At 48.8% G+C, this 58,327-nt stretch overlaps 5 protein-coding genes across 7 annotated transcripts; 4 read left to right on the forward strand and 1 right to left on the reverse strand.

The window, feature by feature from the left end:
- The first annotated feature begins 20,144 nt into the window (after nt 1-20,144).
- On the forward strand, nt 20,145-26,964 carry ICAM3 (intercellular adhesion molecule 3). The gene is given in 10 exon segments (XM_043989191.1): nt 20,145-20,394; nt 20,880-20,953; nt 21,282-21,542; nt 23,382-23,634; nt 23,636-23,700; nt 23,795-24,051; nt 24,053-24,080; nt 24,191-24,442; nt 26,402-26,650; nt 26,734-26,964. Coding segments are annotated over 10 exon segments (1,680 nt in total). The 5' UTR covers nt 20,145-20,371; the 3' UTR covers nt 26,952-26,964.
- A 312-nt stretch (nt 26,965-27,276) lies between these two features.
- Nucleotides 27,277-35,782, forward strand: RAVER1 (ribonucleoprotein, PTB binding 1). The gene is given in 20 exon segments (XM_043989244.1): nt 27,277-27,412; nt 27,415-27,509; nt 29,112-29,178; nt 29,303-29,613; nt 29,615-29,773; nt 30,069-30,260; nt 30,415-30,547; nt 30,671-30,696; nt 30,698-30,772; nt 31,316-31,349; nt 31,352-31,402; nt 31,726-31,736; nt 31,738-31,945; nt 32,022-32,063; nt 32,066-32,092; nt 32,185-32,295; nt 32,899-32,987; nt 33,075-33,226; nt 33,623-33,707; nt 33,800-35,782. Coding segments are annotated over 20 exon segments (2,136 nt in total). The 5' UTR covers nt 27,277-27,291; the 3' UTR covers nt 33,947-35,782.
- A 269-nt stretch (nt 35,783-36,051) lies between these two features.
- Nucleotides 36,052-38,411, forward strand: FDX2 (ferredoxin 2). 3 transcript variants are annotated; one of them, XM_043989211.1, is made up of 5 exons: nt 36,052-36,260; nt 36,513-36,573; nt 36,659-36,765; nt 37,429-37,618; nt 37,886-38,411. In XM_043989211.1, the coding sequence occupies exons 1-5, from the start codon at nt 36,200-36,202 to the stop codon at nt 38,040-38,042; spliced, it is 576 nt and encodes a 191-aa protein (XP_043845146.1). In that variant the 5' UTR covers nt 36,052-36,199; the 3' UTR covers nt 38,043-38,411. The 3 variants fall into 3 exon arrangements, with proteins under 3 accessions (XP_043845146.1, XP_043845137.1, XP_043845155.1); XM_043989202.1 differs by having other exon boundaries at nt 36,056-36,353; XM_043989220.1 differs by having other exon boundaries at nt 36,176-36,353; nt 37,531-37,618.
- Nucleotides 38,138-42,014, forward strand: ZGLP1 (zinc finger GATA like protein 1; the record flags this gene model as incomplete). Its single annotated transcript, XM_043989231.1, has 7 exons — nt 38,138-38,308; nt 39,476-39,600; nt 39,825-40,262; nt 40,509-40,588; nt 40,921-41,014; nt 41,454-41,578; nt 41,794-42,014. Coding segments are annotated over 7 exons (1,215 nt in total), but the record flags the coding sequence as incomplete, so codon positions are not given.
- A 1,973-nt stretch (nt 42,015-43,987) lies between these two features.
- On the reverse strand, nt 43,988-57,207 carry LOC122745590 (intercellular adhesion molecule 5-like). The gene is made up of 17 exons (XM_043990961.1): nt 57,133-57,207; nt 56,249-56,515; nt 55,657-55,971; nt 55,210-55,364; nt 54,964-55,095; nt 53,500-53,576; nt 52,331-52,602; nt 51,478-51,747; nt 50,790-51,110; nt 50,222-50,512; nt 49,851-50,105; nt 46,303-46,551; nt 45,680-45,925; nt 45,325-45,585; nt 44,994-45,233; nt 44,605-44,871; nt 43,988-44,455 (listed from the first exon to the last, which is right to left on the reverse strand). Exons 1-17 carry the CDS (start codon nt 57,194-57,196, stop codon nt 44,190-44,192), a joined length of 3,948 nt encoding a protein of 1,315 aa, XP_043846896.1. The 5' UTR covers nt 57,197-57,207; the 3' UTR covers nt 43,988-44,189.
- Between the last annotated feature and the right edge of the window lie 1,120 nt (nt 57,208-58,327).

Consider the following 58,327-nt stretch of genomic DNA (forward strand, 5'->3'; position numbering starts at 1 on the left):
CTTAGACATCACTAAGACATCCCTGGCTTCCTTTAAGTCCCAACTAAAATCTTGCCTTCTATAGGAAACCTTCTTCAACCCCTCTTAATTCCAGTGCTTTCCCTCTTTTGTTTCATGTATATATTGTGGAAATTTATTTTGATTTGGGGACCCTGCCTTTGGGCTGAGATTAAAAAGCCTTAGGCCCTCAGGGTTTTTTTCTGTGTTGGAGGGCTGGTGCTTCTCCCCCTCTGTTTCAGCTGAGCCAAAAAAGCCCCGTGGATTTTATGGGAGGCCAGGTCAGACGGCTGGAGAAAAAAAGCCCCAGCTTGCTACACCCTGAGGGAGAGGTCAGTGAGAAAGGGACACTAGAGACTCCAGGGGGTTGGCAACAGAGGTGAGGACACTAAAGAGCTTTTCAGGGGGGTCAACAAAGTGAAGGGAGCTTGGAGTTAGAAGAAAGGAGCTGAGCAGTGAAAGTGAAGCTGGAGTGAAGGAGAAAAAGAGTGAAAGTTGGAGAAAGCTGGAGCATACCATAAGGCAAGAGGCAGCATCGGCCCTTATTAAAAGCAGACAGGTTGTATAATTTGCATTTTGTAACCCTTATCTCTTACACTTATTTTTATAAATAAATTCTGCTTTGATTATTTCATTAAGAGGCTTCTTAATCTTTTGCTTATCAATTTGCTTTATCCACTGAGCCACCTAACTGCCCCCTATTAATGCTATTTAACAGTTGAAAAAACTGAGGCAGGGGCAGCTAGGTGGCACAGTAGATAAAGTACCAGCCCTGGATTCAGGAGGACCTGAGTTCAAATCCACTTGAACTTGACACTACCTGTTTGACCCTGGGCAAGTCACTTAACCCTCATTGCCTCGGGGGAAAAAAAAAAGAAAAGAAAAAACTGAGGCAAACCAATGTTATTTCCTCATTGGTCCTCCAGAATCATGATTGGTCATTGCATTGAACAAAGTTCATAAATCTTTTAAAATTGTTTGTCTTTTCAATATTGTTGTTAATGTAGAAATTGTCCTCCTGGTTCTGCTCCCTTCACTCTGAATTAGTTCATTTAGTCTTCCAAGGTTTCTCTGAAACTATCCCCTTCATCATTTCTTAGAGCACAATAGTATTTCATCACCTTCATATACCATAACTTGTTCAGCCATTCCCCAATTAATTGACATCTCTTCAGTTTCCAATTCTTTTCCATCACAAAAAAAAGAACTGCTATCAATATTTTTGTAATTATGGGTCCTTTTCCTCTTTCTTAGATCTCTTTGAGTTATAGTCCTAGTAATAGTATTGTGAGGTCAAAGGGCATACACAGTTTGGTGACTTTGAGGGCATATTTCCAAATTATTTCCAGAAATATTGGACCAATTCTAGAAATTCTGAAGTTTCACCAACAGTTCATTAATGTGTCTGTTTTCCCACACACCTTCCAATATGTATAATTTTCTTTTGTTTTTATTATTTTTGCCAATAAGATGACTGTGAGGCAGAACCTCAAAGCTGTTTCAATTTGTACTTTTCTAACTATTGCATTTTTTCCATATAATTTTTTTTTAAGTGAGGCAATTGGGGTTAAGTGACTTGCCCAGGGTCACACAGCTAGTAAGTGTTAAGTGTCTGAGGCCGGATTTGAACTCAGGTGCTCCTAATTCCATGGCCGGTGCTTTATCCACTGTGCCACCTAGCTGCCCCTCCATATAATTTTTGATAGCTTACATTTCTTTCTCTGAAAACTTTTTGTCTACTTGCTATGAACACAACAATCAGGAAAATGGTTCTTATTCTTACAAATCTGAATTTGTTCTTTATGTATCTTGGAAATGAGAATTTGATCAGAGAAATTTTCTGCAAAGTTCTATCTCTAGTTAACTGGTTTACTTCTTTTATTTATTTATCTATCCATTCATTCATTCATTCATTTATTATTTATTTATCATTTATTTGTTTGTTTGTTTATCATTTATTTATTTGTTTGTTTGTTTATTTATTTTGCGGGGCAATGAGGGTTAAGTGACTCGCCCAGGGTCACACAGCTGGTAAGTGTCTAAGGCTGAATTTGAACTCAGGTCCCCTTGAATCCAGGACTGGTGCTTTATCCACTGTGCTACCTAGCTGCCCCCTAACTGGTTTACTTCTAATCATAGTTGTATGAATTTTGTTATGTGGTACAGTGGATAGAGCACTGGACTGGAGTCAGGAAGACCTTAGCTCAAATCTAGCCTCAGATACTTACTGTGTGATGTTGGACAAGTTACTTAACTTCAATTTGCCTCAGTTTCCTCATCTATAAAATGGGGATAATTAATATACCTATCGACTTCAGTTCTTTTTTTTTTTTTTTTTAGTGAGGCAATTGGGGTTAAGTGACTTGCCCAGGGTCACACAGCTAGTAAGTGTTAAGTGTCTGAGGCCGGATTTGAACTCAGGTACTCCTGACTCCAGGGCCGGTACTCTATCCACTGTGCCATCTAGCTGCCCCGACTTCAGTTCTTGTGAAGATCAAATGAGATAACATTTGTAAAGTGCTTAGCACAATGCCTGCCATATAGTAAATGCTAGCGATGATGATAAGAAAAACTTCTAAATTTTATATAATTGAAATTATCCATTTTATCTTTTTGTGATATTCTACTCCTTGTTACATTATGAATTCATTCCCAATCCACAAATCCCATAGTTAACTTCTTCCTTGGTTCTCTAATTTATGATATTACTTTTTATACCTCTATCATGGAGCCATTTGGAGCTTGTCTTGGAGTACAAGTGTTGTTCCAAACCTAATTTCTACTAGTTGTGCTTTCCAGTTTTCCAAGCAGTTTTTGTGGAATAGTGAGTCCTTATCCCAGCATCTGGGGATTTGGAGTATGTCAAATATTAGGCTACCAGGTTCATCTGCTTTTCTATATTATTTTAACTAATCAGCTCCACTTGTTGATTTCTCTGCTTTTTAAACTAGTACCAAATTGTTTTGATGATTGTACCTTGGTGGTATAGTTTGAGACATGTTCATGTGAGGGGTCCCTTCCATCCCACTTGGTTTTTTTTCATGACTTCCCCTGAGATTCTATACCTTTTGCCAGTCCAGACAAATTTTAGAAGCAGAATCATTCAGAATTATTCTTATTTCTAGCTCTCTAAAGTAAGCCTTTGGTAGTTTGATTAAACATTGCTTAGTATCTTGATTAAGAAACAAAACAACAAAAACACAAACTTCAAGTCTCATCCTAACACTCTTTCTATAGGCATTCCTCTAAACCAAATGATAATTTTCCTTCAAGTGCACTCAACAAATTCATGGCCTACATTTTTTTTTTTTGGACTTTGTGAAGGAGTATAATCCTTTTTTAAAAAAAAAAAGTTTGGTTAATTTTATTTTTGGTTTTTTGTTATCATAAAAGTATTTTATTATTTTCCAGTTACATGTAAAGATAGTTTTCAACATTTGCTTTTATAAGATTTTTTTGGGGAGGGGGGGCAAGGCAATGAGGGTTAAGTGACTTATCCAGGGTCACACAGCTAGTGTCAAGTGTCTGAGGCCGCATTTGAACTCAGGTCCTCCTGAATCCAGGGCTGGTGCTCATAAGATTTTTAGTTCCAAATTTTTCTCCCTCCCTTCCCTTCCCCCTCCTCAAGACAGAAAGCAATCTGATATAGGTTATACATGTACAATCACATTAAACATATTTCTGCATTAGTCATGTTGTGAAAGAAGACTCAGAATACAAGGGGAAAACCTCAAAAAAGAAAAAAAAACAACTAAAAAGTAGAAACAGTATGGTTCAATCTCTGGATGTGGAGAACATTTTCCATCATGAGTTCTTTGGAATTGTCTTGGATCCATGGCCTACATTTTTAACTGATAGTAGTGGTCTTGAATTGGGATTTGGTTCTCTTGGTCTCTCATCATCACAAACAGAGCAACTTTGTTTACTGTTCCATCTTTCCATGGATTCTTTGAAAACTTCTGACTTTGAATCTGTGTCATCAGAGTGACTTTCTTGTGGTGTTTCTTTAGTCCATACACAGATGGATGTTCTAGAGTTATCAGGGATTGGTTTGCCCTCTTAGGAATTCTTCTTAGCAGCTTTTAGGATTTTGCTTTCCCTTGCTCCCTATGATCCTGCCAATGCTTCAAAATCTGGTGAGTTTTGTAAAAATTTTCAATTGCTGATGTTCAGATTATATTGCTGGTGTATAAAAAACGCTGCTCACTCAGTTCAGTAGGATAACATCCTCTTCTTCAGACCTTACTGTACCCATCTTGATCTGTCTTTGTAATATGGAGTAGATATGAATTACAAAAGCAGAATACATCCCCTATGAGCTAAAATGTAGAGCCAGCGAATGCAGCATATGGTTGGTCTGGTTTTCAGAGACCCCCATAAAGTTTTTTAAGTTTTTGTTTAAAAAATTGCCATGTGCTATCAGGCTCTGCAGACATTAGCCTACAATCTGGCCATCTGCTGCTCTCCATTAATATGTCCTTCTTTTCCAGGAAAAGGAAACTTAATGTTCTTGACATACAAGTAATCCAAATATAACAGGAAACTGGCCAATACTGACCTTGTGAGTAAGCAAAGACTACCTCTGATGCAATCCCCATAGTTGTTGGAGCATGAACAGTGATTCTTTACCTGGTTTTGGTCCATTTACCACACAATGAAGAAGAGCCTTTTTGACTGGATGCTTAGAGCACTGGCCCTAAAGTTGGGAGGACCTGAGTTCAAATCTCACCTCAGACACTTACTAGCTTGTGACCCTGGGCAAGTCACTTAACCCCAATTGCCTTAAATATCTAGGGCCATCTCCAGTTGTCCTGATGTATATCTTGCCACTGGACCCAGATGGCTCTGGAGGAATGATCTTGCACAGCCCTGCCTCTCTTAAATCCAATTCAGTGCAAGCCAGTGTCATGGTCCTCTTTGAGAACAAAGGACAAACAAAAGCAGCCAGAACTAGGGGCATTCCAAAGATCCCAGCCAATCAGAATCTTGTTCTTCTCTTAGACTTCTTCCTGTCTGTCAGCATTCTAATGAGAAAGGAGAGAGAGGGCTATAATTCGAGAGGCTTTAGGCCCTCTTATGTGGCCCATAAATATATACTGCAGTTCTTTTGTATTAGGTGAAGGAAGTTGGAGGCTATGATCTTATTAGTTTCCAAAGGTCAAGAGATCAAGTCACCAGCAGATTCTGGTATGGAGTCCAAGCTTTAATTTGTAATCAGCCAGTCTAGTTTGAAGGTCCCTAAGGAGCATGAAGCAATCATCAAGACCCAGGCCAATGGTACATGAGACAAGGACTCATCCCATAGCAATGCCACATTTGGACATGGACTTCATGGGACCAATGTTATCTAGAAATTGTGTTGTCGGACCTCATTCTATACAGGGTCTGAAGGGATAAAGAGGATATGGCACCCTTCATTTCCCATCCAATTGGACCCTTCTGCACTTCTCCCAGGAACCTCTTCATGCTGCAAGATCACTTCAGCCCTGGAGCTCATACCTCATCAGCACGCTCTGCCCTTGTTTGGAGGGTGGAGACTTCCTCCCCAAATTTCCATTTAAGGAAGAAGCCTAGGATAGCCATCTCTTCATTTCTCGTACTTGTCTGGACATCATCATAACCCCACATGAAGTACTGTGCCGCCCCCCCCCCCCATTTCCCCTTTTCTGCTTCTTTTTGTGTGTTGTCTTCCCCCATTGGATTGTAAGCTCCCTTAAAGGCAGGGACTGGTGGGTTTTTTTCTCTTTGTATTTCCAGTGCATAGCAGATAGAGGTTAAGTGATTCACCCACACTCACGTAGCTGGAAAGTGTCTGAGGCTGAATTTGAAATCAGGTCTTCCGGATTCCATGCCCAGTACACTATCTACTGTACCACCAAGCTATAGCCCAAGGGGGCTATGCAGTACTACTAGTGCTACATTCCAATGTGCTTTCCTTGATAATGGTCCCCAGTGGTTACTGCCCCAATATCATCTGCCCGTAACAGTTTTTATCTCTTCAGTGGCATCAATATCATTGATTAGTGCACCACTATCAAATTAACCAGTTGATATGTCCTTAATATAACTGATAGTCAATTAATATCCATTACCTTTTGCAAAGGGATATTTACTGAAATGACAAAATAACCAAAGTGCAGGAACACACTCTCCCTTCTACCACCTGAATCTATAGAGAATCCATTGAGAGAGTACTCAAACTTAAAATCAGTGCATCTTTGCTAATGAACAGAGATGCTTCCTTGCTTGCAGGATACAATGTCTTAGCTGTGGATAAGTGCACTGCTGGGTTGGGTCAAGCAGATAACCACTTAGGACTGGCTCTTCCCCAGCCTCGGCTTCTGGGTAGAATCTTGCAGCTTTTGAAATTTACGAGGTTCTAGCCTAGTCCATTCCATCTCCAACATTGATTCACCTAAGAGAATCCAAAACAAATCTCAAGAGACAAAGAAATAGGTTTCCCTCAAAAAGAACATTAAATCAAGCCTCTAAACAGATTCTGGAACCACAGAACCTACAAAAAGACAGAGACACAATCCTCCTACTTGAGATAATTTAGAAGACTTCAGGAAAGGTCTGTTTCACCTGTGAGAAAGGGGAGGACGGCTCAGCACAGCTCGACACAGCTGAGAGTGGTAAGAAGCTTGCAGCAGTGACCCCTGTGCCCCAGGAGAAGATTTCAACTTTATAAGTTTAGAAATAGGCTACAATATTAGTAAGAAACAAAAAAGGACCCTTACCATTGACAACTTCCATGGTGAAAGAGAAGACCAAAACTCAAACTCAGATGAGTTTGTCAAAATGCCTACAAGTGAACACTCAAGTGGGAAGATGATCTTGTCTCAAAACCAAAAAGCCTTCTTTGAAGAGCTCAAAAAGGCTTTTAAAAACCAAATGTGAGAGGTAGAGGAAAAAATGGAAAAAGAAATGAGAGAAATGAGAGTTACACTGGAAAAAGAAGCACAAAAAATGACCGAGGAAAACAATTCCTTAAAAAATAATATTGGGGGCAGCTAGGTGGCACAATGGATAAAGCACTGGCCCTGGATTCAGGAGGACCTGAGTTCAAATCCAGCCTCAGACACTTACTATCTATGTGACCCTGGGCAAGTCACTTAACCCGCACTGCCCTGCAAAAAAACAAACACACACACACACACACACACACACACACACACACACACACACAATTGGCCAAATGGAAAAAGAGGTACAAAGGTTTACTGAAGAAAATAATGTCTTAAAAATTAAAATTGGGCAGATGGCAGCTACTGACTCCATGAGACACCAAGAATCTGTCAAGGGACAGCTAGGTGGCGCAGTGGATAGAGCACCGGCCCTGGAGTCAGGAGTACCTGAGTTCAAATCCGGCCTCAGACACTTAACACTTACTAGCTGTGTGACCCTGGGCAAATCACTTAACCCCAATTGCCTCACCAAAAAAAAAAAAATCCTTAAAGAATCTGTCAAGAAGAATCAAAAGACTGAAAAAAATAGAAGAAAATGTAAAATACCTCATTGGAAAAACAACTGACCTGGATTCAGGAGATATAATCTAAGAATTATTGGACTAGAGGCAGCTAGGTGGCACAATGGCTAAGGCACCAGCTCTGGATTCAGGAGAACCTGAGTTCAAATGTGGCTTCAGACACTTACTAGCTGTGTGACCCTGGGCAAGTCACTTAACCCTCATTGCCTGGCCAAAAAAAAAAAATAATAAGGTTCATCTAGATCTAAGAATTATTGGACTAACTGAAAGCCATGATCAAGAAAAGAGTCGGGACACCATATTCCAGGAAATTATCAAGAAAAGACAAAGAAATAAGCACCCTATATTTAGGGACCATATGGTGGTCCCAGAAGATTAGGGTCCAGGTCCTCTCTCTCCCCAACGAAAGGCTTGCAGCAGACCTTCCCTCAATTGCCACGGGGACAGAAAAAGATTGATTCAGCCACTTTGTGTCCTTTTGTGTTTACACTCTGTTTTGCCTTGGTAGGCATTTACAAGGCTTTTCTTCACCATGTAAAAATTGGACAGGAAACAGTTACGGAGTACCTGCACACACTCTGAATTGGGAGCAGGACCCCCTCCATTACATATTATTCACTTCTAGAAATAGGTTTGGCAGCAGGCAAACTCCCAGTGTATACTACCAGTGTGTATTCCAAGTACTTGGCCCTCACTGATCAGTATCCCATGACACTTCTATTTGTACCTGTTGTCTTCCCTGAGAGAAAGCTTCGCAAGGGCAAGGCTTATTTCAAATTTGTCTTTCCATCCCTGGTGACCAGCAAAGAGCCTGAGACCTAATAGATACCCAATGTACATTTCTTGATTTATTAGCCTTTATTGGGATCTTTCATCCCTCAATCCTTTCCAATTTCCCTCTGTTCTCTCCCAGGCTTTCTGGTCCTCTTTTCCTCCTTATCCAATATTTGACCTTATGATCAGCCATTGCACTAATGTCTTCTCCAAACCTGAAATCTTTGTTCCCATGATCTACTGTACTCATCTTACTAACATTCAACATGGACAATTCCCTAGCACCCAACTCTTGGGCTCTAATGTTTCTGAAGGAAGTGAAGATACTGCTGGGTACATCTACTGTAAATTTATCCTGTCTAACCTCATCTAGGACCTGAGGCAATTAATTGCATGGCTATCAATGCTTTTTTCATATTTTATTTGCTGTCGCACACTCTCACAAGAGCTATTTCAAAATTTCTCTTCTCTGAAAGACCCAGCTCTGTCCTCTTTAGTCTCATTTCCAACAGATGGGCTCACTGCCTCCTTAGTGAGGAAACGGAGACCTCCAACCTTCTCTGCCTTCACCCATCTTCTCTTTCTCTGTAGTCACAAAAGAAGGTTAGCCTTCCTTATTCCTAAAGTCAGTCCCACTACTTTTATGTCACCCCCTCGCATCTTCTCCAAGACCCTGCTCCATCAGTCATCCTACCAGGATCAGAGTTTGAAGAAACCTTAAAGGTCACCTAGCTCATCCCTCTCCCCATTTCACAGATTGAGGAAATGGAGGCTCAGAGAGATTAAGTGACTTGCCCAATGTCACAAAAAGAGTAAGTGGCAGAAGGAGATTTCAAACCTAGGTCTTCTGATTTTCTCCTCTTTCCCTTTAGTTTATGAATAGATTCAAGTCTCCTCTGTCCTAAAACACACATGCATGTACACACACACACACACACACATACACACACACACACAGCTTTCCCTTGATTCTGCCATTTCCTTAAAATTATCCCATACTTCATCTCCTAAAGAACCAATCTTCTAAAAATTATAGTCTGAACTTGCTGCCTTCACTTCACCTCATTCCACAATCTTTGTGAAAGTATACAAAAGGATAGTCATTATTAAGAGTAGTCAACAATATTTTGATGCCAGCCTGGAAGGAGGTCTCCAGTGTATTGCCCCAGGCACCTGTGCTTGCCCCCATGTTAACATTTCTATTAATGACTTGAATAAAGGCATAGATGGTGTGTAACCCCAATTTCATTTCTTGGTATAGCATAGCCTATTTTTTTATTTTTAAAAAACAATATCCTGGGGCAGCTAGTTGGCGCAGTGGATAGAGCACTGGCCCTGGATTCAGGAGGACCTGAGTTCAAATACGGCCTCAGACACTTAACAATTACTAGCTATGTGACCCTGGGCAAGTCACTTAATACTCATTGCCACATCCAAATATAATATATATATATATATATATATATATGTTTGGGCGTGGCAATGAGTATTAAGTATATATATAAAATTTTAAAAATACTATCTTATTTTTCTCTAATTACATGTAAAAACAATTTTCAACATTCATATTTAAAAATTTTGAGTTCCAAATACTTTTTCTCCCTCCCTTCCCTGAGATGGTAAGCAATCTGATATAGGTTATACATATGCAATCATGTAAAACATTTCCATATTAGTCATTCTGTGGGAAAAAACTCAAACCAAAAAAAGAAAGAAAGTAAAAAAATAGTATTATTTGATCTGCATTCAGACTATATCAGTTCTTTCTCTGGATGCAGATAGAATTTTTCATCATGAATCCTATGGTAGTATCTTTGATCATTATATTGATGAGAATAGCTAAGTAATTCACAATTGTTCATCATACAATATTGCTGTTACTGTGTACGATGTTCTGATTTGCTCACTTTAACATAGTTCATGTCTTTCCATATTTTTCTGAAATCTTCCTGCTATTCATTTCTTATAACACAATAGTATTCTATTACAATCACGTACCACAACTTGTTCAGCCATTCCCCAATTGATGGACATCCTCTCAACTTCCAAGTCTTTTTCACCACAAAAAGAGCTGTTATAAATATATTTTTACAAATAAGTCCTTTCTCCCCTCCCCGCTTTTTAAAATGTCTTTGGAATATAGGCCTAGTAGTGGTATTGCTGGATCAAAGGGTATATACAGTTTTATAGCCCTTTGGGCATAGTTCCAAATTATATAGCATAGCCTGTGACAAGTCGCTCCCTTGCTTATAAGACATGGTATCTTGGCTGCTGGGGCAATTTCAGGCTAACGCAAGCAAGTCATTCCTCAGAGTTGGCTCCTCATTAACCTTAGCTGCTGAAACTAGATGACACAACACCCAACTGCAGTTGGGACCTCTGATGAATTTCTTAGCTTTTTGAAGTTCACAAGGTTATAATTTGGTCTGTTCCATCTCCAGAGCTCAGTCCCCTTTGATAAGGAAAGAAGAAACACAACAGAGACAGAAGAAACAGAGGTATCATTTGTTCACTGACATGTGGAAGCCAGTTGGGGAAGAGTTTTCCCAACCTAGCAGCTCACAGCAGAGTTTGTTCATTTGAACCTTTCATATACTATTTCTGACTCAGCAGCCAATTAAAAGTCTTTTTAATAGGAAACAGTCAGAGGATGTGTCCTCCTGCTCTAAAGAAGGAAGGGAAAAGTTTTCTCCATCATATATCACCACAAAAATAAAATTTCTAGGGGCAGCTAGGTGGCGCAGTGGATAAAGCACTGGCCCTGTATTCAGGAGGACCTGAGTTCAAATCCAGCCTCAGACACTTGACACTTACTAGCTGTGTGAACCTGGGCAAGTCACTTAACCCCCATTGCCCCTAAAAAAAACATCTATATAGATTGATTTAAGAAAATGCAGATTTAGGGGGCAGCTAGGTGGTGCAGTGAATAAAGTGTTGGCCCTGGATTCAGGAGGACCTGAGTTCAAATCCAGCCTCAGACACTTAACACTTACTAGCTGTGTGACCCTGGGCAAGTCACTTAACCCTCATTGCCCTGCAAAAAGAAAAACAAAAACAAAAAAGGAACTTTCTTGTTGTCTCCAAGTATGAAGTTTACTTTCCACCCCTTGCTCCTAGAACTTAGTCCACAGTCATGGAACCAGTGATGGCATAAGTCCAGAATGCCCCTTAGTGCACATGATTTCCTGCCACTTCAATCTCTCTAGCACCAGTAAAGGTAATGACCAAGGCTTCATGAAATTATGGCCCTGTTACTTGCCAAGAATCCCTCTCCCCTTCTCCCTATTGAGATTCACTCTTTCCTCTGCCTCTTTCTCTTGTTCAACATCTCTTCAGAGGTCTTATGCAATAGCCTGCAGGCCTTTTCCTGTCTGACTCTGTCCCTATTTCAGCATCTCTACCTAGCCTAGTTCCTTAGTGAACATGGTCCCTTATGATTGTTGTTGTTTATCCTTTTTTTTTTTTTTTTTTTTAGGGCAATGAGGGTTAAGTGACTTTCCCAGGGTCACACAGCTAGTGAGTGTCAAGTGTCTGAGGCTGGATTTGAACTCAAGTCCTTCTGACTCCAGAGCCAGTGCTTTATCCACTGCGCTGCCTAGCTGCCCCCATCCTTAATTCTTAAAGAGAATCAATGACATCATGAAGGTGATGTCTTGACTTATCTGTGAATTGGATTTGAGTGAGGTAGAGCTGTGCAAAGTCATCAGCTACATTCTCTCTTCCAAGAGTCATCAGAGTTCAGTGGCAAGACAAAGATCAAAATAACTGGCAATGGCCTAGGATTCAGAATTATCTAGGAAAGTGACTTGCCTTGTGGACATACAAGTCTCCCTCCAGACTCATATGCAACTATAAATGTCTTTCTTTTCTTTCAAGGACCCCAGATTCATTCTTTTGTTTTTGCATCCCTTGATTCTTCTTTTTTTCTTTTCTTTTCTTTTCTTTTTCTTCTTTTTTTTTTTTTGGTTGTTGTTGGGCAATGAGGGTTAAGTGACTTGCCCAGGGTCACACAGCTAGTAAGTGTCAAGTGTCTGAGACTGGATTTGAACTCAGATCCCCCTGAATCCAGGGCCAGTGCTTTATCTACTGTACCACCTAGCTGCCCCCCAGATTCATTCTTTTTTTTAGTGAGGCAATTGGGGTTAAGTGACTTGCCTAGGGTCACACAGCTAATAAGTGTCAAGTGTCTGAGGCCGGATTTGAACTCAGGTCCTCCTGAATCCAGGGCCAGTGCTTTATCCACCGCGCCACCTAGCTGCCCCCCAGATTCATTCTTATAAAGAAAAACAGTCCCTGGGGTGCCCACTTATTACAGATGATCCTTCACCATGTCCTCAGAGCTCCAATCCTGCATTTCTGTCTTTTCTCCACCTGCATCTGCACCTGCATATCCCACTAGCACATCACAATTCACAGAAGATCATGGAATCAGAGTTGGAAAAGACTTCAAAAGCCATCCAGTCCAGCCCATATTTGATTATAAAGTCCCTCTACAATATCGCCTAAAAGTAATTACCCAATTGTTACTAGAAGATCGCTCAATTAAAGACAAAAACCAATAGTATCCCATTTCATTTTTTAAATAGATTTAATTATTAAAATGTTTTTCCTTCCACTGAACTGGTCTGATTCTCTGCATCTTCCTCCCATTGCTCCTGGTTCTGCCTTCTCCAGACCAATCAATCAATCGACAATCATGCAATGTTTACTGTGTTCCAGACACTGTGCTAGGCATAGAGGATACAGTTAGCCCTCAATGGGCTTACACTATTGAGGGAGACAATGTGAATTCCTGTATGTGGGTGACCATCTGGTGTAGCTAGAGCTGGAGTAGATGAGCCCTCTAGAGATATCTGCCCTGGGATCTTGCCCATCCTGTCTCTAAGAGAGTACAATTTCCAATTTGTGGAGAGGAGGAAGCAGGCTCTGCCAGCAGAGCCAGCAGCCTAATTAGGAAGGGCCAGGCAGGATGGAGGACTGCTGTGGTTGGATCATCCCTTCACTACTCTTCTACCCCCGAGAGCAGTGTTAGGCTAGAATTATATCTACTACACATCAAATATCTACAGTGTAGGGGTATGACTTTATTCGGTCCTGTCCTGACCCCATGCACCATAGCATGCCAGGCCCTTGCATCCTCCACTAGCTCTCAAAGTCTGTCTAAGCTTGTGTTTTTTGCTTCGATGGCACTATCTATCCACCTTATCCTCTGTCTTGCCCTTTTCTTTTTGCTTTCCATCTTTTCATTATGTGGCCAAAGTATTTAAGCTTCAGGTTCAGTATTCCACCTTCCAGTGAATAGCTTGAATTAACTTCTTTTAAGTATCGACTGATTTGATCTCTTTGCTGTCCAAGGGACTCTCGAAAGTTTTCTCCAACACCACAATTCAAACATGTCGATTCTGAGGTGTTAAGCTTTCCCTATAGTCTAACTCTTATACCCATACATTGCTACTGGAAAAAAACAAAGCTTTGACTATACAGACCTTTGTCAGTAAAGTGAAATCTCTTCTTTTTGATATGCTGTACAGATTTGCCACATAGCTTCCCTTCCAGAGAGCAAGCAGCTTTTTAATTTCATGGATGCAATTGCCATGTTCAGTGATTTTTGAGTCTAAGAATATAAAATCTAACACCATTTCCATTTCTTCTCCCTCTATTTGCCAGGAAGTACTGAGACAAGTTGCCAAGATCTTAGTTTTGTTTTGTTTTGGTTTTGATGCTAAGCTTCAGGCCAGCTTTTATAATTTTCTCTTTCACCTTCATTAAGAGACTTCTAAATTCCTCTTCACTTTCATGAGTTCAGAATAAAAAGTACTTTCTCCTTAGGGGCAGCTAGGTGGTACAGCCAATAAAGTACCGGTTCTGGATTCAAGAGGACTTGAGTTCAAATGCCAATTCAGACACTTGACAGGTACTAGCTCTGTGACCCTGGGCAAGTCACTTAACCCTCATTGACCCGCAAAGAAAAAAAGAAAGAAAAAAAAATACTTTCCCTGACTGTACTAAGGAGAGAGTAATAATTATTTTACTCTGACCAACTTGGCTCCCTCCCACTAACAACAAAATTATGCACATTCTTGTATAGCTAGTAAACCTCTTTACCAAAGTAAATAATAAATAGAAATTGAGGAAGTTATTTATATTCGAGTAAGCAAAAGAATACACAGGAGTAGGTGAGCTCTTGGGGATTGTGATAAGATCTCATATCTCAAGGAGATTTCATAGTGGTGTAGAAACTGCACTCAGCAGACTCTAGGATTGCTGGCACTGGAAGTTAAGAAACATGATGGATGGGGTGGGGATGGGGCTGGGGATGGCAGTGGTTAGTTCCTGATAAGTCAGCGGCTCCGGGGAGATCACTTGTCAGCAATCTAGAAGTCTGCATTTGCTTCTTGAGGGCAACTAAGTGGCACAGTGAATAGCGTGCTGGGTCTGGATTAGGGAAGACTCATCTCCCTGAGTACAAATTGGCCTCAGACACTTCCTAGCTGTGTGACCCTGGGCAAGTCGCTTAACCCTGTTTGTGGCATTTTCCTCATCTGTAAAATGAGACAGGAGAAGAAAAAGGTGAATGACTCTAGTATCTTTGCCAAGAAAACCCCAAATGGGGTCGGTCGAAAAGAGTCAGATGTGACTAAAAAATGACTGAACAAAACAACTTTGTTTCTAGCTCTTGGCTATTATAAAAAGTGATAATGTAAATATCGGTGTTCTTTTTTTGTCATTGACCTCCTTGGAGTACATGCATAGCAGTGGAGATTCTGGTCAAAAGATAGGGACATTTTAGCCACTTGTTTTGGAGAATGATGGAACTACTGCACAGCTGCACCAACAACACCCATTCCAAGATACATATTCGATCATGACATAGAGCTTCAAAGACGCCAGGATGTGATAAATGGGTTACAAATAACAGGATGTGATCAATATGTTACAGATCACAAAGCTCTAAATAACAGTGAACATCTAACTGTATCTGGTCCTGCAACAAAATTTTTAGTACCTTCTGATATCTCACAGCATGTGCTAGCAGAAGCAAATAGGCTATTAGGCTTAATTAACAACTAGTGGGTTTAAAATGAGCATTAAGACCTTTCTAACTTTAATTTCCTCATAAGTTGAAAACTAATATTCAGCATCCACAGGTTTCACATGGAAGGTAATGCTTGAACTGAGCTCCAAGGAAAACTAGAGATTCTAGCAGATGGGAGGGAAGGAGTAGATTCTAGGGACAGAGATGGCCAGTACACATGGCTCGGAGAGTGGAAATGGAATGTTGCTTATGAGGAAGAGCAGGAAGACCAGTTTGACTGGACCAGGGGGTGGATGAAGGGCAATAAGTGTAATAATACTGTAAAAATAGGTTAGGGTTAGCTTGTGAAGGGCTTCAAAGGCCCAAGAGAGGCATTTGTCTTTTATTGGAGAGGTAATAAGGATCCCTGGGGCTTACTGGGAAATAACAGGATCATCTCTGTGTTTTAGGAAAATCATTTTGCATCTTTGTGAAGACTTGATTAGAGAGAAGAGAGACTTGAGTCAAGGGGACTAATCAGGAGGCTGTTGTCATAATCCAGCTGAGATGTGATGAGGATCTATCTAATCTAGGGTGATACCCATGTAAATAGAGCAAAGGGGACAGACATAAGAAAGTTTGGAGGTGGGATTGATAAGACTTGGCAACTAGTTAGAGGAGAATGAGGAGTTGAGGATGACACCGAGGTTACAAACCTGGGTGATTGGAAAGATAGTGCCCTCAACAGAAATAAGGAAATTTTGTGGCAACTGGGTGGCACAGTGGCTAGAACACCGGGCCTGGAGTTCCTATCTAGCTGTGTGATCTAGCAAGTCATTTAACTGCTGGCTGCCTTAGTTTCTCCAACTGTAAAATAGAAATAATACCACTTACCTTTCAGAATTATTGTGAAGATCAAAGGAGATCATATTTGTAAAACACTTAGCAGATTCTCTGGCACATAGTGGGTGCTATATAAATGCTACTATTGTTGTTGTGTTTTGAAGAGAAATGGGTGGGGAGGCAATAATGTATACTATTTTGAGGACATGTTGAGTTTGAGATGACTACTGAACATCCAGTTTGAAATATCCTAGAGCTCAGGAGAGACACTAGATCTAGATATACAGATCTGGGAGTCATCTGCATAGACATGAGAAATCAATGGAAAATGATGAAGTCACCAAAGGAGAGTGTAAAGACAAAAGAGAACCCAAAGAGAGTACACCCTCAGTTAGGGGTGGGACATGAACGGATGAGTCAGAAAAGGAGTCTGAGAAGGAATAGACCAGGGGGAGGAGAACCAAAAGAAAGCTATGTCATGGATTTCCAGACAGGCAACAGTAGATAGCAGGAGAGAATGATCAACAGGGTTAGATGTTGGAGAGAGGTCAAAAAGGCTGAGGAGTGAGAAAAGGCCATTGGATTTATCAAATAAGAAATCATGGGGGACAGAGTGGAGTCAAGATGGCAAAGAGAAAGCATTGTTGCCCAGCTCACCCAGCACACCTCCTCTATAAAATGACCTAGGAAATGCACCAGTCCAAATTCTGATCTGAAAAATTAATAAAACATCATTGGTAACTCTGAAGAGATCAATTTCAATTAAGTAACAAGGATGGAAGTCAGATTTCAAGAGGTGAAAAATTAAGTAAGAGGAGAGTTAGTGAAGGCAAAGGGAGAAGTAGCAAGCTTCCCCGCCCCCAGTTTGTTTGAGAAAGAGGAGAGAGATCTAAGATGCATTTGGGGGTAATAAGGTAATAAAGTAAAGAGGGCTTTCTTTGCTTTGTTTTTTTAGGATAGAGAAGTCTTGGGCACATTTGTAAGCAGCAGGAAAGAAACCATGGATAAGGAGAGATTGAAGTTAATCTGAAAATAATCCACTGGAAGAGGTGGGAGAGAGTGGGAAGACAGGCACATGTATAGAGATGACCTTAGTAGGGCAGTCCACCTCATCATGAGATATTTATGAGGGAGGATGTCTAAAAGATCTCAGGTACAAATAAGGGTCAGGAGAAGAGGAAGTTCATGGTGAATAAGTGACTTCTGCTTTCTCAATAAAGGATGATGCAACATTCTCTGCTCAGAAAATGGATCTATGTGGGAGGGGGTGGTAGTGGAGAGTGGAAGCTTAAGGAGAGAATGGTAGGTTTGGTATAGATGCTGTATATGGTGCTTGAGAGAATCAATTAGCAAAAAGTAAAAGGGTTGTTGTCAGTATCCAGTGGAGATCAGATAACAGAGATTTGTGGTAGATCAAAGTTGCATGACTTCCATCAGCTATATGTCAGCAACAGGTGAGTGAACAGGATCACTCATTCAACTCAATCAATAAATATTTATTAAGCACCTACTATGTGCCAGGCACTATGCTAAGCCCTGGAGCAGAAGAAGTGGGTGGTGGGAGTGATCCAGGGTTAGGTTTTGGCAAGGATGTGAGGCGTGATATGATAAGTGCACAAGGAATTTCAGAAGAGAGAACTGATTAGCTATATAGGGTCGAGATTGGGAAGTGAAAACAAAGCAGTTAACCAGATTCCTTGGAAGACTGTTAAGGGCTGGAAGAACTGGAAGTCAGAGTGATGAAAAATGAAGCCAGCTCTAAGACATAGGAAGAGAGAAAATGCTAAGAGACAGTGGTCAGAGAAAGGAATTTCTGAATTCTTAAGGATGGAAGCAGAATATTTGTAGGTGATGGTGAGATCAAGGGGATATTAGTCCTTATAGTAGCTGAGTTGGAGTGGAAGTAAAGGTCCCGGAAGTTATGGTGATTAAGGAATTGGAAGGTCATTGTAGAAGAGGGAATATCAGGGGCTATGTTGAAGTCCCCTTGTAAAAAGGTAGCAATTGGGGTGGCTCAAAGTACTGAGTACTAAGCCAATGACTAAGTACAAGGAGCCAAGTACTTACTAAGCTCTTTGAGAAAGAAAGGAGTATGGGGCAGCTAGGTGGCGCAGTGGATAAAGCACCAGCCCTGGATTCAGGAGGACCTGAGTTCAAATCCGACCTCAGACACTTGACACTTACTAGCTGTGTGACCCTGGGCAAGTCACTTAACCCCAATTGCCTAACCAAAAAACAAAACAAAATAAAATAATGGAACAGAGATTCAAAGCAAAATGTCGAATTCCACATGACATGACACAGTCCTCCCAATACTTAGTAGCAGAATAGGAATGAGAAGGACTCACTGTATCATGAGGCAGTTCGGTACAATTGAGTGTTTTCTGTGACCTGGGACCTGAGTTCGAGCCTTGGCTCTCAAACTTTTTAGCTGTATGACCTTGGGCAAGTCACCTCTATACCTGTTTCCTTACCAGTAAAGTGGAGAGAGCAATGCTTCCATGACTTACATCATAAAGTTGTCATGAAGAAAGTCATTCATAGGCCCTAAAGTGCTAGTGTGGGTGGTTGCTGTTGTGTTATGACGGAGATAAAGATAATAATCTAGAAAAGCTGACTTTTTTAGAATGTCTACAGTATGCTAAGTTTTTTTTTTTTTTTAGTGAGGCAATTGGGGTTAAGTGACTTGCCCAGGGTCACACAGCTAGTAAGTATTAAGTGTCTGAGTCTGGATTTGAACTCAGGTCCTCCTGACTCCAGGGTCAGTGCTCTATCCACTGTGCCACCTAGCTGCCTCATGTGATATTCACAACATCTCTGGAATGGGGGTGCTGTTAGCATTGTCATTTTTACAGTTGAAGAAACTGAGGTTAAATGACTTACCCAGCGTCACATAGCTAATAAATGCCTGATCTGGGTTTGGCCTCAGGTCTTCCTGATTCCAGGGCTGTGTCCTATCCACTGTGCCACCTACCTGCCTCATAAGTAGCATGTACCAAAAAAAAAAAAGTAGCATGTGCTCTAGAGAGGGACCCCACCTGGCCCAATCAGATCCATAGAAGGAAAAAAGGTAAAATGCAGGCTTTCTACCCAAGGCTCCAGCCTTGGTACACTCAGCATTTCCCTGCTGCTCCCAGGCATATAGGGTTTCTTATCTTATGCTTCATGTCCTCAGAAAATGTTTGCTTATTATAATGCTTATTAATAAAGCTGGTAGATATATCAACTTCTTGAAAGTTTGGTGGGAAAGGGCAGCTAGGTGGCACAGTGGTTAAAGTGCCGGTCCTAGATTCAGGAGTACTTGAGTTCAAATCTGGCCTCAGACACTTGACACTTACTAGCTGTGTGACCCTGGGCAAGTCACTTAACCCCCACTGCCCCACAAAAAGAAAGGAAAATAAAAGTTTGGTGGGAGGAGAAGGGAGTCAAGAATCCTGATAATGGCCCAGGTTCCTAATCCCTAATGGGTTAGTGACCACTGATAACAGGCTAGAGATGCTAGAATACAGTGCTATCATAAAGGCTTTCCAGTTTACAAAATGCTTTCCACATAACAGAGGCATCTGGGATTGTTAGACTTAGAGTCAGGAAGACCCAAATTCAAATGTGGCTGCAGACATTTACTAGCCAGGTGACCCTGGGCAAGTCATTTTAACCTTGCTCAGTTTCTTCAACTGTAAAAAGTGGGGATAATTATTATTATCTCATGTGATATTCACATCTCCGGGAGGGGGTGTGCTGTTAGTATTCTCATTTTTACCCACGTTCACCTACTTTCTAAGGTTGTTGTAAGGATCAAATGAGATATTTGTAAAATGTGCTTAGCACAGTGCCTGGAATATAGTAGGTGCTTTTTTCCTTCCTTTCTTCTTTCCTCCCTTCCTCCTTCCCCCTTTTCTCCCTCCTTTCCTTCCTTCCTTCTGGTCATGTGAGCCTAAGAACTGCATGGTATAGTGGGAAAGAGTCATGTTTACGGAGGCAGAGGCCCTGGGACATGATCTGGACCATACCATTTCCTCCCTGTGTGATCCTAGGCAGATCACTGTGTAACCCTTCTGGGCCTCAGTTTTCTTCTCCATAAAATCAGAAGAGCAGAATTTAAGAGTTGGAAGAGACCTCAGCAGCCCGGATCTGGCCTGACTCATACCAGAAAAAGAATTCCCACTCAGCATCTGTGACAAGTAGTGATCCAACTTCTTCTGGAAGACTTCCAGTGAATTGGAGCCCCTTTTTTTTTTTGGAGGCAGCTGGTCATGCTTGGAGTTACCTCTACCAGGTAGGATATCGCTGCTGACATCAAGCCAGCCCTCTGGTCCTGAATGCCATGTTCTTTTTTTGCTTCCCCCCCTGTGAGAACATGTGAAGTGCAGAGAGGAAACAGAATAAGCCCAGTCATGAACACTGGGCTTGCAGGACAACCGGTGCCTCCTCCCCCAATTCCAGCTCCACGATTCAAGCTTCTAATTTAGCAGAAAGGAAGATGGCCTAACCCTGACTGTTGGCCAAGGGCTGGTGGCTTCCTGTTGGGGGTGGGAGCTGGTGATTTCACCCAGGTTGGAGATGCCTTTTTTGGCACTGGAAAATTGGCTTGTGGGCCTTATGCTCACTGAGCAGCCTCCATGCTGGAAGTCACCGGCTTAGGAGCTACTACTTCCTCTGGGGTAAAAGTCTCCACCTCAGCCTTAGCCCCCACCCCCAGCTCCGGAAGCCAGGAGGCAACCCCACTTTACTCTGCAATCATTCTTCTGCTACTCACCCCAGGTACTGCATGGCAGGCCTCAAAGTTTGGCCCAAGTCTTCCCTGAACCTGCTGGTGTTTGCTGTCATGCTCTCAGGTGAGACCCTGGCAAAAGAGAAGGCTCCCTGTAAGTCCTCAGACTCTTAGCTTTGAGACAAGGCAGGGAGGGGACAGAGAGAGCCAGGCTTTTGCACCGGGGCCCAGAGATGAAGATACCCTGGAGGGCAGTACCCACTGACTTAGCCCTGCTTGGCCCCAGGAAGAGGTTGATTCCTCAGAGGAGAAGAGGGAACTCCAGGACTTTTTGTGTCTATAGGGGAATGTTAAGTGGAAGGGGTAGAAAGGGGCCCAGATACTAGGTAAGTCAAGGAGAAGGTCCTTAAAAAAAAGAGCCTGAGGCAACCACCAAAGCTCTGTGTTTGCAGGGGCCCCAGGGATCACTTGGATAGAACCCCCAGATGGAGTGATCCTTCCTGGGGGAGAGTTTCGAGTGAACTGCAGTACAGATTGTGACCAGCCATGGCTCACTGGCCTGGAGACTCAATTTGACAAGACACAAGTATCGGAAGGAGCCAGATGGAAAGTGTTCCAAGTAAGAAATGTAACCCAGGATGCCCTGCTATTCTGCTTTGCCAACTGCCCTGGGAAAGATCAGATGCTCCAGCGTATCAACATCACTGTGATTCGTGAGTGACTGAGTCAGTGGGGGGTGGAGGGTGCCATTAGTGACTATGGCCCAGAGCCATATGTAGTGCTTTTAGCACAGAGCACATAGGGATTTGCCCCGGGTTTATCAACATGGGGAACAAAAGTCCTGAGCACAGCAAATGTGTTTCCTAAAGTCTCCCCATGCCTTACCTGGAAGTCCTCCAATAACTGTTATTGCCATGCACGGCAAACCAGTCCTAGGAGCCCTATAGCACACCTAACCTGGAGGTCCCCATGAAGGGTTCCTACCAAGACTCTCTGGGGGAACTGGTCACCCTATCTCTTAGCATGTCAACACTTATGATTAGACCAGCAAGTCAAAAAGCAGTTGTTGTTGAGTGCCTACAAGGTGCCAGGTACTATGTTAAATGCTTTACAAATATGATTGATCTCATTTAATCTTCACAAAAATCCTGGGAAGCAGGTACTATGATAACCCCCCATTTCAGCTGAGGAAACTGAGGTACACAGAGGTTAAGAGACTTGACCAGCTAGTATTTGAATCCAGATTTGAACTCGGGTCTTCCTGACTCCAGGCCCAGTGAAGTCAGGCCTAGCTGCCTCAGACTAACTAAAGCCTGCAATGTCCCCTTCCCAGGCAAGAGTCCTCTGGCCTGGGGGTCAGGTGAGGGCACATGCCGCAAGAGACTGTGGGTCCAGACAGGGTCATGGGGCCAGGAAGATCATGTGCCGTCAGTGAACCATGACATAGAGGATCTGGCTAGATTGTGTGCCATGAATGACTACAGGGCAGGTGCCTCATGATTGACCAAATGAGGTTGAGAAGTAAGGAGCAAAGGAAGCAGATATATGACAATCAGTACAGCCTCAGTTTCCTCATCTATAAAATGAGGGGGGGGGTGAACAAAATGGTCTACCTCTAAGGTGTTGTAGCTCTAAATCTATGGTTATATAGTCTCATGACCAAGTTATTGGCTCCTTCTGGTCAAGTCCCCTTCCCCCATCCAGTCAATGAACTGAGAAATTATGAGAAATACATGCCTCTATAACCTTCTCCACGTGGCCCTTGTTATGCAAATCTGTGAACTGCAGGACAAATTGGAAAGATCATTCAGGGTTTAACAAAGAATAGCATAAATTTAAATCTCTCACGGAGTTCAAAAGCTTGGTTCAAAAAAGTTTGATCGACATAACCTGAAAAGGCCTTTATTGATTCAGATAAAGTGTTTTAAAAGGAATGTTTAGATGTTTAAATACTGGACTAAGCCAATCAAACAGTCAACATTTATCAAGTGCCTAGTATGTGCCAGGCACTGTGCCAAGATCTGGGGATACTAAATGAGGCAAAAGACTGTCCTTGCCCTCTAAGGAGCTTACAATCAAGGTGGGAGACAACATGCAAACAAATCTATACAAAGCAAGCTACATACAGGATAAACAGGGGGAAGGCACTAGAATTCAGAGGGGCTGGGGAAGGCTTCCAGTAAGGGATGGAATTTTAGTTGGGACTTAAAGGAATCCAGGGAGGTCAGTAGTCAAAGTGCAGGAGGGAGATCCTTCTAGGTATGGGGGACAACCAGAGAAAATACTCAGAGCCAAGATACGAAGCATCTTGTTCGAGGAACAGCCAGGAGGCCAGTGTCACTGGATCAAAGAAGTGCTTGACTGGGGAGTAAGGTGTAAAAAGACTAGAAAGGTAGGAGGACACTGGGTCATTCAGGGGCTTTGAATGACAACCAGAGCACTTGGATTTGCATCAGATCCTCTTCAATGTGCCCTGCCACTAGGAGATGATGGGAACCTAGAACAATCCCCTCTTCCCACAGACCACTTGGGACTTTTTTCCTTCTTCACAGGGTCACCAGAGAATGTGCAGCTTGAGCCCCTGCCTCGATGGATTCTCCTGGGCCAGAATCTCACCCTTCGATGCCGAGTCTGGGGTGGGAAGCCCAGGCACAACCTGACAGTATCACTGTTTCGAGGAGCTCAGGAGTTGAGCAGCCAGGCAGTATCTGACCAAGGCCCCGAAAAGGCCGCCGAGGTCACATTCACAGTCACAGCCAGCAGAGAGGACCACGGGGCCAATTTCTCCTGCAGAGCCAAGCTGGACCTTCAAGCTAGAGGGGCTGGGTGTCTATGAAAACAGCTCTGCCCCCAGGGAGCTCCACACCTTTGGTGAGGGACAAAAGCAGCAGCTGGGTCGTGGTACCCTCCAGTCTATTCCCACCTGTCTCAACTGCCTCTCTCCTGTTCCCTCTTGTCCTCTCAGCCCTGGGTACCCCTCAACTCACAGCCCCCAAGCTTCTGGAGGTCGGGAAGGAAGAGACTGTAATCTGCGAGATTGACAAGCTCTTCCCAGTGGAGAATGCCCAAATTCATCTGTCCCTGGGAGGGAGAAGTCTGAGTTCTACAGTTACCCGGAGCCAAGACATGCTCAGGGCCACAGCCACAGCAGCCATTGCAGAGGGAGAGAGAGAGGGCCAGTGGGAGCTGACTTGCAATGTAACCCTGGGGGATCAGAACCGGGGAAGTCCAGGGCAATCTGACTGTCTACAGTAAGTAGTGCCACCTATGGGGCTGAGAAGCAGGGAAGGGATGGGGCAAAGGCCAGGTCAGGACTCCCCTCAGCCAAGGATACCACGATGGTCCCTGTTCCTTTCCCCAGGTTTCCCTCTGCCTAACCTAGTCATCAGCAAGCCCAGTGTACCTGAGGGGACCCTGGTGAATGTGACCTGTGAAGCAAGGGCAGGGGCCAAGGTGTGGATGAATGGGACCCTCTGGTCGCCTGGTAAGAAGGCCCATCTCTTGGTGAATGCCACAGAGGAACACGATGGGTCCTGGTTTACCTGCCAAGCAGTCTTGGAACTGTTGGGAGAGAAGCTTTGGAGGAACAAAAGCCTGCAGCTTCTCATCCAGTGTGAGTACTGCCCCTCGATCACCAACCTCTTGTGCTGCCCAGGCAATTCAAGAAATTTATTAAGTACTACGAAATTCAGAGCCCTATCGTGGGCCCCTAGGGATATAAAAGATGAAAGACACTGTGCCTGCTGCCCTCAAAGGTGCTTAGGTAGATGAGATGATATATACATTTGTCTCTTTCACACACACAAATGCATATGCTATTAAGTAGATCATGACCACAGTAAAGAATGGATCCAGACAAATTACTCTGAGAACACAGAGAATGTTTTTTTTTAAATAATTACTATTGAGATCAGTTTTGATGGTGAGCATATTATTATTTTATTAATAATATATACCAGTAAAGCACTGACCAGGTGTCTCCCTAACTGCTCATGGTCCTCAGACAAAGTAGTAGAGAAGCAGGGAGCAAGAATGGCAGTTAGCTGCAGCTGGAGAAAAGCCTCAAAAGACCAGAGACAGCACTTGGTCTTAGGGAGACCTAAGAGAACTAACTCAGAAGACCTAGGAGACCTCTAATACCCAAAAGACTAATGCATCTTCCAAGGGTTTTTATCCCCTTTTGATAGAGTTAGCATTCAATTCCATTGGTTGACATGATTTGAAGGTTACATTAAAATGAATTTGACATGGCAGCTAGGTGGTGCAGTGAATAAAGCACCAGCCCTGGATTCAGGAGGACCTGAGTTCAAATCCAGCCTCAGACACTTGACACATACTAGCTGTGTGACCCTGGGCAAGTCACTTAACCCTCACTGCCAAGAAAGAAAGAGAAAGAAAAGGAAAGAAAGAGAAAGAAACACCTAACCTGGAGGTCCCCATTAAGGGTTTGTCCCCAGGTCAAGGAGAACTGGACTTTCTGGAAGGGAGTGGGGGGAAGAGAAAAGACTGAGAAACTGATCTCAGAGTCCCCCCAAGAAATCCATTATTAATATTATTTTCTCACATTTCATGGAAGTGGCCTGAACTGAGCCAAGGATTTCAACAAGCTAAGTGGAAGGATGGGCATTGAAGGTATGGGAGAAGCAGTGTAGGGAACAGCTTCACTGGAAACAAATGATGCAAAGGGGAAGATTGGGAAGATTATACAATACTGGAAAGGTAGGCTGAAGTCAGTCTGTAGAGGTTTATAATACCTAAACTTCATAAGATTCATAGGTGGTGGGGCAGCTAGGTGGCGCAGTGGATAAAGCACCCGCCTGGATTCAGGAGTACCTGAGTTCAAATCCAACCTCAGACACTTTGACACTTGCTAGCTGTGTGGACCCTGGGCAAGTCACTTAACCCCCATTGCCCCGCAAAAAAAAAAAAAAATAGATTCATAGGTGGTGCTGTGGGTAGTCCTGGGCTTGAAGTCGGGAAGACCTCGTTCAAATCCAGCCTCAGGCACTTACTGTGTGACTCTTAGCAGGCCATTTAACCTGTTTCCTCATCTGAAAAATGGGGATAATAATAATACTTACCTCCCTGAGTTGTGAGGATCAAATGAGACAATTGCAAAGTGCTTATTATAGTGCCTGGCACATCGTAAGCTCAATATTAATATGTAATTTTAAAAAAATCTCGAGTTGCTTCACAATAACACTTTGAGGTTAAATAGTATAAGTATCGATTAAACCAATTTTACAGAGGCCCAGAGAAGTTAAGTAATTTGCCTCTAAGGTCACACAGATAATAAAGTGTCAGCGGTTGCAAAATATCTCAGAAGTTTGTATTTTATCCTCACGGGTAATAGTCATTGAAGGATTTTAAAGCAAGTAACATAGTCAGACCTAGACAAGATTATTAATAATAAAAATGACAAAGTGGCAGCAAAAATGTGCTTTATGATTTATAAAGCACTTTACACATCTCCAATTTAATTAGACAAACACCTTTGATTCCTTCCCCTGGCTCCTCGGGGGAACTTGGTAAGTCTCTCCAGCCCCCAGCACTGACCCCCTGGTTTTTACAGATGGCCCGCGGCTGGAAGAGGCCAACTGTCCTGGGAACTGGATCTGGCCAGAGGGAACCATGCAGATCCCGCAGTGCAAGGCCAGTGGGAATCCGGTCCCGTCAGTGGTCTGTGTCCGGGAGAAAGATCAGATGAGCCTGTCTCTCGGGGTCCCCCTAAAGGTCGCCAGGGCTCACGGGGGTCCCTACCGCTGCTCCGCCACGAGCCACCGGGGCAAGGTGGCCAAATATGTGACCGTGACCGTAGAGGGTGAGTGACCCCAGCGGGCGGAAGCGAGGGCCTGGCCAGGCCGACCAGAACCCTGACCCTTCCTCTTTCTGCCCACCCTGCAGAATCCCGGAGGGACCCGATCCCCATCGTCATGGGGGCGCTGCTGGCCCTGGGCTTCGCGGCCTTGGTTGGGGCGATCGCAGTCCTCTGGTTCCGGCAGAGTCGGCGGAAGGGAAGTTACCAGCCCCCGACGCTGCCCCTACAGGATCTGAGAGCCGAACGAAAGATGGAAGAGGAGCTCGAGATGGCCAAGACCGGAAGCCTCGGCCTAGATCAATAAAAACTACTACAGAGACAGACTCCAACCTCTTGCTTAGTTCGCCGAGGGTTCGTCAGCAGTGCCACGTGGGGCGGGGCCACGGGGAGGCGTACTCACCATTTCCGCCGGCCACTTCAATCACGCCTCCTCACCTACAATAGGCTGCCAAAGTCCAATTAGTGAACAGAGCTCACCCATGAGTGGGCGGGGTGCTGGAGGGAGGAGTTTCGCAGCCAATGGGCTGCAAAAGGAGAAAAGGGAGGTGGGACTTGCCTTAGCCAATGGACGGGCGCGGCGCCGTTGCCGCTCTAGGCCGCTACGCCCCGGCTCGCTGGTCCCAGAAGGCGCCGGGTTTCCCAAGATGGCGGCAGACGTGTCCGTTACTCACCGGCCCCCGCTGAGCCCGGAGCCCGAGGCTGAGGCCGAAGCGGGCGGTGTCGGGGAGCGTAGGTCGCTGGAGGAGAAGCTGCCGCCACTAGACCCCAAGAGGTGCGGAGCCGCCTGGAGCGGACTGAGCGCCAGTTCCGTAACCGCCGAAAGATCCTCATCCGGGGCCTCCCGGGGGACGTGACCAACCAGGTGCGACGCGGGGGGGGGGGGGGGGAGTTAGTGAGGAGGGAGAGAGGCAGGAAAGACCAACACACCCAGTGTGTGTGAATGGTGGGGGAGGGGACGGAAGAAAGACATTAGCGCGGGAGACTGGGTGGCCCGCGGGCAAGAGCGCTGGCGACTGGAGAGATTGTGGGTCATTCTCCGCCCGGGGGTTGGGGGGAGTGGGAGAGACCAACGTGGGAGTTCGGGGCGGGGTACGCCAAGGGAGCGTGCTGCGCTGGGGGGGGGGCGGGGGGCGGGAAGAGAGGAGGGGAGAGAAGGAAAAGATCAAGGGGGCGTGGCAGTCCTGGAGCAACCAACCAGTTTGGGCGAGACCGAATGATTGGCGTTGTGGGGAGGGACCGTGGACGCACTTTAAAGACGGGCTGGTTGTGTGTCTGGCTCGGGGCTGGGGTGATTGGGCGCGTTCGGGGGTATGCGGCGTTTCTACTCGGTGACATTGTTGCAGGAAACTAGGGCGCCCGAGTTTCGTGGCCAGCCTGGTCTGGCCCAGAGGCATCAGGTTCCTGGGCTGCGTACGGGCTTAAGGCCCTTTCCTATGCCTTCCAGGTGGAAAGGAGGAAGGAAAGGAGGGAGGTCGACAGCCTGGGCTCCTGGGGTGGACCAGGAGTTTGTGCGATGAAAAAACAACGGAGGCGGGGGCGGCTAGGTGGCGCAGTGGATAAAGCACCGGCCCTGGATTCAGGAGTTCCTGAGTTCAAATCCGGCCTCAGACACTTGACACTTACTAGCTGTGTGACCGTGGGCAAGTCACTTAACTCCCACTGCCCCGCAAAAAAAAAAAAAAAAAAACAACGGAGGCGAACTAAGAGGGGTTCCTGGGTTTCTCTCTATTAATCTTATAGCCTTAGCAAAAGGAACTTGAAATAGATACTTGTGTGAGTCTTTATATCAAGACCCTGGGCCATCCTCCAATGCGATCCCCTAGTTCAGTGCTTTCCTCCACGCCTACTAGGAAAGTGCAATGCAAATTTGTTTTGAGCTTCTAGCATCCTTTGAACCCAGTGGAGATGGAAGGATGTAAGGTAGTTATTCCCCAGCAAGGAAACAAGTGCCCCTTTATAAAGAAATCTCCAAGCTGAGATTGGAGTTTGAAATCTGTTAGACATGAAATTGAATTCGATGACCTCATCAGGGCCTTCTTTTCACCTTCTACTGTAGTCTAGACCTCCATTCTTAGGGCCAGGATATGGTAGGTTTTAAACCATGGAGAAAAGAGCCCAATAGGAAGGGAACAGACCTGGAGGCTGCTTGGTTTCAGGGCAAATCCTGCTTGCTTCTGGCCTGGTGTTAGCATTTCTGGAGTGGGAGCTGCCAGTCCTAGTTGCTGCTCACCACTGTGCTTCCTCTGTGGGGAACATGATGTCTCCCCAGAGGATGGTTGTGTCTGGCACAGGCAGCCCAATCATTTTCGCCCCCACAGCTTTCCTGTGAAGAACACTGGTGCTGTTAGAATCGAGGAGCTGCTATGAATCCTGGAGTTTGTTTCTTCTCTTCACCCCCACCCCAATATCCATCCCTACTTTTAGCCTCTAGGTGACCTTCTTCATCTCCTCTTTATTTCTATAGGAAGTTCATGACCTGCTCAGTGACTATGAACTCAAATACTGTTTTGTGGACAAGTACAAGGGGACCGGTGAGTGGTATTCTGTCTGGGAGTGTAGAGTGGGGAAGATGCCCCAGGGCAAGAGGATGAGGAGGTTCTGGGGTCAGTCATAGCAGTTTGGGTGATTCTTCCCTCTGTGATCCGTTCACCTTAGCCTTTGTGACTCTGCTGAATGGGGAACAAGCAGAGTCAGCGATCCGCACATTTCACCAGAGCCACCTGAGAGATAAAGAGCTGTCAGTGCAGCTGCAGCCCACAGATGCCCTTCTCTGTATCGCCAACTTGCCCCCAAGCTACACACAGCAGCAGTTTGAGGAGCTGGTAAGGCCTTTTGGCAACCTGGAGCGTTGCTTCCTGGTGTACAGTGAGCGCAGTGGTCACTCGAAGGGCTATGGCTTTGTGGAGTACATGAAGAAGGATTCGGCAGCTCGAGCCAAGTCAGACCTGCTGGGCAAGCCGCTAGGCCCCCCGGACACTGTATGTGCATTGGACAGATGCCAGCCAGCTGACTCCAGCACTATTGCATTCACGCTGCCTCTGTGTTGACCATCTTCCTCAAGGCTACAATGATGTGGATGAACTGCGACAGGCTCTCTCTTCTGTACATCCTCCCACCTTTTGCCAGGTGAGCAGTCCTAGCTCTGACTCCTTGTTGGGATGTCAAATTTATTAAAAGGGTCACAGGAGGAACCTCAGGGTCCACTTCATTTCATAGAGGAGGAAATTGGCCCAAAGACAGTGAATGACTTGCCCGAGGTTCCACAGGTAGAGCCAGAGCCATAATTGGAGTTTGGGTTCTTTGGTTTCAGATTCATTGTTTTTTCTGTTATATCATGATGACCCGCCTTGCCTATTCTCCGAACTGGGGGGTGGGTAGTGATAGGCCTCCCCATTCATTTCCTCTGGCCTTTGCCCCACAGCTCGCATATGGGCAGGATGGACAGCTGAAGGGCTTCGCAGTACTGGAGTATGAGACATCCCAGATGGCTGAAGAAGCCCAGCAGGCAGCAGATGGCATGGCCCTGGCTGGGGGCCCTATCCGAGTGTCTTTCTGTGCCCCGGGCCCCCCTGGCCGTAGCATGCTAGCTGCCCTCATTGCTGCCCAGGCCACGGTAAGTGGGGCCTCCCTGGACACAGGGCACTAAGCTCACTAAGAAACCCATGTTTCAGAGGCTTGGGTTCCCTCACTTCATGTTAGGACTGGGGGTTATCTTCCAGGTGGGAGTGCTGGACTATGAATGGGTTCTTTGATTTTTGTCTCTTAAGGCTCTGAACAGGGGGAAGGGGCTGCTGCCTGAGCCAAACATTCTTCAGATCCTCAGTAGCTTAGGACCCCCTGCCTCTCTACAACTTCTCCTGAATCCCTTGCTGCATGGGCCTGGGAGTGGAAACAAGCAGGGTAAGTGTTCCCCTTAGCCCCCTGGGTTGTGGGGATAGTGCATTGGAGGTGTTCCTGGGTGATAAGGGAATATAGTGGGAAAAGAGAGGTAGTGAATGGGACTGATTTTTTCTGGCCTTACAGGCCTCCTGGGAGCACCTCCAACCATGCCCCCTGTTGAACAACCCAGCCTTGTCCACGGCATTGCTCCAGCTTGCCCTCCAAACTCAGAGCCAAGTCCAACAGGTACGGCCTCTCCTCCCTACTTGGTACTCTGTACCAGCTCTCCAGCATCAGGATTTGACTTTATCTGGGCCAGGAATGATTGCCAGGCAGCTCCATTCCTTTCTGTAGAAGTGTGTAACACATACCTTTACCTACTTACTTGTCTGTGTCTGACTGACTGACTGTAGGAGACCTAGCTTGACCCTGGGGGGCTTGCGAGTGGCTCTTTGTGATCATCAGAAAGCCTGTTTTCCATTGCCACTGTCTAGGAACTTTTCCTGCCCAGGGACTGCCCTGAGCAGCTCTGCCTGAGGACTTTGACCTTTCCATTGGCCCCTCCTTTTTGGACTTTCTGGAATGGGACTTTCACTTTCCGCTTTTGCCCGCTTCCTCCTTCAGCCATAGCCCTTTTTATTTGCTGATGATTACCAGACCTCTCCTCCTCCCACTACTGGGGGGACTGATGAGTTTTTTCCTTTGGGTTGCTTTGACTGGCCACTCTGAGCTGTGTTCTTGGTGCTCAAAGCCATCTGATCTCTAACCCTGTGATCACACTGTTTCTAGAAACCAGGAATCCTTGGAGACTCTCCCCTGGGTTCATCCAGTCTGGATCCCAGCCTGGCAATACTCTTCTTGGAGAGTTACCTGCAGGTAAATAGAGCTTCTGCTACCTGCTCTGTTTATTCCACAAAGTCACTCCTTCAGGAAGCATATAGTAAGCACCTACTGAATGCCAACACTGCCCCTCTGCTTTTACATTCCTCTGAAGGCAGACCACATAGATGCATAATGAGAAACACAAATCCAGAGTATGGTGGGCTGCACAAACAACTTGGGACATTCTGGGAAGGGACAGATATGGACTTCACAAGAGAGTAGGTCCAGGGTCCAGGGCACCTCGTTACGTGTATGCTTTGCAGTGGATGGAAGAAAGTTGGAGCTGCCTGAATTCATGACAGATTCTCTCTTTGAAGGAGGAGTCCTGGCCCTCAGACATGCCCCCAGTTCGAGGGAAGCCACCATTCTCCTTGCCACCACTGCTTGGCGCAGCAGGGGGAGATCGTGAAGCTCTGACTCTGGGGGCTTCAGCCGCTCAGCTCACTCCACCTCCTGCCTCCCTTCGGGGCTCTGTCCTCAGTGGATTACAGAAACTGAGTGAGAATGGACCACCACCAGCTTCTGGGGTAAAGGCTCAAACCTTTTTTCTGGGTAAGGGGCAGGCTATGCCTTGGCCAAAGGTGACTTATGTTTTCCTACCCAGGTCTCGCTGTTGGAGAGCCACCCAAGGACTTCAGGATCCCCCTGAACCCTTACCTAACCTGCATAGTCTCTTGCCAGCAGGTACCTGTGCAGTAAGGTGGACAGGGTGGGGGTGGAGTGGGTAGAGGAGCCCCTAAGGAGAGCCAATCTGATATTCTTCCCTTTGGCCCAAGGGAGCAGCAGCAAAGCCTTTAACTTGAAATCCAGTATGCTGGGCAGTGCTTCTAGCAGCCGCCTGTCCTCTGAATCTGGCCTATCCTCGGAGGGCTATGGCTTTGACTACCCACAGGTAAGACTCAGAGGCTGAGGCCCTGCTGCCCTTTTTTTCTGTCTTGTTTTCTTCTCTAGTTTTTCTCTCAGCACACACATGAAGCTCACACATTTTCTCTAATGCTAATCAAACAGGACAAAGAGCCTACTGACTTAGGAACAGGCTTAGAAGTGAGCAAAAGGGGGACAGCTAGGTGGCACAGTAGATAGAGCACCGGCCCTGGAGTCAGGAGTACGTGAGTTCAAATCTGGTCACAGACACTTAACACTTATTAGCTGTGTGACCCTGGGCAAGTCACTTAACCCCAATTGCCTCACCAAAAAAAAAAAGAAGTGAGCAAAAGGGAGACGCTGGGTCAAGGAGACCACGTGAGCTATATGGTTTGGAGGGTGGGGTTAGTGAGGCAATTGGGGTTAAGTGACTTGCCCAGGGTCACACAGATAGTAAGTGTTAAGTGTCTGAGACTGGATTTGAACTCGGGTCCTCCTGAATCCAGGGCCGGTGCTCTGTCCACTGCACCACCTAGCTGCCCTGGGGCTATATAGTTATTGAGGTGGTTGTTACAAAGCTCTTTAGTCCCTCTCTCTGAACCTTTCTTCCAACTGTATGGTCTTTTCCCCAGGACTTAGGCCCCGGCGTATGTTTTCCCATCACCGAGAATCTGTGGGGCCCATGCTAGGACCACTTGGGCATAGCAGACATAAGGTAACAGCTCTCTTTTCTTCTCCACCTCATCCCATTCCATCTCTCTCCCCAGTCTCATTCTGATCTCTGTTTCTTGACTCCTTGCAGATGTCTCCCCCACCCAGTGGGTTTGGAGAGCGGGGAGTGGAAGTGGAGGACTCCCCCACTTTTACCTCGGGCTCCCCTACTTCCTACTTCACCAGTGGTCTACAGGCTGGCCTCAAGCAGAGTCACCTCAACAAGGTAAGATCTCCTAGTAAGTCATGCAGAAGGTGGGAAGGAGAATGCTAAGAACCCATTGCCAGGCCTGACATCAATCCTGCCTTGGAGGGAAGTGGAGCTTGGGGGGAGTGGTAATTTTTTTTTTTTTGATGGGGCAATTGGGGTTAAGTGACTTGCTCAGGGTCACACAGCTAGTAAGTGTTAAGTGTCTGAGGCCGAATTTGAACTTAGGTCCTCCTGAATCCCGGGCTGGTGCTCTATCCACTGCACCACCTACCTGCCCTAGTGGTAACTTTTTAATTGTGGGGAAGCTAAGGTCTGAGCTTTATGACAGAATCTAGACCCCCCTTTCTAGTGAAAGGGCTCTGTGGGCAGAGGGGAGATCAGCAAGCCTGGGACTCGGGAATTGAGACTGATGCTCCCTCACCTCTCAGGTTGTTGGGCTCGTCCCCCATGGCTTCTGGAGAGGGTCTCTTGGGTCTGGGTCCTGGCCCTGACAGCCATGGCAGCCTGATGAAGGTAAATGGCTTGGGGCAGGTGGTGAGTGGACAGGCTGGGGGAGGAGGACCCGCCTTTTTCACCTGCTCCTGCTTTGTGTTTTGCCTTCACAGACGCCCGTGGGTGGCCAGAAACGGGGCTTCCTCCCACTTGCTTCCCTCCCCAGAGCCTAGCCCGAAGGAGGCTATGTGGGCCAGCATTCCCAAGGCCTGGGGGGCCATTATGCAGATTCCTACCTAAAACGCAAGAGGATATTCTAATGACCCCCTGACCAGAACCTCCACCCTACCCTAGGCTGGCTGACTGCTTTTAAAACCCACTCTTGGATTTCCAGTTTTTTAAAAAAAACAACAAAAGTGTATGTAAAGAACTTGCCTTTTTGAACAGGGCCAGCCCCCTTAGACCCAGGCCCCTTTCTCCTCAGTAGAAATGGCTGTGCCGGGGATGGGGGTTGTTCCCTCCAATACCAGCACCTTTTGACATCCTCCCTGGGGCCCTGCAGCTCTTGAGGCTCAGTGTTTCCGTCATAGTGGTGGAGGAGGAGAAGGAAAAGAGGGGTGTCCTCCAAGTAACAAGTAGGGACCAGACTGGGCAGGGGTCAGGATGTCTTTTCCCTGTACCCTGGGACCCGTGTCACTCTCCTAGGGCAGTATCCTTGCCCTTTGGACTTCTGGGGGGCCACCAGAGATCCTGTCCCAAAAACATTGTAGCCTTAAGAGGCCCCTGGGGTTTGTGACCTCATTCTTGCTTTCTCCTCAGTACCTTTTTCTCTGTGACCCCTTTCTTCATTGTCTTTTTCTCTGTCTGTGTGTGTCTTGTCTTGCTCCTTTCTTTCTCCTTGGTGTCTCTTGAGAGGCGTCTTGGGCTCCCTGGGTGGCTCCATCAGGCTGGGCCTATGCTGGATCCTGGGGTTTGAGTGCCTTGGACATCGCGCAGCTTCCTCATGAGGGAAATGCTGCATCTGTAGGTTGCCTTTACATTTTTTTTAACAATTGTTTTTATTTTCTGGTGTGTGTGTTGTTTTTTAATAATAAGCCAGGAAGAACCCAGCTCCCTGATTCCTGTATATCCCAGGGAGCCTGGGAAGCTCCCTTTACATATTTTCTTTATGGCTTTAAATTTCTTAGCCATGTGTTAGAGGTGATTTGGGGCCTTTCTCTCCCCCCCCATCCCCCCACCCCCTTTTTTGGGAATGCTGCAGGTGTGGCTGCCTCCCACCCCCTGCTGCTGCTTCTGGTCTTCATATAGAAATGGCCCTTCCTGTGCCCCCAGATGCCTTAAGGCCCTGAGCCTCAGTCCCTGCCCAGTCCAGAGAACTCAGCATCTGTGGTTCGTTCTGAAGCTGCTGGGGCTACAGTTCTCTCCTTAAAACTCAGGACCAAACAAGCTGAGAGAGGAAGGGGGGGGACAGATTGGGAGGTGAGCCTTTAAGCCAGCCCCTCCTCTCGATGAGCTCAGCTGGAGAGTGGCTTTCTGCTGGATTGCAAACCCAGCAGTTGCAGAGGTCTCCTTTTTGAAGTAAAGCTTTATCTTTCATTTCACTCATACTTTGCCCCCAGTTGGTTTTTATGGTGAAATTCTTTCTGCCCAACTATGTCAACTGGAGACCTTCCAGCTGCCCCCAGACTTAAGGCCAAAGTCTCCATGTAGAATGAGGGAGAGGAAAGGGCCCTCCTGGGCCTCTTCTTTTAGGGTAGGCTGCCCCTCTCCCTATTCAAGTGAGCCAAGCCCCTCTAGTGCCTCCACGTGCCCCTAGGCACACTCCCTCATCTGCCTAATCCTCCCTCTCCCCTAAAACCTCCTGCCATGCTTTTCCTCATTGCACTCCCATCTTCCCAGTATTTCCTCTCAATCTGTACTTTGTCTGTGTTATCGGAGCTAGACCTGGCTGGACTACCTGTTCCAGGGCTCCAGGCTCAGACCTGCTGTCTTTGGACCAGCCCTCGATTTTAGGGGCAAGGTTTTCAGTGCCTCCACTGTCTGTCCTGCAGGAACCCTGGGTGGGGGGGTAGTAGCTCTGTCTTCGTAAATATGACTGTCCCTTGAAATCCACATTTGCTGAATTAAAGTTTTTAAGTAAAATGATTTTAACGAAACTAGTATTGGACTGATTATTTCACCGGCACTTTACCCCGACTTTGCCCATACTTAGGAGTTAAGCATGGAAGCTTGCCTCTTGGAATTCTTCCCCTCCCCCCTTGCATGATGCCTGTCTTCCCAGGCTCTACGAAGGAGCCCAGGGCCTCAAGCGCTTATCTCCATTCTCACATCACTTTGTTGAATTTCATGCAGTTTTACGCGGTAAGCGCGTTTATAAATGTAATGCAATCAGTATGACCATCTTCGAACAAGAGGGCGGGAAAAGAAAACCCAGCTCCAAAATGCTCGCCCCGACTTTTGCAAGCAACCTGAGTCCAACTGCGCGCCTATTCTGAGAATTACGGGTTCCCCACGAGGATCGGTAGTTGACTGCGCGTGCGTTTGAGGCCTCGCTAGGTCACGTGGCATCTGTCATGGCCGCCTCCATGGCTGGGAGGAGCGTGAACGCCGGGGCGTTGATACGGGCGGCTGGAGGTAGTCTGTGGCGGGGCCCGGGCTCCCGCAGACCCGAGCTGGGGAGAGTTGTCGCCCAGTCGCTGGTCAGGCCCAGGGACTTCCGGAGCACAGGTGCTTGGGGGAGGGGATGGGGCTCCTCCCCTCGCGGTAACGTGCCGGCCGCCGAGGGGTGGGGGAAGGGTGCTGAGCGGGCTTAACCCCTTCGCCCCCAGGGACCCCCCTCCCCCTGTGGGCTGGGCCCCTGCTCTCAAGGCGCGCGCTGTTTTCCAGGCCCATGCCCGGCGGAGGAAGAAAAGCAGCAACCCGACCCGGAACCTCTCCCCGAGGACTTGTGAGTAAGACCCGCCCCGGGGGAGGAAGGGGAGAAGCGGGAGCCGTGGCCCACCCCCTTCCGTGACACCCCTCCCCTCCCCCAGGGTGAACGTGGTTTTCGTGGACCGCTCGGGAAAGCGTATCCCCGCGAGCGGCCGAGTGGGCGAGGATGTGTTGCGCCTGGCCCAGCGGCACGGCGTCGATTTGGAGGGTAAGCGGACGCTCGAGGACCACCCGGGAGCCATCCCTCCGGAGCGGGCACGAAGGGAAACTGAGGCCCGCGGAGGGGTAGCGACGAATGTCAGAGCTGGAAGAAACCTTAGCAGTCGGTCAGTCCGACGCCCCCGCTTTATTGAATTTTGGGTGGGTGGGTGGGTTTTTAGTTTGGATTTCCTTTTGTTGCTTAAAAAAAAAGTTCTATTGCTAGCTCGTTTTTACATGACAGTCATTTATGGAAACACCCCCTTCCCTTCCTCTCTCCCACTTGAGTCTTCTCTTGTAACAATCAAAACAAAAACAGCTGATACAGTGACCTTCTCTGGGAATGTATACCACCTTTCTGCCCCAGTGGCCATCCATCTCTGCCGGGAGCAGGAAAGGCGGTGCAGAGATTTGGAAGGCACTTGTTTGAAGTCACCCAAGGGTGTCAGTTACAGTGGTCGAACAATGCCTGAGATCTTTTCTGCCAGTCAGACCAGTACTTACTATAGTAGATTTAGGAGCGCAGCTAGAGACCCTCCATCCAAGCTTTTCCTGTCTCTGCTTGGGGGCATTTTCCCCTACCCCTCTAGTAGGAGATAACCTAGTCTTGCTCCCTCTAACTTCCCTATAGCTATGCTTTCGAGTTCACCTTTTTCTGTTGTACTTTTACTAGGCCACCCAATCCACTGCCCACCGTCTTCCTGGCTTGTTTTTACCCAGCCTGTTCTGAGGAGGAGGACTTTAGGCCCCCCACATATGCCCTTTTCTTCCACAGGAGCCTGTGAGGCCTCCCTGGCCTGTTCTACCTGCCATGTCTATGTGAGTGAGGAGCATTTGGCTGTTTTGCCACCACCTGATGAAAGGTAAGGTAAGGGTTGGGGAGGGGAGAAGGGCAGAGGCTGCCTTGGGGCTGAGTTTTTCTGGGATCCCTAGTTCAAGGAGCTAGAGACAGAAGCAGATGATGCAGCACAGTAACCCGTGGCCAGTGTCATTGGGGAAGAAAGAGGCACTTGGTTGGCTCAGGTCTTGTCCAGAGCCCAAAGCTGCCTGAGATATGGAAGGTTAGGGGTAGAGTTTAATCTGCTTCCTAGACCTTCTGGTTCCTTATAGACCACCATTTCTTTGGGCAGGGAGGACGACATGCTGGACATGGCTCCACAGCTGCAAGAGAACTCAAGGCTGGGCTGCCAGATCATCTTGACCAAGGAGCTTGAGGGTGCTCAGTTCACTCTGCCGAAAATTACTCGAAACTTCTATGTGGATGGCCATGTCCCCAAACCCCATTGACAGGGAGGAACAGCCAAGGGGTCTGGAGGCACCTGCAGCTGCTGGACACGTGGGCCTCTTCCTCAAGGCTTGATAGCTGCCCCAATTGAGCGTGGGGTTTCTTTAATGGACATAGAGCCCATCTCTTCTCAGGACCTAGCCCCGATGACCAAAAGCTGGCCAGATTGTGGATACCTTGTGCCGGACTAGAGGGGACTCAGGAGAGAGGCCATGGAGAAGTCTCCCTTTTCTTGGGAGGAATCTACACTTGTACTTTAGAGGAAAAGGTCCCTCTCTTGCTTCAACCCTAGCAGGGGAGGGGGTGGGGCTCTTGGGCCCCCAAACTGGGGGTGTCTGTTAGAGCCACAATAAAACACTTTGTTCACCAGAGTCTGTGAAACCTCTTTGGGACAGGGAGGGGCCTTAGGAGGTTTTTTGCCGTGATTCTACCACCACCACCCTAAACAAGCAAGCTAAGTCTAAGTTTATAAGAACAAGAGGACTTATACAGAAGCACCTTAGAGATAATGGTCCAGCAGGAAGAAGGAGAAAGGGAAAGGACTTAGCCAGAGTCAGATTCATGCGTGCAAGCAGAATAGAGACAAAATTGAAACCAACGTCTTCTGGCTCTGGGTCAGCCTTGAGAAACTAGGCTCTGAAGCCCAGGGTGTCACCCAGTTGACTTGGTTCCTCCAGTTGGGGGAATGTGGGTTTTTCTAGCAGATGAATAGAGGGATATAATAGTTAATATTTACATAACTTAAGGTTTACAAAGTGATTTACATAGAGTATCTCATTTAATCCTCACATCAACCCTGTGAGATAGATATTAGCCCCATGAAAACAAGCTAATCCAGCACTCTGATGAGCTGCCTCAGCCTCTATGTGACTGATAAATATATGCACCTGATTGAGGAAAATGGAGTCGATAAGGAAACCGCCTCAGAGAAATGGAATTACTTGCCCCAGGTCAAAGATCGAATGAGGTGCATAAACTGAACGGAACCTCAGAAAACATCTAGTCCAGTCCTCTCCCCTCATTTTATAATTGAGGAAACTGGTTCATAGAAGTTGTGACTTGCCCAATGGTCACACAAGTAGTTAAGTGGGGATGGCGTCAGGAGAAATAGAGCATATAGCGACTAGCCTAAGCCAGAATTATTGAGGCACAGATATATATAGATATATAACATATAAAAATATATATAAAAAGGGATAGCCGTGTATCTATCTGCAGGCAGCACAACCCCTAAGCCTGGGGTCCCGGACACTCAGGATGGGGTGGGGCCTTTGCAGTGACCACGCCCTCCTCAGCTGCCGCCTGTTCTCCCCTGGACGGGGGCGGGGGCGAGAGCGGGGGCGGGGGCAGGGGCCAGAATAGCCTGAGGTTTGGGGTGGGGTCTCCAGCTCTCGCCATGGAGGGGGAGCCCACCCCGGACTTTTCTGTCCTTCAGGAGCTGCTGGCCCCGCCCTACTTGGAGCCGGAGCTAGATCTTGAGGGGGTCCACCCTCTGCCTCACCCCTCTTCCTGCGCCAGCTCCTTAATCCAGCGCCAGGAGAAGGGCCCAGGAGATAGCAGGTGTATAAGGGCTCAGACCTTCCCCCCCCACCTCCCCAATCACCCCTCAGGGACAGGGAGGACTGGGCCCAGCCGTAGTAGCCCTCCCATCAGGGATCCTTGGGGTCACTCCGGGGACATTCCCTGGGTTCACGCAAGGTCATCCAGGGGCCGCTCCCTGGGGGCCCGGGTCAGTCTGTGGGCGCTGGGGGAGGGCAGCTAATCCCATTGCCTGCTCCCCCTAGGCCTCCTTGGCTAGCTCTACCAGCTGCAGCGACCGGCCTGCGCTTCCTCCAGGAGACAGCAGAGCGGCTCCCCAAGGCTCCTGTCCCAGAAGCCTCCCGAGCTGAGCCCTGGCTGGAGCCACCACTGCCCCCCAGGGCCTTGGCCCCCCTGACGGCCCCTGGGGGTCCTCGAGCCTGGGATGCTGTGGACTCACTGGCCCTGATCAGCCTTCAGTGTCACAGACTGAGCCCCCCGAGGGCCAGGAAGCAGGTGGGGCTGGGAGTGGGACTGGGTAGGGGTCCTGGCCTCCAGGCCCTGGCAGGCAGGACCCTCCGAAAACAGCCCCACCCCCAACGGGGAGCCGAGGGGCTGGAGCCAGGATTCCAGGGTGCTGTGCTGAGGATGCACCTGAAGCCTGATCAGGAGGGGCACCAGCTGCTAATCACTGCCCAGTTCAGGTATTGAGCTGGGACATCCAAGACCCTTTTCTCACATAACTTGGCCCAGAGGCTGAGCGTTCCCCTGCCTGAGAGACCTGGGGACAGCACAATGGGGATAGGCTGACTTGGGGCAAAAGGTAGGATGGTGGTAAACCGAGGGAAGGAGTAATTCAGGGGTTTCCTTCTTGTGAATAAGCCCAGGGGCTTCTGGGAACACAAAAATGATGCTCGGGACCTAACCGGCTTCCAGTTTCCCCCCTATAGTTCAGCCTGTGGTTCCCGGAGCTGGGGGGCCTCAACTAGTCTCATGGGTGCATCCACATCAAACCATCAAGATCCCCCAGGTATGTGGGGGAACTGGTCCATTTCTTGCTCACCCCTGGGTGGGAGGCTTCTTAACAGTTGTAAGCTAAAATCTTGCTGTGCTGTCTGGTTCTTGCCTGTCTGCCACCCCACTGTCTTTCCCCTCCCCAGTCTGTCTCTTCCCCATCACCAAGGCTGCCTCTTTTTCTCTTTCAGTGTCAACCACCTGGGTTAAAGCTTCTGAGCCCTGTAGGGAGGGCTAGACCATAAGCCCCAGATGCCCATTTCTGCCCCGGGGAATACTAAGCAGGCCCGAGGGTCTGATCTGGTGGCTGTTTCCTCTCTCACCTCTATCACACCTCTGACCTTCTAGGGAGTAGAAGTTGTGCCTCCTGCCGAACCCAGAGAACACCACTGTGGCGGGACGCAGAGGATGGGACCCCGCTGTGTAATGCTTGTGGCATCAGGTAGGTACATGCCGGGCAAGCAGCAAGGGATGTGAGGGGACCCTGGGCCCGGCCCTGGACTGAGTTGGCTCAGGGGTCAGGAAGGAAGTTTTATCCCACTTGGAATAGGAATGCAGGGATTCCAGCCTCCTCCTTCCTTTCGAGAATCCTGTAGAGTCAGAAGGGAACTAGGTGACAGTTTCTCAGCTTCAGACATCAGCATGGGGTGGTGCAGCGGGTAGAGTACTGGGCCTGCAGTCAGGATGACCAGAGTTCAAATCCAGCCTCAGACGTTTACTAGCTTTGGGATCCTGAGCAAATAAATTACTGTCTGCTTTGTAAAGTGGGGATAATAATAGCACCTTATTCCTAGGGCTGTTGTGAAGATGAGGTATTTGCTTTGAAAACTTTAACAGGGCTGTGTAAATGCTTCTTACTACTATTACCTGCCCTCACACAGATATAAAAAGTATGGAATCCGCTGCCCTGCCTGTTGGACTGTACCCAGGAAGAGCATCTGCCCGCTTGGGCATTGTACTCGTTGTGGGGCCTGGCTCTGTACCTCACAGGGCCCCGGCAGGAGAGGTGAGGAACTGCTCCTTCCCCAGGCCCTCCTGAATTTACTCATCCTGTCCCTCTCCCTACATGCCTATCCTTAGCCCCATAGACCCCCACCCATACTCTAAGAAACTTTAGCTGAAGAGGAATGTGGGTGAGTGTTCATGGGTCTGGAGGGGAGGGGGAGGACACTATATCTGTCCTATCCATTACTCCTCTTTCCCTCTCCTTTGCCCCCCAAGGGACTGAAGGCCATGATTCCAGCATCCGGCCCCGGGTGCCCCGACTCCATGGGGAGAAGGAAAAGAGCTTCCCCAGAGAAGTTGCATTGAGGGCAGGAGAGGGACTGGGGATCCCCAGTGGCCAGGGGCATAGCCCTGAGCAAATGTGGATTCCTGCCCCAGTGGCAAGGCCTGAGCAGTGACCTCGGTCAATTGCTCACACCCCCTGTTCATCCAAAGAAAAGATCAGAAATAAAATAGATCCATTCATGCAGAGGACGGCAATCGTGTCTGATTGGGTGGGAGGAGGCTTGGGGCTACTACCTTTGGCTCTTACTGTCTTCTGACCCTTCCTCTCAGATGCTCCCTGAAACAATTTCCTCAGTGCTTTTTTTGGTGGGTGGGAGGTGGGAGGAGGGAGGATGCCTCCCCTAGACACACAGTCACACACATAACAGCTGTTTTCCATCTCTTCAGGGAAATTCTTGTTATAGCGTCTGACAATAGCCTAGGACCTTCTGTCTGGGGATTTGTTGGGGTCGAAGCAGCAAGGGAAGCTGGAGGGAGGGGTAGAGAAAATGAGGAGAGAGGAAAAGCTTCAGCTGGTGGCATGGACATGTGTGGTTCTTGCCTCCTCCGTGCAGACATGAAGCTGGGTGTCCTGCTGAGGTCTCATGCCCTGATTTGGGGGCTGGGGTGGGGTTTGGACTGAGGCTCTAGCCGATGGGAAGAAGCTGGTTCAGAGGCTGGGTTTTACTCAGCCCCAGGCACTCACACCCTGAGCCAGGCATGGCCTATCCACACTCTTCTTCCCGCACCAGGAATCAATCATATTCAGAGATTGAGGATTACAGAAGTGAAAGTTATTGGACACAAACTTAAGTCCCTCGGGGTTAGGAAGGTCAGTGATGTTAAGGCAGGGGTTCTTCATCTGAGATTCCAGAGGCCCCCACCTAGACACAGGAGGGACAAGATAGCTGCTAACCCCACTCTTCCTCAGTTTACGCATATACGACACAGAGAAAGTGACCCCAAGGGACCTTTGCTCGGAGTCCTAGGGCAGGGGGAGGGAAACGACAGGGTAAGGGGAGAAAAGTTTGCCCACCTCCATCCTTCAGGCATTCCTCCGTTTTGTTCTTTCTTCTCTGCCCTAGTCTCAGGGCTTTAATGAGGTTCTCAGGCAGAGTAAACCGAGGTGAACCTCGGGATCCTGGCCACTTAGCCCAGCTGATGAATCTGCTCTTTGTTGTGATTTAACTTTGCCCTCCACTGCCCAAAGATGCTTCTCTAAACCTGGGCTAGGAGAGATTTCAATTTCCCTCTGTTCAGGTGGTGGGAGTGGGAGGTCCCTCTGGAGATTTGAGGACATCTGAGAAGTATTTTCTGGCCTCCCCAGGACCTCCTCTTGGCCCGACAAGCTATCAGGGTTGGAGTGGGGGCAGAAGGCATCCCGCAATGCCCAGAATTGCCTGCTAGAGTCACTCCCTCCCCTTCTCACTCACACCCAGTCCAAAGGAAACAGAGGGAGCAGCAGCCTTGGGTCTGGCCGGAAGAGATAGCATGGAGGAGACAGGCTGGCCCCACGAAGGCTGGGGTTGGCGCTGGTGCTCACAATCTGTGTCCCCTCAGATCCTGAGACCAGGGCTGGGAAGGACTGCCAGGCTGGGAGCAAACCACTGGGCAGATGAATTGGCCACTGGCCAGAATAGGGTAAATTCCCTCTAATCTGGAATGGAAGAAGACCCTCCGGAGCTCTCCCGGTCTAAGGGTCAAAGTTCCTTAAATAAAGACCCACACCAAGGAGGGGGCAGGGGAAAGGATGTGATGAGAAGACACTGAGACATGAAGAAGCTGGGAAACAGAGAAAGGGAGACTCACAGAGATGCAGAAATCTAGAACAATGTCAGAACTGGAAGCAATCTCAGAGTTCAATCAGTCTGATCTCATTTTAGGGATGTGGATCCTGATGCTAGAGAGTTGGAATAATGGACTTGGCCAAGTTTTTCTGGGTTGTTCCCCACCCCACCCCCCAGCCTGTGCTTCTTTCCACCCCACCTGGCTGCCTTGGAAACACAGAGACAAATACAGAAATAGAAACAGACTCACAGGAAGAGGTAGACATAGAAACAAACTTCCCCACAGAAAGAGATAGGAATGCAGAAAGAGGAGGGAGTGGGGAGAGGGCGGGCAAGAGGCAACTGATGGTGAATTGTTTATAAAAAGTTTATTCAGGGATAGAAAACTGGAAGGGAGGGAAAGGGGAAGGGGTTGAAGGACTCTAAGGGATCCTGGATCACAGCTGCCTTGGCACTCGGGCTCCATAAATAAATACATCAATTAATAAATACATGCCAGGGAGGGGCTGCCTACCCAGCTGGGTACAGGGGTGTGGGGAGTCCTGCTCTGGGGGAGGGGGCTCACGTGGCAGTCAGTTGGATGGAGTACACTTCTGCTCCTCCTCCCTCAGCCTCAGCCTCAGCCCCAGTGCCGCTCCCACCCCCAGCCCCAGCTCCGGCCCCACTCCCGTTCAAGCACACGGCTTCCCCAGAGCTCTCTGCCTCCTGCACGTTGTATTCTCCTTTCTTACAGGCTGTGGACTGGAGGTAATAGGTGAGGCCACCCAGGCTGGCCAGCAGCAGGGCCCCTCCAGCCGCCCCGCCCACGACAATCCACAGCCAGGGCCCTGCAGACAGCCGGGGATGAGGTCGTGTCACTGAGCCACACTCCCTTGGACTGTGGGCCAGCCCCCTGACCCTTCATACCCCAAGGAAAGCTAGGCCACAGGCTGCTGAAGAGCTAGCCTAGAGCCTTCTCCCCAAGGCCTAGCCTTACCAGCCACATGCACGGTGATCCGAAGGGCATGGCTGCCGTGGGGGTTGGTCGCTGCACACTCATATACCCCTCCATGGCTGCCCAGGGCACCAGCCACGCTGAGAGTGCTGTTGTTGCCTGAGAGCCCAATGTTGGAAGCCCCTGGTGGGGTACGCCAGCTGTACTGGGCTGGAGGGGATCCTTCCGCACGACAGGTCAGTGTGAAGTTCCCTCCAGGCTTCACACTGCCTGGGGGCATGGCTACCAGCTCTGCCACCAGGGGCCTGTCTGGGGGTGGAGAAGCCTTGTTATCCCCAGAGTCAGGCGGAGGCCTATGCTTGGTTTTGTCCCCTTGGGAGTCCCGTCCTCTCCCTGCCTGCCCTGGATCTTTTCCAGGACTGGTCACTTACACTCTACCCCAATGGTGACTATCCTGGTGTCTGATCCATGGCTGTTGGTGGCTACACAGTAGAAGGTCCCAGCATCTGCCCTGGAAACGCTCAGCTTTTCTGGCCGCTCCGGCCCCTCCCTCGAGCACTGGACCCTTGGAGTGGGGTTGCCCTGGGCTCTGCATGTCAGTGCTGGTGCCTGTGCCCCCTCCAACCAGGTCTGGTGGCTGGGGCAGCTGCTCTCATCCATTTGGGGTGGGGCTAGAAGGCAGCAAGGTTAACTTGTCAGTACCGGGGGGGCCAGATGGAGCACCGAGGGCCCGGCCACCCTGAGCCCCCATCCCCAGCTTACATTCGGCACTGATGGCGACTGTCTTGCTGGCTGACCCGTGGGGGTTGGTTGCATTGCAGTAGTAGAGCCCAGGAGCAGGGTCATGCCCCAAGTGAGAGCCCAGGTGAGGAAAAAGCAGCTCCTCCTGGCTCAGGTTCCCTGCCCTCGCACACAGCACCACAGGCTCGGGGTTCCCATCAGCCTCACAGGAGAACTGGTGGTCAGAGCCCTTGACCCAGGTCCAAGCACCAGGGCAGCTAACCTCCCCAAAACTTGGCGCATCTGCCATAGGTACAAGACAGCCATCAGGTGCCGCAGGGCTCTCAGCTGCCCTCTGCCCCTCGCCCATACCCCACCCCTTTCCTTCTCCACTCACACTCAACAGTGATGGACACATTTGTGGAGGCTGAGCCCCGAGAGTTTGTAGCCACACAATGATAAGTGCCTGCATGCTCCCGGGTGACTCGAAGTGGCCCTGCAGGAAGCCAGGCCCTGGCCCCAGTGGGCCTACAGCTCACAATGGGTGGTGGGACCCCAAGAGCCTGACAGGTCAGCACCTCCTCTGTACCCTCAAGCCATGTCTGTGTCTCTGGGCAACCTAATTGATCCAGATCGGGCCCATCTGGTAGCAGAGGGGGAAGGTGTTGGTGGGGGTAAGGGGAGGAAAAGAAAGGCACCCACCATACTTATTTGTTGCCAAATGGGGGCTTCGATTGGTAGGATGTAGTCATTGGAAAGTGACAGCAATGTTTAAAAACAAAGAAAAGAACCTCAATAAAACAGTTTTCTAAAAACAAAAGGAACCCCAGGCCTGCTACTCTGCTGGACATGGACACTGCTCCATCCCAACTGGACAATGTCCTGGCACTGCTGGGTATTCCCCCTAACCCTTTCCCCATAGTCTCCATCACCCATTCTTGAGTGGAGGTGGGGGCGGGGAGAACCCTCCCTCTAATGGCGCTGAGCCAGGGTGGGTGTGGTGGCCCCACTGTCACTCACACTCCACCATCACCATCACATCCTTTGTTGTTTGGCCCACTGTGTTGGAAGCTGTGCATTGGTAGGTGCCCGAATGATCCCGGCGGATGGGCAGTGGAAGGCCCAGCGGGATGGCTGGTCCCCCCTCTGGCCGGACACATTCCACAACTGGGGGTGGATTCCCTGGAGCCCAACACTGCAGAGTAGATTCCATCCCCTCCAACCACGTCCAGTTCCCAGGACAGCCTGCCTCATCCAGTCTTGGCCCATCTGGAGCAAAAAAAAGTGAGTTCCCTGTAGACTGTGCCCCCAAACCTCAGGACTGAACCCCAAAGTGGGATTTCAGAACTGAGTTTCAGCTCTATCAAAGGGCTTTTGAGGCTAGGCAAGTAAGGGACAAAATCAGCACAAAGTTGTAAGTCAGAGATAAAGCAAAATCAGAGGATCACGGAATTTTAGTCTGAATTTCTCATTTTACCCTCATTTTGGCAGATGCCCAAAGGGTGAAATGATTTGACCCAAAGTCACATGAGTGAAGGTCGGGGGCAGGAGTGGGGTAGAATCAGAGATCAGAAATCAAGAGCAGGGCATTTAGGATTAGAGGTTCTCCCTTTCCTCAGTTTTCACAGATTTTGACCTCTCTGGAGTTTTGACATTCATTTTAGGAAGGACACTGACAAGATGGCAGCCAGGATAGTAAAGAGCTCAAGATGAGCATTACTTAAAAGAATTCAATATAGCCTGCAGAGAAGACTTGGGAGGGACATGGTAGCTCACCAACTATCTGAAGGCTTGTCAAATGGAAAAAGAAACTTGCTGTTAAGTCAAAGAAGACCAATTTGGGCTTGATGTGGGGAATCATTTCCTAGCAGAGTCCTCCAAAAGTGGAATGGACTTCCTGAGTGGATTGGCTGCCCCCATTCGCCAACCCCAACTGCAGCTCTTTCTTCAAGCAAAGCTTAGATTGGCCACTTGCGCAGGTGTGGGGTAGATGCAATGGATGGCCTCTGGCCATCAGGCTTTACTGGATCATTCTCCATATCACACTCCCTTGGTGATCTCATTTATTCTCACAGATTCAATGATGAGCTCTATTCAGATGATTCTCATATATACCCAATTCTCATCTGTCTCCTGAATACCAGTCTTTCATGGTCTTTTGGCTGGCATGTATCTCTTTCGTATGTACATCCATACATACCATCTGCACACCACACTCAACCTATCTAGTGTGGCCTAGTGGACAGAGCCCAGGATGTGTTATTATTAGCAAGATCTAGGTTCAAATCTTCCCTCTTACTTACTAGCTGTGTGACTCCGTGGACAAGTCATTTAACCTCTCTGACCCTCAGTTATGAATGAGAATAAATAGCTGGAATAAACGAGTCTCTGTCAAACTCAAATGAAATAATGTAGGAAAAGCATTTTATGTTTTTGAAATACTATAAAAATGAAAAGTGGTGGTTCTTGCCCCAAACCCAGCCCTCCTTAAAACCTCCTTATTTGAGTTTGAGACCAGCTCTGTTCTTCTAGTCACATTGACTGGTTCATTTGAACTCATCCTTGACCCTTCCTCTCTTCCTCTCATGTCTAATCAATTGCCAAGTCTCTGAAGATTCCAACTGTATGACACCCTCCCCATTTGTTCTTTTCTTTGAATGCATGGAGTGATCATTCTATACCACCCCTATTACCTTTCACCTGGACTATCACAATAATAATAACTAGCATTATTATTATATTATTATTAGATGACTTGGGAGGGTGCTTTAAAGTTTACAAATACCATCTCATTTGATCTTCACAAAAACCCTGGGGGGTGGGAGTAGGTGATATTATCCCCATTTTACAGATAAGGAAACTGAGGCAGACAGAGGTTCAGTGACTTGGCCCAGGGTCACACAGCTATGAAAGAGTCTGAAGCCAAACTGGAGCTCATGTTTTCCTGACTGCAGTTTCAAGTCTCTAGCCATTGCACCATCCAGCTGTGATAGCCCCTCCCTTTTACCAGGATGTCAAGGGGTCCTCCCAGCTCTTCTAGTCTGTGTTTCTGTGGTGTCTTCCATCTGCTCCTTATTGTTTCCAACAACTCATTCTGGCAATTAGGATCCATCACAGTCAGGCACCTCATTATGTCACAATCCTCTCCCTCCTTCGAAATTCCTGCATTCCAGACAAACTGGACCACTAACTATTCCCTGACTTTAACATTAACTTCTGGACTCTGAACCAAACTGTTCCCCTTCTTGGAATTCAGTTCCTTCTCATCTCTTTCTTCCTTCCCTTTTTCAGGGCTCAGATTATTTTCTTCCTCCTCTATGCCACTTCTGCCTTCCTTGATCCCCTAGTTATTGTTTTTTCCTCCCCAAATTATCTCCCATTAGCTTATCTGCATGAACACTGTAATCTGCACCCCTTTCCTCATGGAAGAATATATACTCCTTGGGGCCAAGAACTCTTTCATTTTGGTTTGGATCCCCAAGGCTTCTTACAGTGACTGTTTTGTTGGAGGCAAGATTGTCCTGGTTCTATTTATGTTGTAGGACTTGTCTAGAGAAGCTTGACCCTTGTTATGGGGCTCAGGTCCCAAACTCCCCTCCCCCTTTACCCATTTTGTTCTATGTGCATACATATAAATATGTGTGTGTATGTATAGATGTATATACATATATATACATGTGTGCCTATGTGTGCATGCAGTCTATATATATCTGTATCTATGTGTATATTTAGATGTGTTCTACATACATACATACATACATACATACATACATACATACATACATACATGTTCTGTCATTTTTTCTGGAAGAGGACTTGCATTGAATTGGATTTAAATGAGGGAGAGCTATGCAAAGTCACCAACCTCACTCTCTCCTCCAGAGGGATCGGGGTCCAGTGGCCATATCCGGGGTCCATATCCATCTCTCTCTCTCTCTCTCTCTCTCTCTCTCTCTCTCTCTCTCTCATCAGGATGACTGGAGAAGATAGCCCTGGATGCTTTTTTTTTTTGCGGGGCAATTGGGGTTAAGTGACTTGCCCAGGGTCACACAGCTAGTAAGTGTTAAGTGTCTGTGGTTGGATTTGAACACAGGTCCTCCTGAATCCAGGGCTGGTGCTCTATCCACTGCGCCACCTAGCTGCCACCCTGGATGCTTTTAAGGCAATTGGGATTAAGTGACTTGCCCAGGGTCACACAGCTAGTAAGTGTCTGAGACTGCATTTGAACTCAGGTCCTCTCAACTTCAGGGCCAGTGCTTTATCCACTTTGCTACCTAGCTACCATCAATCCATCTGTGTGTATATATACACACACACATATACACATACATGCACACACATATGCAAACATGCATATATACACACACATGCATACATACATACAACATAACATACATTTGCTCAAAATGCCTTTTGAATTGCCTTGGTTGCTAGCTGGTGAACTGATTCAATTACATTAGAAGGGAGCCAGACTGAGAGGTTAGTAAGAGCCTGTGGGACTGTCGATGGATGGTTGCCCTAAGCCATCAGAGTTGGGAATCAGGGGACAAGGGGACAGTTGCACTCACACAGAACCTGCAGCTCCAGGCTTCGGTTCCTACGAAGTATCTCTCCCTTCACCTCCAGGAGAGCTTCACAGGTGAACACTCGTTCATCATCCTCTTCACTAGCAGTCAGGCTGAGCCAGGCGGGCTCCCCAAGAGGAGGCTCAGGAGCTCCATCCAGCCGCACCTGGGCACCTGGAGGGGCTTGACAGGTCACATTCACAAAGGTCCCCTCCCTGACACTGGGTTCACTGACTGTGAGGTTGGGCTGAGGAAAGCCTGGAGGAAGGGGAGCCAGAGCTCATGAGCCCACTCTCCTAACCTCCCTCCTTAGCTTCCCCGTTCAGCCACCCGGCTGGCTGGGCCAGCCCTTTCCCCACCTGTCACCTCCTTACTATAGACTGTCAGGTTTCCTTGGGCCTTTCGATCCTCTCCCCCTAGGGTCACGGTGCAGGTCAGCTCCTGCTCCCCCTCAACTGCTTCCTCTTCCACAGTGAGAGTAGCAGCAGCCCTTAGCTTGTCCCCATCCAGGATGATGCTGGGACTCAGCATCCGACTCCCTAGAGCCAGTTGTATGTGGGCTTCCTCAACTGGGAACAGCTTGTCCATCTCACAGCTCACCAGCTGCTCTGAGCCGACTTCCAGGAGCCTGGGGAATGCTAGACTAGGGGGCCCTGGGGCCAAGGCTGTGAAGAAATAAAGAGAGCTAGGCTAGTGAAAGGGAAAGGTGAGTTAACCCTGCTCTTTTGACAGAGCTGGAAATACAGGGTCAAAGGAAAAACTGGGATTGGGCAGGTGGGGAGATTAGTGCCCTTTTTCCAGGGGAAGGAACCAGACAAACTCAGTGTCATCAAACTCGGGAGTCTTCCCAGGCTCTTCCCTAGGACCAACAGCTCCTTATTCTCCTCCTGGCAGAGGTGCAAAGGCAGAGGTCAGAAGCTTGCCCAGTTCCTCCCCACTCACCAAATGTGTGGAGCTCCTGTGGGGTGGAGCTATTCTGAAGGAGCCCCAGTCCGTGGGGCCTAAGATCCAGCTCAGCAAGGCAAGAGAAGTTGGCTCTATGGTCTTCCTTTCGGGCAGTGGCCGTGAACGTGGCCATAGCGCCCCTTGCCCTTGGCGATTCTCCTGGGAACCTCCGCCTGCTCAGTTCCTGCGTTCCCCGAAGCAGAGTAACAGAAAGGCTCCCCCGGGGTCCAGCTCCCGGCACCCTGCAGCTTAGAGTGAAGTTCTCACCCACAGGCAACCAGGCAGGTAGTGGCTCCAATTCCACTCGATCTGGTCGTTCTGTGGGCACAGGGGCGGAAGGAATGGGAATGGAGAGGGAGAGGGAGAGGGATAGAAAGGGATGTGTGATGGAGAGGAGAAAGGCGCAAAAAGAGAGCCTTGGCGAAGGGTTAGAAGAAGGAGAGGGGTGTAGAATGGGAACGGAGAAGGGCGAAAGTAAGAAGGATAGAGGACACGCGAGATAGAGAGGAACATGGAGGATGGGGAACGCCCCAAAAGAAAGGGGGCTAAGGCGTTGAGGGACACCAGGTGGGTATTGTAGAAGTGCGCGGAGGTGAAGATGGGTGTGGGGAAAGTGGAGAGGAAGGTGGAATCGACGGGGAGAGGATTGCAGAGGGTCCGCTTCACCCCTTCCACCGTCACTCACGGTAGGTGAGGATCGTCCCACGCGCCTGAAGGGTCCGGCGGGCGCAGCGGAAGAAGCAGATGGGATGGGCTTCGGGCTCACGGATGTCCACCAGCTGGCGGGCGAGCCAGCGCAGCCCCCTCTGCGTTCCGTTCCTCCTAAGCGAGGTCTCCAGCCCGCCCCGCTCAGGTCGTGGACAGTTGGTGCTACAGTTCAGCCACAGCGAGCCCCCTCGCTCCACTAGTGCGGACCTGGGCTGCAGGTCTGCCCAGTATGGCTCCTGCGCCGCTCCTACGTGGGGGACCAGGTTGCTCTCAGGTATGGACCGGTCCAGGACCAGAGGCGGCTGGCTTTCTGAAAGCCAACCAAGCTCAACGCTTCCTCTCTCGTTCCACTGATCCCAGGAACCCCCACCCCCAATTCTAATCATTTGCCAGTGGGGACACGCAGCAGTCCAGGGACCGAGCAGAACCCCAGGCCCAGGATGATTGGTATTCCTGTGCCTTCTGAGACCCTTGGAAGTGGACGAGAAACCACAAGCCTCTCACTCGCCTGGTACTTCAGTAGTGTCAAGAGCTTCGGAACTTGGTAAAAATGAGAGGAAGATCGGAGATTCTTGGCCCCCAAGCCTCGTGGCGCGGGGGCGGGCGGGAGCGCGCGCGGCCCGGGGTGGGGGATGGAGCAGGTTTTGGGGGGGGCCTAAGAGGAGTGGGGTATCATTCGCTTCTCTCCTGGCTGACTGAGGTTGTAAGGGCGACACTAAGATGGATCGCAGCTAGTACTCCGAGGGGAATCAGCTGTTTCTGCAAGTCAGGGGTGCCTACCTATCCCCCTGTCCAGGTCCTACAGGCGTGGGGTGGGGGGTGACTCTTACCTGAGAGAGCGAGCAGCCCCAGGCAGAGAGACCCCACAAGGGCGAGCAGTGCCCGGAGCAGCAGCGACTGAGAGAAGGTCATTGCCGGCGGAGCCGGAGCGCAGAGAAGCGGAGATGGAGAGAGTGAGGAAGAGGATGAGAGGGAGAAACGGGGAGGACAGCTTGGCTCAGCTCGGCACGGCGGGGCGGGGCAGGGTGTGGAGGAGGCCAAGTTGCGCTTGGGGATTGGTTTAACGTTGGTAACTTGGTATCCAAGGAGGAGGAGGAGGCAGAGGCGGCTGAAAGGAGAGAGGAGAGGAGAGGAGAGGAGAGGAGAGGAGAGGAGAGGAGAGGAGAGGAGAGGAGAGGAGAGGAGAGGAGAGGAGAGGAGAGGAGAGGAGAGGAGAGGAGAGGAGAGGAGAGGAGAGGGAACAGGGGAGGAGAGGAGAGGAGAGGAGAGGAGAGGGAACAGGGGAGGAGAGGAGAGGGGAGGGGAGGGGAGGGGAGGGGAGGGGAGGGGAGGGGAGGGGAGGGGAGGGGAGGAGAGGAGAGGAGAGGAGAGGAGAGGGGAGGAGAGGAGAGAGGAGAGGGGAGGAGAGGAGCGAGAGAGCAGGATCAAGGCTCAGAAGCATGAGGAAACAAGGAACGAGAGACCCCCTAGGCAACTGGAGCATCCTTGACTCGGAGTTATTGTATCACCAGCGCTTACCACGGTCTTGCACATAGTAGGTGCGTAATAAATGCTTGTTGACTTGAATTAAATTGAGCCATGGGAACCTTTCCAACAGCCTCTGCTGCTGGCTAATTTTCTTGTTTCACCCACCCACCCCCAACAACCCTCACTAGCCCCGAGCCAAGGCGCCACAGCATCAGAACAGCCACTGGGCCTCTAGGTCCCGGCGCGTGGGGGCTGGAAGTAGGTGTGAACTGCGACGCCTCAGCAGAGGGTTTCTGGAACCCACACGCGTCAGCTCAGTCCCGCCCGAGGGGAGGAGACTACTATAATCTCCCTGGGCACAGTAAAAGAAAGGACGTGGCTTCGACTCCACCTGAGCTTTAGTTCTGGAACTAGATTAGATGGGGGAACGCACAGTTAGAAGTGATGTTAACCTCTGATTCCCTTCCCCAGCTGTTAAGGCACAAGAAGCCTTCATGAAGCCCCGCCCCCATCCAGGCCACGGCTGCCCCACGGGGGCCGAGGGGGTGGGGTGGGGGGAGCAGAGCTATGCGAACGATCCATTGGAGACAGGTTTGGAGAGGTTCGAACCTGGGAAACCAAAATCAGGCCCACTACGTACGACAACTCCGAGGCTGAAACCCAGGCGAAGCGGTGGGGTGTGTGCAGTGTGGGGGGTGAATAGGTGAAATCTAGGGAGGGGAGTTTCTTGGTGACCCTACTCTGTCCTGTCTCTGTGATCCCAGATGTCGAGTGCGCTTCCCTTCCCATTTCCCAGCTCCACCCTTCACCTAAGAGTGGCTTATAAGACTATAGGAGAGACTCGCTTAGGAGAGTCAAGGACCGTTGTTCTCAGCGCCCCCGCGCTCAAAAGCACGAAGAGAAGGGTGGGAGGCAAAGCCCAGTTGCCTCTGGAGACAGCCGTGTGTGTGTATGTATGTGTGTGTGTGTGCGCGCGCGCGTGTGTGCCGGAGTGTGCTCGAGCGCATGTGTACAGTGCACATCGTGTCAGTGGGAATCTAAATTAGGGGGTTTTCGTTATAGTGTCCCTATTTACTAAGTGTGGGGAGGACAAGTGTCTCTGCGTAGGCCTTGTGTGCGAGAGCTGAAAATAGGAGAACCCTGAGTGAACTCCGTACACGAGGGAACCCACGCGTTGTGGACCTACCTGGGCCCTGGCTAGGCGCAGCACCCTGCCGCTGTCCTCACCCAGCCCTCCGCGCAAACCATAGGGCTTGTGGGCTCGTAAACGAACCAATCAGGGTTGCCCCGCCCGCGGGAGCGGAGCCAATTGGGTCCCAGGGTCTGGTCTGTAAGCTGGCCCTCTGAACCGCTAGCCCCCCATGTGGCCTCAGTTCCTCCCCACCCGACTCCGCCTACTGCTTCTACTGCTTCGCCTCGATAACACGCCATGGGGTGGGGAGAACTGCCCAGCCAGGGGGGCCAAGTGGGGAGAATCCACGGTGCCACCCGACCGGGGTTCTCTTCTCCTCGAGGCCCCGCCCGCTCTGGCGCCTCTAGGTGCTAGAACCGAACTTCCGTCCTGCCTCCCCCCCTAATCTTCCATTCCCAACCTGGGGTGATCAGGGCCCTTGAGGTGACGCCGGAACTAGGTTTATTCAGAGTCCTGGGCCTCCCGCTCTACACTGGGGACCGGAAGCTGGTGGTCTAGAGTCTGCCTTGAGAAAGGTGTGGAGGTGACGCATCAGGCAGCGGACTGTGTCTGGGGGCTCCGGCAGGGCGTTAGGGTATGGGGGGGAAAGGGCGGGGAAAGGAGGCGAGGTGATTTAGCTCACACATTCCTATAGTCTTTAAGGTTTAAGAAGCACTTTACTCACCACAACCCTGTGAGGTAGGGATTATTCTCATTTTTTAGAAGGAAAAACTAAGGCTCAGTAATTTGCCCAAGGTCACACAGCTAGCAAGGAGTTTTGGGCCCAAGTGTCCTCAGATCCCGCTAGAAGTCGTTCCTCTCTACCAGGTTTGTCACCCGAGTTCCTTGCTGCTTGAAGAGCCCAATAACGTGGAATCCAGGACTGTTCCTGGGCTGGAGCCTGGAGCCCAGAGGAATCAATTTCTGTTTTAACTTAAGCTGGTACCGGTTGTTAGCCTGGGGGAGGGGGCTGAAGGAGGAGCATCCTTCCCAGCTTGTTAGGAGGCACTATGTGGATCTTGGCTTCCTGCCTTTATTGGTCCAGACAACTTCTTGCTGTGACGTCCCTCACACCTTCTCAGTAGGGGTTTCACCAGGGGGACGCAAGGTTTCTGGCTGCAGCTGTCCCCCAGGCTGCAAGAAGAAGACACCTGAAGCTGTAAGGAGCAGGAACCCAGCCAGAGATGTTAAAGCGACCCAGGCTACGACCTGAGACATTGGGTTCTCTGCAAAAAAAGAGGGAGGAAGGGCGGAGAGATGAGGTCAGGGGTTACTTAGCTCTGCCCTTTCAGGCTCTTCTGAGTCCCTGAAACCTCCTTCTCTTCCCCAAGGTCTCCTTTTCCTCCCCTCCTGGTACCTTCCTGTCCTTTCCCACCCAGTCTCCCTCTTTCCCAGGTTGAGGGGGGTGATGGAAAATGAGTCTCCTCCATAATTCCAACAATCAGGACTCCCCTAAATAAGAAAGCACTGGGGTCATTTATTCCTCTACCTCCAGCTTCTGCCTGGTACCCGCCTCACCTCGCAAGTGTAGCCTCACTGGCTTGGAGCTTCGAATGATTAGGAAGCCATTAAGGTTAAGCTGAGCATGGCAGGACATGAGCTGCCCCATGTCTTGGAGGCGTGGCTGGATCTTGGAGGTCCAGGTCACATTGGCTGACTCAAGGCGGTAGCCTGACTGTGCTAAGCTAACAGAGGACAGGGCTTTGCCTGAGAGGCTCAGGATCATCGTTAGCTTCTCCAGAGGAAAGACAAAGGACGCCTGACAGCGGAACTCGTACTCGGTGCCCACATCCATGAGGGGTGGCTGTTCCAAGACCACAGCATGTGGGGGGCCTGGGAAAAGGGAAAGGGAGGATGGAGAGGGGCCTTAACTGGTCACCCACCTCATCTCTGAGCCCCAGAGCTGGCCCAGTACTCAGGAATATGGCAGTGATAGGAAGCTAGAGACACAACACAACCAACCCTGGAGCCCTTAGACCTCCCTTGCGCCCAGCCAGTTCCAGCCCACAGCCGCCTGGGATATTCCAGGGTGCCAGGCCTAGAGTTCCCAGCTTCTTCTCTGGCTCCTTAGTCCCTGTCTCTGTGAGATGAAGGGATCTGAGCCACTCACTGTAGGCCTTGATTGTAGCAGTGGCCTCCTCGGTTTCTCCAGCACAGGTGAAGAAGCATCGAGCTGTTGACTCCCACGCCTTCACATCCAACACCTGGAAAGCAGCCCATCCTGGGCCTGTCTCCTTTTTGCCCTGAATCAGTGAAGTGATCAGCCCCCAGGCTTCAGGCTGGGCACAGCTTGTGCTGCAGTTGAGCCAAACAGAGCTGCCAGGAGGTATGCTCACTTCTTGTGGCAAGACACGGACCCAGAAGGACTCATGGACCTCTGTGGAGGAAGCCATGAAGAAAGGGAGGGTCAATTTCCTGACATCCCAGGTTCCTTAACTTTCTCTCCTTCCAAACTAACCTTGGCATTTGCTAAGACCAGATAGGGGCTCAGAATTGCTCTGGATTCCCTAGCAAAGAAGGCACTGAAGGAAGTCCTTTGGGGAAGTAGGCAGAAGGAGGGTCAGAGTCTTGGAATACTCCTAACCTTATCCCAGTCGGGCGAGATAGACACATAGACACAGAACACCCCCAGTGGGAGGTGGGAAGAAGAGATAAATGCAGGAGGTGGAGTTTGGGGACGAGGGCTCCGGGCTCTCACCTTCCACACACACACACACACACACACACACACACACACAGTCTCCCCATAATAGCCAGCCTAGTCCATGACCTTTTATGGGAGCCCTGGGAAAGAAGTTAGAGAGTGAAGGAGAGAGAACTATTCAGGCTTTTCTAGTTCCCACCCCTCACCTCCTAGCTTCTGTGGCCTAGGGGACTCCTGGACAAGTATGGACAGAAAGTATCTGCTCAAGTTCCAGCTCAAACTAAAGGCTCCTGACCTCCTGGTCCCACCATGTCCCATCCAGGCAAGGCACCCCCTCCCCAATTTCTCACCTTGGCCACCACCAGTGGCTGCCAGCTGCAGGATTAGTAAGGCAAGAGGGGAGGGTGCCCTCATGGTGAGGATCCCAGGACTGAGGGGCCTCTCAGAAGGCAAAGAGATAAGGTCACAGAAGCCCCACCCCAGCCCTCTGAGGGCCTCTATGTTAGGGGCCAGCAGGAGGGATCAGAGTCACCCTCTCCCCTACTCTCCCACAGAGTTTGTCTGAAGGGGATGCATCTAGATATACCCCCTCCTCCAACCCCCTACCCTGGCCATTGAGTCAGATAAGCCAGAACAAAGTCCCTGGAGCTCTATGTAGGTGCAATTATATAAGTGGATCTGTGGACATATGACAGGAGGTTGGGAGGTGGTGGTAGAGGTAGGGAGGGGGGAATGTTTGTTTGCTGTAGTGAAGGCTGATCTTCCTCTTTTTGTTGTTGTTGTTGTTGTGATCTTCCTCTTAAAAGTGGGGACAGCTAGGTGGCGCAGTGGATAAAGTACCGGCCCTGGATTCAGGAGGACCTGAGTTCAAATCCAGCCTCAGACACTTAACACTTACTAGCTGTGTGACCATGGGCAAGTCACTTAAGCCTCATTGCCCCCCCCCAAAAAAAGAGGAGCTAGTAAAGGGGCTTGAAGAATAGGAATGCCTCAACCCTTTCCAAGTTAGAATAAAATAAAATGTTCACTTAAAAAATGGGTGTCAGTATAAAAACCAAGAAGGGGAAGTACCACTAGAGGTAGAGTTCTGGAAGCCGATGCAGTAAAGGAGAGAGAGGAAGTGACCACTGAATATACTGAAGGTAAGTCATAGGTGTGATGCTCTTCCCAAAATGGGGTCAGGAAGTAGTCCCTTGTCCTCTAAGGGACATGATGGGTATCCCATGTGCCATCAGGTGGGAGATCATCCAGTGTTAGAGGAAGAAGAGGTCATGTCCAACTAACTTCATTGCCTTTTTCATCCAGGTTACTGAAGCAGTACAGTTATCAGAGGGTTACTGTAGATATATAGTTTTAGCAAAGCATTTTGACAAAATCGTGATATTCACATGAATAACAAAAAAAAAAAGATTTCAGCTAGGCTGGAGGTTCTCAAGCTTTCTCAGTTCACTACACTCAGGGTCTCAGGAAATTTTTTATAGCACCCCTAGGCAACCCCTTCCCCCTTAAAAATAACCAAGTCCTTTGTATTAGTTGTCAAAAACT

Source organism: Dromiciops gliroides, chromosome 1 (assembly GCF_019393635.1).
Source record: "Dromiciops gliroides isolate mDroGli1 chromosome 1, mDroGli1.pri, whole genome shotgun sequence".
Lineage (NCBI taxonomy): Eukaryota > Metazoa > Chordata > Mammalia > Microbiotheria > Microbiotheriidae > Dromiciops > Dromiciops gliroides.

Coding starts and splice junctions, on each gene's coding strand:
- FDX2 (XM_043989202.1), top strand. CDS start 36,200: ATGGCCGCCTCCATGGCTGGGAGGAGCGTGAACGCCGGGGCGTTGATA. Junction 36,574..36,658: donor GAACCTCTCCCCGAGGACTT/GTGAGTAAGACC, acceptor CCCCTCCCCCAG/GGTGAACGTGGTTTTCGTGG. Junction 36,766..37,428: donor GCACGGCGTCGATTTGGAGG/GTAAGCGGACGC, acceptor TACTTTTACTAG/GCCACCCAATCCACTGCCCA.
- LOC122745590 (XM_043990961.1), bottom strand. CDS start 57,196: ATGAGGGCACCCTCCCCTCTTGCCTTACTAATCCTGCAGCTGGCAGCC. Junction 53,577..54,963: donor GAACTCGGGTGACAAACCTG/GTAGAGAGGAAC, acceptor TTGGTTTCCCAG/GTTCGAACCTCTCCAAACCT. Junction 50,106..50,221: donor AGGAAACCTGACAGTCTATA/GTAAGGAGGTGA, acceptor CCCTTCCTCCAG/GCTTTCCTCAGCCCAACCTC.